The sequence below is a fragment of the Phoca vitulina genome, unplaced genomic scaffold (genome assembly GCF_004348235.1).
Source record: "Phoca vitulina isolate PV1807 unplaced genomic scaffold, GSC_HSeal_1.0 scaffold16, whole genome shotgun sequence".
NCBI lineage: Eukaryota > Metazoa > Chordata > Mammalia > Carnivora > Phocidae > Phoca > Phoca vitulina.
In genome coordinates, this window is record NW_022589719.1 from 33,739,805 (window position 1) to 33,809,564 (window position 69,760).

Sequence of the window (69,760 nt, forward strand, 5' to 3'; positions counted from 1 at the left end):
ATGTGCACCTGTGTGGGTCTGTGTCTGGGGAGAGGATCAGTTTATCAGAGAGCGTTGTGGTCCTCAGAAGGTGAAGAACCATAGTGTGGAATTTCGACTCCACGTGCCCGGGCAGGTCATGCCTGGGCTGGATGAGTGGGGACGAGCCAGGGGACCTGGCCGCAGGGAACTTCAGGCGCCTGGGCACCGTAAACCTCGCGGGCAGGACGGGATTCCTGGTAATCATTGCTCTGGGTGGCCAGGAACAGCACGGCGATGATGAATGGGAATGTGCTCCAGGCCTGCCACGTCACCCGGGTGTGCTGTGGGGTGTCTTTGTTGGCCATGGCTTTGCCCGCCTGTGTCACTCTGTCCTCCAGATCCCACATACAACCCTGTTTGCAGTGAAGGCCCCCCTGCCTCTGGTCCTCATGGATTCTTCCTCCTCGGAAGGTTCTGGACTCTCCGTCGTCCTGAGCATCGTTCCCTTCCCCCATTGCGCTCTATGGCTGGCCGGCACCTAAGTCTCAGATGGCACCAACTGCTGGCCAGGCCGCTGGGGTGGGTGTCCCTCTTTACCCCCCGGAGCCTCTTACTGGGGGTGGGGACCTACACCCTTCTGGACTGTCCCCGTTTTCCTTCCCACCTCTCACAGGGCAGAGGTAATGCACCTTCTTAAAGTTGGGGTGCCGGAGGCTGGGTCGGGGGGGTGAACTGTATGTGTGTAGAGCAGCTGGGTGCTGGTCCTGGGCAGGGCCAGGAGCATTCTTAGGCAGGTGGACCCGCGGCATGTTGGGAGCGATTCCCGTAAGGAGCTAGGAAAACGGGAACAGTTCCATTTCTTAATGGTTAAAAACTTTTTAGTGAAGTAAGTATACACAGAAAAGTAATGCATTTTTACAAACCAAATACACCCCTGCAACCAGCACATGAAAAATGGTCCAGAGCGCCGAGGGCTTTGGAGCACTGTTGAACCTGGCTGTGCAGGCAAGTCTTCTCTTCTCTTCCCCATCCATGAAGTGGGTGCGATGTCCTCCACAGCCCAAGCCCGTGCACGGGGTCCCCAGGACGCTTAGAGGGGAGCCCGCACGGCGCTGCGTACTGTGTGTGAGCTGCAGAGAGCAGTCGGCCTGTGATGATGAACGTTCTTTACCGTCTGTCTGCATCTGCTTGGGGCAGGGAGGGGTCAGATCCGGGGACAGACGTCCTTTGCGGCCGTCTCCTCCTTGCAGGAGGGCAGGATGCCCAGCTCAGATGGAGCTGCACCACCCCCGTTTGATCTTTACGGGCGACCCTCCCTGCCTCCTGACGTCGTGATGCCCGTGATGGTGGTCCCGACCTCCAGCCCTCCTCGTGTCCCGAGTTCTGCAGGGGCATGGCCAAGGTTGGAGCCTGGCGCTCATTGTGGCGGCCTGACCTTGGCCGCCGCGGCACAGGGCGCCGTCGAAGGGGTTTGAGCTGAAGGGGTGGCATTCCAGAGTGGGAAGCCGAGGCCACAGTCCCAGGAAGGGGCCTGAGCTGGGACAGCAGGTCTGGGAACTGAGGGAATCCTGAGGCTCTGCCGCACCCGGGCTTTGCAGCCCGGCCGCGACTGGGCCCCCACACCCCCTTCTCTTACATCAGGCTGATGTGACTTCTCTGCAGCTCCTCGAGTTGCCGTGTGGCGTGGCCGTGGCAGGAAGGGTCACCTGGGCCCCAGGGGCGCTGGACGGCAGCCCCCCGTGACTCCAGTGATAGTGGCCCTGTTGGCTCCTTGGAGAGCTCCGCGAGTGGCGGGCTGGCCCGGGCCTGCCGAGGCACCTGCCTGCCCGCACCTGGGGGAGCCGAGGGAAGGAGCAGAGGGGCCGGGGTGCGGCCGGGTGGGGCCCAGGAGTGCGCGGGGCCCGCAGCCCCCTGTGCCGGGCCCCCTCCTCACCTTTCGCTTCCACCCCCGCAGCCTCGCCGCTCCTGCTGTTCGCCAACCGCCGGGACGTGCGGCTGGTGGACGCCGGCGGAGTCAAGCTGGAGTCCACCATCGTGGTCAGCGGCCTGGAGGACGCGGCCGCGGTGGACTTCCAGTTCTCCAAGGGAGCCGTGTACTGGACGGACGTGAGCGAGGAGGCCATCAAGCAGACCTACCTGAACCAGACGGGGGTCGCCGTGCAGAACGTGGTCATCTCCGGCCTGGTGTCACCCGACGGCCTGGCCTGCGACTGGGTTGGCAAGAAGCTGTACTGGACGGACTCGGAGACCAACCGCATCGAGGTTGCCAACCTCAATGGGACGTCCCGGAAGGTCCTCTTCTGGCAGGACCTCGACCAGCCGCGGGCCATTGCCTTGGACCCCGCGCACGGGTAAACCCAGCTGCCTTCCTCCTTGGCGGGGGGTGAGGGGGGTCATGGTTTCCGTCTTGAATTGAGCCCAAGCAGCTTTGTCAGAGAAAACCTGGCCATCTTAAAAGGAGTTCACCTTTCAGGACCTGTTGTTGAGAATTGTTTCCCCGTGATAGGCTGTAGTTACGTTTCTGTTTGACACCTGCTGCCTCCAGGGCACTGGAGGTGAATCACGAGGTATCTCTGTTGTGTGCGTGATGGCGTCCGAGGAGGGCGGATGCTCCGGCAGGTTGGATCTGTACCTTTCACACCTTTCTAACCGCATTCGCCGAGAACGGTATAGAAGGTGGTCCTTGTCCGGAAGTAGAACTGGCCAGGGGGATTGTTTGGCCTCTTCCGGAAGCCCTCTGCTCTCCTCCGCTCCCCGGTCTGGCCAAGCTCACTGTGACCCATGAAGGCTCAGGGCCCAGCCCTGAGGCCCAGGTGGGATCGTGTGAGTGGCAGTGAAGCTAAGAACATCCTTGGATTTGAAGGCTGGGAGGGCGGGATCATGGGGAGGTACCTGAGTGTCACAGCCCGGGCTGGCCAGGCCCATTCTAGACTTTTCCCAGTGGGAGCTGTTTGCTCAGTCACCCCTCCGCCCTCGGTCCCCTCCTCCCACAGCCTGAGAGGGACACAGCCTTACCTGGGCCGCAGGTGCCTGCCTATGCGCTGGCGGCAGCCGACCCACGCTGTGTGCGTCCAGTTCTCTGCTGGTTCGGTGGTCAGAGGTGCGCGGCTCCCTGACATCTTGAACAGAAACACAGTGGGACCCCTGGGTTCTGGTCCTGATGCCGCCCACTTGCTCTTGTCCCTGCGGTGCCTTCTCTGCCCGGTCAGCCCGCCCCAGGATGGGTGGAGCAGGGGCCGGGAGGTGGAGGCCTGTCCTGCCGAGGCTGGTGTTTGGGGGAGCAGGCTGGGTGAAGGGGTGCTGTGGTGGCCGAGTAACCCACCTTATGGCGTGCTGACTTAGAAAATGCGCCCCTCTGGCTCTGGTCTCCACCACGTGCACACACACGAGGTCAGGGATGGTCTGGGATTTACGGCCCTGGCGTCTGACTCTCTGGAGTCAGGCTAGACAAGCCTGGTGCTTCTACCACTGGGGGAGCACCCCGGCCCCAGCATCCTGGGGGGCCAAGCCTGACAGTGACTTCCCACCCTTAGGCCCCTCTTGCCCCCCTTCCAAGCAGGCTGAGCGGCCCTGGGCCAGGCTGACCTTCCAGGATGTTCCCCATTTCACACCTCTCCCATACTGCGGGCCGAGTCTCCCTGGCTAAGAGGGGACATTGTCAGTGATGGGAGAGGCTGAGGGGTGCCGCCTCAAGGCCCTTGTGATGCACCGGAGGGAGAACACCATAGTATGGTGTGTCCAACAGGGATATGTGCCACAGAGGAGATTAACGCTAGGCCCGAGGACAGAGGGGGTGGGTGAGGCAAGGTAGGTCAGGAGACTAAGAACATCTGTTGGTGACATTTGAGCAGAGCCCTGAAGCAGATGAGAGGGAGAGCCATGTGGCCATCCAGGGGACAAACGTTCCAGGCAGTGTAAGTGGCCAGTGCAAAGGCCCTGGGGTAGGAGGAGGCTCGGCCTGTTAGAGGGGCTGTAGTGGAGTGAGGGGGAGAGTGGAGGACACAGAGCAAGGGGAAGGGTAGGTCCTGTTTAGAGTGGAGGAGTCGCTGGGTCTGACTCATCAGCAAAGGGGTCCCTCTAGCCGTTGGAGTGAGGGTGGACTTTGGGGTGGGAGCGGGGGGCTCATTAGCGGCTATCACCATGATCTGGTGATAGAAGGTGAAGGCTTGGATCAGGAAGCTAGTGGGCCATGAGTGAGAAGCGGCCAGATTTGGGATCTGTTTTGACGGCAGAGTCACACAGGTTTGCTGGTTCTTTCCATGTGGGTTAGAGAGAAAGGCAAGAAGCAAGGGTTGCGTACTGCTGCTCTGTGCCTCAGTGTCCCCATCTGTACAGGGTGAGACCGTGCCCCGTGTCCCGCGGAAAACACCAAGAACAGTTGGCAGCTTCAATAAGTCTTAGTTGTTGTCCCCTAAAAATGCCCCTCCCTCACCACCCCAAATAGAGTCTCCATGTCTGTGCACAGCGTTCTCTTTTTTCCTCCTCATGACCTCTCACTGTCTTGGTTGGGAGGTGCTTGTGCTCAGCTGGGAGGCGCTTGGTGCCTGGTTGGGAGCTTGGTGGGGAGGTGCTCGGCACTTGGTAGGGGGTGCTTGGTGCTTGGTAGTAGATACTTGGTGGGGAAGTGCTTGGTGCTTGGTGGGGAGCAGTCTTCTCCATGATCATGTCCAGGCTGCCCTTGCCTGCACCATCGCTGGGAGCCGGTCAGTCTCTAGCTCTGGCTTTTCTTATTAAATATTTGAAATCCTTTCTGATCTTGCCTCTGAATTCTCTCCAACACCCCCACCCCCTGGGGCGAAGTTGACTTTGGTGCTGATGCCTTGGGAAGGACTTCTGAGCTGGCCTTTCCGCCACACTTCCCCCGTGGTGAAGGTTTGAGATGCCCATTCTGTCCCCTTAGGCACCATGCTGCCCAGGAGGGGAGGACTCTGGGCTAGTACCCAGGTGCCACGGGCAGCAGCACCACTCTTGCTGAATACAAGTTGGGGCTGAGTCCTGGGGGCAGGACCGCTGTCCTGAGACTGGGGACAGTGGGTCATGAGCTCTGTCCTGGCCACAAGCACGAGGTTGCAGGAGCAGCAATGCCCCTTCCTGGTCCCGTTGGAGCCTCTGCCACGTCCTTGTGCCCTCCTGTGACACGGTCCCCTGTGTTAGAGGAGGGGACCCCCGGACCTCATCAGGAAGGAAGATTCTCAGGCCATCTCAGTGTGCACACGACCGGGAGCCCCCAACCAGGAGGGCCCGTGGTCCCGAGGCTGGGCTTGGCATGGTTTCAGCAGCACAGGTAGAAAAGTGTCAGCATCCAGACAGGGTGGAGGGAAGACACCACCCTCCCCAGGGCCAAGGGCCCACCTGGGTGGCAGAGCCAGCTCTGGGGAGGACCCTCTGGCCCTGAGTACCTGGAGCGGGGCAGACGCCAGCCCAGCACCGAGGGGAGGCCCAGGCTTGCACCAGCCCACGAGGGGCTGCAGTGGCTCCTGGGTCTCAAGCTAAAGCCAGGCTGAAACCCAACCCCTTCTTTAAAATGCAAGATGGTCCTTCCCTAAAATAACACACAGCCACGACCCACGGCCGCAGGCAGCCTCCGCACAAAGACCGGGCGCTGTGCTCTCCTTCGGAAGTTGATTTCCCCCCGTGGAATTTGGCCGGGCCCGTGGCAGCGTTCAAGATTTTGCAAAAGCACATCCACGCCAACGGGTCTCTGGTAACGGAGTGGCTCGCAAATTCCCCATTTAAGGAAAGCAGCGGGCCTCTGTTATGAAACCCGGGGGAAGGAATTTGAATTATGCTCCTCGCGGAGGTCCCGAGCCTTCACATTTTCCGGCCTTTCTCGCTGGCTGCAGGGAGCATTCAGGGAGGTCAGGAGTGGATTGCCCTGAGATTGATTCTCCTGATATCTTCTCGGCGGGTGGTGGGAAGGCTGGGCCCTTTCCAGGCTGCTGGGGGGGGCGGGAGAAGCACTGGGAAGAAAGGCGTCTGCAGCAGGCTGGCGGGAGCCCTTGCTGAGGTGGCCCGCGGCACCTGCGAGCCTCGGGCGGCCAGGAAAAGCGCACCAAGGCCCCGGGCCTGCTGGTACGGAGGAGAGTCACGTGACGGCCAGACTCAGGCCCTACTCAGATACTCAGAGAACCACGCGGTGCTCCCAGAGCCGCTGGTATGTGCCTGGGGCAGGGCAGCCTCTGGAGCCTCAGTTTTCCCATCTGTCCAGTGGGAAGAGTGATCCCCGCTCTCCCTGTGTCAGCCGAGTACTCACTAGATGCAGAGGAGGGAGGGCAAGAGAAGCCCCTGGGAGAGGTGTTCCATGTGAGGGGCGCTTGCTTCTCCTCTCTGTCCCCACTGGGGTTGGAGAGCAGGGGAGCTTGGTGACAGGAGCCTTGCTGCCACACGGGGAGGAGGCTGCCTTTTGCTCGGCTCAGTGACCTGTCACAGCTCCTCCAGCCATGGCACCAGCTCAGAAATGACACCCCCCTCGGAAGGCTGCACGGCCTCATAAATGGGGGTGGTCCCTCCGGCACCCACACCTCCCATGGCCGCAGGGGGCCCACTGGACGAGGACCCCCAAAAGCAAGGTGGGGTGTGTTCTCCCCATGCCTCCAGTGAGTGCGCCGGCCCCCGGTTTGCTGAGGGTTTGCTGAGAGGGGAGGAGATCTTACCTGGGCTGGAGTAGAGCCCAGAACCGTGGGGGACTTGCCAGGTCAGAGAGAAGTAGCTCGAAGCTAAGAGAGAGTCTATGGGCCCGGGAACTAGGATCCTGAGAAGGGACGGTGCATGGCCTCTCCCCGCTGGATTTGCACTCCCCGCAGTCCTCCCACGGATGGCACAGGTGGGGCCCGGGAGCTCCCTGCCCTCCCAGGTCAGGGTTCCAGGTGGACTTCCATTGGCCCGGCGTGGACGAGCTGCCTGTCTTTAAAGCAGTCTCTGAGGCCAAGGGTAATGGGATTTGCTGATTAGCCATGACCCACCCATGCCCACCCGGGGAGGCAGGGAGAGCTTGAAAGACCACACGTGGGAGTGGGGCTTCTCAAGGGGAAATTGGACACCGTCCTCCTTGTCGGCAGAGAGACACTGGGCAGACCATAGGTCTGCCACCCTTGTGTCCCATGGCTCATCCACGTCCGACTAGAACCTGAGGGTCCCGTGTCCTCCAGGCTGGTGTGGTTCCTCTCAGCTGTCACTAAGACCCATGCCTGGCTTCGAGGAGCACGCTGGGTTGTCGCCCCACCTGGACAACTAGATGCGTTCTCTGGGTGCTGGTGGGGTTTGAACCTGTCACCCCAGACGCCTGGTGTCACTGCGTATCATGTCCACTTACTTGGTGGGCCGTCATGTAAGGAAGCCTTTAAGGAGGTGGGGTGGCTTCTCGCGGATGTGAGGGGCCTGCCCCTTACTGGAAGCTGGAGGATGTGGATAAGCAGACCCAAATCACCCACAAACCCACCCATGCAAAACTGGTATTACTATTTCAGGGCACGCCCCACCCGTGTGGGTTTTTTTTTGATAGATTTTATTTTTTAAGCAGTTTTAGGTTCACAGCAAAATTGAGGGGAAGGTACAGAGATGGCCCATATGCCCATGAGCAGTCTATGGTTTTGACAAAGATGTAGCGTTGTGCGTCCACCAATGTAGTAACTTACAGAAGAGCTTCACCGTCCCGGAAATCCTCTGCACTCCACCTGTTTGTCCCTCCCTCCACAACCCCTGGCAGCCCCTCATCTTTTTATTGTCTCTGTAGCTCTGCCTTTTCTAGAATGTCCTGTGATTGGAATCATGTAGTATGTAACCCTTTCAGATTGGCTCTTTCTCTTAGTAATACACACTTAAGATTCCTCCATGACTTTCCATGGCTTAATGGCTCATTTTTTTAATCTGCTGAATAACATTCCATCCTACATATTTTTAATTGGCTTTAGCAGTTCATTTACAGCATTTTCGTAGTAGCAAAAAATCATAAACAACTCGAACGTCTGACGTGGAGTCATGTAAATAATTTACGATACCCTATCACCATTAAGAGAATAAGGAGGATTTCTATTAGTAGAAGGAGAGGGTACCCAGAGTATATCGCTAACTGAGGACAAGTTGGAACAGCATATTTTGATTACCCAAGTTTGTTTAAAAATTAGTATGTTCCTAACTGCTTAGGAGACAAATTGGAAATGAGAATAGCCCAGCCCCTAAGCACTGGTTATCTCTAGTGGGCGAGATTTGAGGACGAATTCACTGTCTCTGTCTTACACGTGTGCATTCATGTAGACAGAAAACAAAGACAGAAAGCTCGTGCTCTGCCTCCTCGTTAGGTACATGTACTGGACAGACTGGGGCGAGACACCTCGAATCGAGCGGGCAGGGATGGACGGCAGTACCCGGAAAATCATTGTGGACTCCGACATTTACTGGCCCAATGGGCTGACCATCGACTTGGAGGAGCAGAAGCTCTACTGGGCTGACGCCAAACTCAGCTTCATCCACCGTGCCAACCTGGATGGCTCGTTCCGGTAAGTGCCCGCCTGCTTGTGGGCCCCTACCTCTCCCTCTGTTCCCTGGCCATCGCCAAGGCCTTGGCCAGTCCGCTGGGCATCAGCAGGTGACCCTTCTTAACTCAGACCCCGTGGTCTTGTATCGGAAACCCTGGGGGCCGGAGGAGTTCTGGACTTTTCAGCACTTGAAAAATGATAGAGTACACACGGTACGTCTAACTCCACACCGAGCAAGGTTTGGGGGGGGCATCTGCCATCCACTGTGTGAATATGTTGGCAACAAAACACAGAATGTTCGTTCTAAGCAGGGTTGGAAGACTATAAATAGCCCCACATCCACACACAGGTTTTGCCACCAAATGAGTAACAGAACTCTTGCCATTTTCAGAGTTTTTTTGGATTTCAGAATTGCAGTAGGGGTTGTGGACCTAAAGCCCAGGGGTCCGACAGGGTTCTGAAGAGTTCACTGTACCGCCTTCCTCCTGTCACCAAGTACCCATTGTGAGGGCAGGAGCAGGGTTGGTCTTGGGGTTCACTGCATCACCCGGTCTTGCCAGAGGGCCTTACACCTAGTAGTTGCTCAACAAAATGAGTTAAATGAGTGAACTGTAAAGGATTTTTTACTTGTTAGGTAATTGCTTTTAGAATTTTCTGGTCAGCTTAGCTTAACAGCCCCCTACCTCATTACGCTGTAGATGTAGGAACATCCCTTCAGCACACAGGTGTTTATTTATTTATTTTTATTTATTGACCAAAGACTGCCTGCTAGCTCTGTGCCGGGTCTTGGGGGTCCTCCTGGGAGGACAGACCCTGTTCCTGCACGGTGGAGCTCCTGAACCAGGCGGGGAGTATGCTGCAGTCACGTGGCATGGGGAAGACTTGGCTGGATCTCTGCACACACAAGCAGATGACAACTCCCAACAGATTTGAGGATGTTAGCAAGTTTGCCACATTTTACCCAGGCCTGCGTATTAGTTATCTATTGCTGTGTAACAAAAGACCCCCCAAACTTGGCCACCTAAATCAGCAAACGGGTTTTTTTGCGGGGAAAGGGTATCAGGAATTAGGAGTGGGTTAGCTGGCTTAGCTGAGTGTGTCCTGTGGTTATAGTCAAGCTCCTGATTGGGGCTACTGTCATCTGAAAGCTTGACTGAGGCTGGAGGATCACGCTGATGGCTGTTGGCAGGAGGCCTCAGTTCCTCCTTGACCTCTGCTGACCATGCCCAGCTGATCTGAAACATTCTATCTCATTGTCTCTGTGAGCACAGACTGGCCTGGGGCCTGGATGGAGACTTGGAAAGTGTGGCAGCCTAGGGAGCTGTGGTCCTTGGGGAGCTGAGTGATCCTGGCCATTGTGAAGGGAGTGTTAGAGGCTGGAAAGGCTGCAGGCTGGGGATGCCTGGTGGAGGGATTGTGACAGGACAGCAAGGATGGTGGTGGCATTTAGGATATGATAATGGTGGTGGTAGTGATAATGGTAATGATGGTGTGGTGGTGATGGTGGTGATGATGATGATGGTGGTGATGATGGTGTTGGTGGTGGTGATGATGGTGATGGTGGTGATGATGATGATGGTGATGGTGGTGATGGTCATGGTGGTGATGGTGATGATGGTGATGACGGTGATGATGGTGATGACAGTGGTGACAGTGATGATGGTGATGATGATGTGATGATGGTGATGGTGATGATGGTGATGATGATGGTGGTGATGATGGTGATGATGGTGTGATGATGGTGATGATGGTGATGATGATGGTGGTGGTGATGGTGGTGATGGTGATGGTGATGATGGTGATGGTGGTGGTGGTGATGATGGTGGTGGTGATGATGGTGATGGTGATGATGGTGATGGTGGTGATGATGGGGCTGGGGTGGAGGGGATACGAAGGGTAACAGCTGAGTGGGCTCGGAGTTCTCCTGAGGAGCAGTGTGTATATTTGGGAAGTAGATGGAAGTAGTGGTTGAATAACATTCTAGATGTGCTGCATAGCACGGAATTATTAACTTAACAGAGTGGTTAATTCTGTGTTACGTGAGTGTCACCTCATTAAGTTTATTTAAAAAGTGACATCAAGGGGATGCTTGGGTGGCTCAGTTGGTTAAGTGTCTGCCTTCGGCTCAGGTCATGGTCCTGGAGTCTCGGGATTGGGTCCTGTATTGAGCTCCGTGCTCAACGGGGAGCCTGCTTCTCCTTCTCCCTCTGCCGCTCCCCCTGCTTGTGCTCTCTCTCTCTCTGACAAATAAAGACATAAAAATCTTAAAAAGTGATATCAAGAAAGCAAAAAGGCAGCGTTGGGTCAGATCAGGGAAGATCAGGGAATGTGACTTTCAGTTGTTCAGTGACACCTTGTAAGTGTTTCTGTCTCCAAGGTGCGGTGCCAGGGGGCTGGGGATGTGCTGGGTATCAGCCCCCTGCAGCCCTCCCCCGCCCCCACCATGGAGCCTAGAGGCAGGGGAGGGTCATTAAACCAGATAATCACACACGCTACCAAGTGTAAAATTCTGAATCGTTACCAGCATCCATAATCTCATTAAAAACAAGTTCTCGTTGGGACGCCTGGGTGGCTCAGTCGTTAAGCGTCTGCCTTTGGCTCAGGTCATGATCGCAGGGTCCTGGGATCGAGCCCCGAATCGGGCTCTCTGCTTAGCAGGAAGCCTGTTTCTCCCTCTCCCACACCCCCTGCTTGTGTTCCCTCTCTTGCTCTCTCTCTCTTTCTGTCAAATAAATAAATAAATAAATAAATCTTTAAAAAAAAAAAAACAAAAAAACAAAAGTTCTCGTTTGCTGGGCTTTATAAATACATAGAAGAGAGCTGCTTTTTCTTGCGTTGATATCAAATTCAATTTACTCTGATCCTATAAATTATTGGCCTTACAGGAATGAACAGGGACATTTGGTCCAATTTGTATTAAGTTGCTGAAACATCAGGGCAGAGCAGGCGTGCTGGTCACCAGCTCATAGTCATCAGCTGTGGCCTCCCCCTTGCCATTTTTCTTCCTCCTTTTTTTCCTGTGGGGCCCCTTGTCACCAGCCACTTTTCTAGAAGCAGGTTGGGAGGGGAGGCCCGTGTCTCTGTGAGGGATGGCGGGAGGCTGGTTGAGTCTGGGAGGTGCCCTGCACACACTGGGACGGTTCCTGGGATGCCTGCCCCACTGTTGTGATGTGTGATGTGAATGGGTCCGCAGTGGCCTTGGAGGGTTTTCAGCTGGGAGCACGCGGGGCTGTGGGCAATCTGCTGATGGCTCCTCGCTCTGCCTCCCACCCCTGCAGGCAGAAGGTGGTGGAGGGCAGCCTCACGCACCCCTTTGCCCTGACGCTCTCTGGGGACACTCTGTACTGGACGGACTGGCAGACCCGCTCCATCCACGCCTGTAACAAGAGGACTGGAGAGAAGAGGAAGGAGATCCTTAGCGCTCTCTATTCGCCCATGGATATTCAAGTGCTCAGCTCAGAGCGGCAGCCTTACTGTAAGTGGGGGGCTGGGTAGGGGGTGGCCGGCATCTTCCCTCAGCCAAAGCCCCCAGTGTGGGGGCACCGACCTCAGAGCAGTGGAGGAGAGGAGGTGCTGGTAGAGGGGAGGGAGATGTATGCAGAGTGCAGGGCTAGGCTGGGGGGCAACTGAGAGAGCTCTCTGCAGAGCTTGGGTAGGGGGCTGCTTTAGGTGGGCCCCCCACCCCAGCTGTCCTCTCTTCGGAGGTGGCAAAGGGACTCCCAAGGAAGGTTGCTTTGTTTTCAGGGCCAACAGAAGTTACATAGTTACTGATGAACACTCTGCTATAAGTTGAGGCTCTCAGCCTGGGGTCCTCATAGGGTGGTGGCTGGGGTCCTTGATGGTGAAAAGCTTGAAACACATGGGCTCAGGGCTCCTGTGACAGGTGGCTAGCAGGGTCCTTGGGGACCAGGGTGCTGTAGAAGATTCCAGCTTTGAACTTAACACTGGGGGCCCAGTGGGGGCAACCGTTGTTGGTGCCAAAGGGAAGGTGGGGCTCTCTGGAATTGTTTTCTGGTGAGAACATCATGGTCCTTAAATGCATCCACACTTGGGGCAGCCCACACCCGGAAGGCAGCCTTAGGGAGAGGAGAGGCACCACCCCATATATCTTCTCCAGTTGATGGGGGGTGGTTCATACTCTAATTTTGGGGTACTGCACCCCAGCCTGCCCTGGGCAGAGTGAAATGCCGGCAGTGTTCAGTTCAGTTGGTGCTGGTTGTGGGCGGGCTTGGGAGGATGAGGAGGGTTGCTGTCAGCACCAAGAGTGTCCAGCCGTGGACACCAAGCGTTTGTGCAGATCCCGTGGGGGCCAAGCACGCCACCGGGATTAGACAGGCCTCTGCTCCAGGATCCCCCAGTCCATACCGCACGCACGGGCAGGTCCTGAGATCCTGGCGGGGAGGGTGGCCTTCACAGAGGAGGTGTCGTCTGAGGGGCCCTGAAGACGGCATCTTGCTGTAGAAGGGTGGGGGGAGGGGCAGGGCAGGGAGGATGCCCCCACCAGGAGCGGTGCGTGGCAGGGGGGCGTGGGGTCGAGGGCCCTGTTCTGGAGCCTTCCCTCAGTCTGCCCCGTCTTCCCCAGTCCACACGCGGTGTGCGGAGGACAATGGCGGCTGCTCCCACCTGTGTCTGCTGTCCCCGAGGGAGCCTTTCTACACGTGTGCCTGCCCCACCGGCGTGCAGCTTCACGACAACGGCAAGACGTGCAAGGCAGGTGAGACGGGGGGCGCCGGCTGGGGGCCGGCCTGGCGGGGGTGCGGGGGCGGCCACCCGGTCAGCGCCTCGTCCTGTCCGCAGCGCAGCTTTCACGCGTTCTGGGCTCCGCGTCCAGGGCGCTTGGGCAGCCCGGCAGCTGCGACCGGGCTCCGACCTGGGCTCTGCTGCCCGACGGGCACGGTACCGGGCTCGGGACTCGGGTTCTGGTCCGTCGGGCGAGCTTGTAGGGGGCCGCCAGCATGCCGTGCTTGTAGCCGAGATGCTCGCTGTCGCGAACTGCCGCGCGAAAACCCCACGGACTGGAAGAATGACATCAGTGGGGGAGGACCCCGTGAATCGGGAGGCGCCCCGCGATCCAGTACCTGACACTGTGGCTTCGTCTCCTGCTTTTCTGCTTTTTCCGTGTTGATACAGAATTTATGATTCGTTTTTATCCTTGCGTCCCATTTCCATGGGGTCTCCATGCCCTAATAACCCGCCCCATGGAAATTCAGGTTGCAGCCACATGCTCAATGGGAGAAAACTTGGGGCACACGGAGTTCAGTTGCTGTCCCTCCCTGCGTGCGGGTGTTCTTCTTTACGTCAGGTGTTCACCCACCTCTTTGTTCTCCTCCCGAATTCTCCACACTTGCTGCTTTGAGGATTCCTAGTATGATGATGTTTTAATGAAGTGTCACCCCCTCGTCCGGGGCACTGTCTGAGGCTCTTCCTTGCCAGGTGTCAGGTTCAGAGTGTGCTCTTTCAGAAATGATGCGCATCTAGGATGCGGCCATCTCTGAGGATGTCCAGGGCCCAGCACGGCTGGCTGGCACTGGAGTGGGCACCGGAGTGGCCGGCGAGGGGCTAGTGAGAGGCGTCAGGAAGCAGCCACCCCTGGGCCAGTCGCACTTGGGGGAAGGAAAGGGAGACCAGGGCTTACCTGGGGACCTGGGGGCAGAGGGGAGGGAGTGTTACCAGAACTTGAGCACAGGTTTATTTTTTTTTTTATTTTTAAGATTTTATTTATTTATTAGAGAGAGGGAGTGCATGCTCACGAGAGAGCACAGGTGGTGGAGAGGGAAAAGCAGGCTGCCCATCAAGCAAGGAGCCCGATGTGGGCTCGTACCCAGGACTTTCCGAGCCGAAGGCAGTCGCCCAACCAACAGAGCCACCCAGGGACCCCATGAGCACTGGTCCAAAACAAAATGTGCAGGGGCCCCTGGGTGGCTCAGTCAGTGGAGCTGGACGTCCAGCTCTTGGTTTTGGCTCAGGTCATGATCTCAGGGTTGTGGGATTGAGCCCTGCGTCGGGCTCCACCCTCACCATGAAGTCTGCTTGAGATTCTCTCTCTTCCTCGGCCGTCCCCACTTGCGCTCTCCCTCTCGCTCCATCTCTCTCTTAAATAAATAAATCTTTAAAAAAACCAAAAAAACAGTTCATCCTGGCAAATCTGAAAAATATGGGGTATACTGAGTTCCACATTTCCACAAGCAATGACCACATGTCTGTTAAATGTGCTGGGTGCAGAGAGTAAAGCAGTAAATGACACCGGCCTATTCCCGCCCCCCCTTCTTAGAGCAAATGTGCTAGTGGGAGTGGGGCTGACAGGAAGCAGGCAGGCAGGCACACAAATGAATAAAACCAATTCAGATTTGGGTCAGAGTAAAGAAGGACACAACAGAGGGACTCAGATGGGTGGGGGGAGGGCTGGGATGAAAGGTCAGAGAAGGTCCTTCCCAGGAGGCACCATTCAGGCTGAGACTGGAGGATTAACAGGGAGGAAGGGCAAGGAACAGTGAGAAGAACAGCGTGTACGGCGGCCCTGAGGCAAGAGCTAGGCAGTGTCAGAACTGACCTCACAGGGGTTTGACCTGTGCAATCACTCCGGGCCCCGAGTTCAGAGGAGCCCTGTGCTTGGTTTAAGGCTCTGTTGTTGCTGACTTGAAATGCTTAATAATTTTTGGATAGGGGGCCCCGCATTTTCATTTTGCAGTGGCCCTGCAAATTATGTAGCCAGTCCTGTTTTGTGTATAAGAGAAACTGAAGGGCATCTGGAGGTCGTCTTCATATTTTGGTGGGTCTTTTCCTGCTGGTTTTCCATGTGTGTCTGTGCATTTTACTTGACATTATTGCAGGAGTATTTTGCAATTGCAGGAGGTGTATTTGCTTCTAAAACATGAGTTTTAGTGCCTAAAAAGTATTTATCCAATGAACCATCTTTCCCCTGTTGGGCATTTCTGTTTTATTTGTGTTTTTGCTATTTCCGAGTCGTGCTGCTTTGAGAGAGCCAGCTTGGGGCCTGGCCCCAGGTTAGAGGGATCTGAAGCTGGTGTCTCTTGCTGCCGTGGATTGGTGATCCCTGGCCGAGCTGTGGTGCTGGATGGGGAGGTGAGGTCGGCTCTGGGAGGAGCACAGGCATGGCTGAATGCCGGCGTGGTTGCCCCTCTGCCCACTTGGGGTGTCTGGAGCCGGGGTGCACGTGGACATTTGGGGAAGGAGTGAGGGGTGGACACCCCCCCCCCCATGGTGGATCATGCAATAGTGCTGGCCCTTTTGGGGAACTTGTGCAGGCCGCTTTTGTGAAGGGGCCCTGTGAGGCAGGAGCCCCATGCATCAGGGTTGCGGACTGGGGTGTGGGGCCTCCTAGAATCCCAGAGTCGTGGCTCAGTGCCCTGCACAGCTGGAGAAGCCTGGTGTTCCACCAAGGACTTGCCCAGGCTACCCCGGGGTACAAACGGCTGTTGGTCATCCGGGGTGGACAGCATTTGGGGTCTTGTCGCTCTATGCCTCTCTTCCTCCCTTATGAGCTGGGGCGGTCACAGGCCACCCCCTGCCCAGGGAGGCTGGGGAAGGACACGGCGTACTGATAGGACTCAGAAGCACTGCGCAGGGCACCCGGTGTGTAGTCAGTGCGGAGTATGTGGTAACCACAGCCAGCGTTCACACCGTTGGCGTCGGTCTTCACGTCGGGCCAGAGGGAGTAGGCCAGGTCCTCAGGAGGCCTAAGTTTGCCTCCATCGTCCAAGGGTCCTCCCACCCCCCGGGGAGGGCTGATTTCTTTGGCAGGCGGAGGAACAGGGACTTTCTGGTTCCCTGCATTCTAATAGCCAGAGCCTCTGCGCTCCGGGCACCCTTGTCTGTGGTCGAGCCTCTGGAGGGCATTCTGTTCTTTCTGCAAACATCCACGGGATGGGGGTGGGGGGCAGGGGGCAGAGTAGAGGAGGTGCTGTGGGCTAAGAGGGCTTCCTGGAGGCGGCTGCACAGGGGTGCGGGGGCTGGAAGCTGTGGTGAAGAGCTGTGGGGTGGACCTAAGCTGGCTTTGTATGTCAGCTTATCGTTCTGTGATACCGGCACTCACGTCCCGGCTGTGTGATCTTGGGAAAATAACTCAGCCTCTCTGTGTTTTCAGTCACTTCACCTGTAAAAAGAGATGATAATAGTACCTGATTCTTGGGAGGAAGGCCGGGCTGCCCAACAAGTAGGAGAGTGCTTAAATTTGAACTTGAACTTGGAGCCAGGCAGGGAGTCTGATGCCAGAAGAGCAATTCTTCCCTGAACGTTTGCAATCAGAAGTAGATGATGAGGCTGGGTGGTGGCGAGAGGAGGCTTGAGGGGGCGTGGGGTGGGTGGGGGAGCCCTCCTCGACACTGCCGGTGGGAAACGGGCGGAAGAGTGAGGTGTGTGTCCTGAGTGGGCTGGGCACATGGCTTGCTTTCCAGGGATGAAGGCCAGCATGGGGCTGGGCAGGATTGGGGTCCGAGGCAGGGGTCTGGATGTGTCAGAATTACTCAGGCCCTGACGTCACATCCTAGCATATCAGAGTCTCCAGGACAAGGGACAGGCGTGGGAGGCAGAGGGCTGAGTCTGCACTTGACACGCGCCCAAGGCAGGCTGATGTGTTGCAGTGGGGGAACCCTCTGCGCTGCTGGAAACATCTCAGGACCCGAAGCCACGGCCTCGGGCATGACTTGTGGATTCCTGGGGCTTTCACTCTGAGCGTCTGACCATTTATGCTGTGGAGTTGAATCGGAAGAAATTTTCGCGATATGCATGAGTCTTATTTTTCTCTGCTTTTGAGCAAATAAAAACCAGCCCTGTGCAGGGAGTTGGTGCCTTCCCCCAAGGAAGGGGCTTAGGTGGCAGTGATGCTCAGACCCCCGTGAATGGGGCTGTGACAGCCCAGGGCCTGCAGACTGCCCCCTGGAAGCAGAGGATGACACGGGGCGGGGTGCGGCCTTCTCACCTGTGAAAGGGGGAGAGCAGGATGACTCCGCTCCGTGCAGCTGGGGGGTCAGATGAGAGGCTGCTTCCCACAGTGCCTGGGTGGGGGCCGCACAGACAGGACGGGAGACTCGGACTCCCTTGCCTTGGGTCAACAGTGTCTTGTGTCCCGTGTGTGGGCGGGGTGACACCCACTTGCTGCAGGGTGCAGTGTCTCAGGTCCCCCAGTCCCTCCCGACGTGGCCCTGGTCAGGGTCCTGTAGGCTCTGAGACTAGGAAGGATGTCAGAGCAGGTGGCCCCCTCCTGTGCCGCAGCTCAGTGGGGGGCCGGCGAGGGGGCTTGGTGAGACCCGGGGGCCTGAGTGACTCCTGTCTCGCGAGCCAGCGGGGGAGGATGCCTGGGCCAGGCTGTGATCCCACGCACCGCGCATCTGCCAGCGCCAGCCTCCCCCGCCCCTCCCCGGCAGCCTGGCCCACGGAGGCGCCCAGCTGGCTTTGGTTTTCCCCATGTTTTTCCAATTATGTGGGATGGGCTAAAAACAGCAGTAGCGGGGCCTTATTTGGGAGCTCCCACCACCATCCGAGGAAGCCTGGTGCTCCCCTCACTCCAGCTCTTGCAGTGGCTCCTTGTGGAACACGCCCCTGTTGTGACATTCGTCCCCGCGCATTCCTCACCACCGGGGGCTTCTGGGCAGTGTGTGTCCCTGCTCGGGGCCTGAACGACCCGGGCAGGTGGCTCGCTGGGGCTGTGTCCGGGGCAGCGGGGGCCGGGCTGCCACCCCGTTTTGTGCCCTCCGCCGTGGTGGGGCTGGCGGGCTGGCGGGCGGCTTGGGCTTCATGGTTTACGGGTCCACCTGCTGCACCTCGCCAAGAAATAGTGTGAACAGATGTTGGCGGGGACAGGAAACAAAAGGCCGAGGGGATATGGTGGGCCGAGGTGGCAGGGGGGCGGACAGAGGCGTCACTGTCGGGTGTGACGGCCAGACTGACAACTGGGGCGATGTCTCGAAGCCCCTCACGTCCATCCGTCTCTCTGGGCGGATTAGCCGAGGCTCAGGGCCGAGGAATAAGGGGCGCGTTTGTTTCCAGTCTGACTGTCTTGTCACTTATCGGGGAAGTAGGTCAAAGGGAAAAGAAAGGAGGCCCTTGTGGCCGAGGCCTACGCCGCCCAGGCCGTGACTGGCGTTGACTCTGCTACCAGAAGGCAGCTGCTGTTCTCAGCCATGGACCGTGAATTTGTAATAGCAAGAAAATCAGATTGCACAGTCCCAGGAAATGGTGTCACCAGTCCAAGCACTGACTTTTTTGGGGGGGGGGGAAATGAAGGTATAACTTGCAGACAGTAAAACGCACAGAGTCTGAGCGTCCGCTGTGATTAGCTTTGACAGTTGGATACATCTGCCTCGCCACCAGCCCCGTCCGGATACAGAACATTTCCAGCACCCGGAAAATTCCCGGGTGCCCCCTGCAGCTCCCCTCCCCACCCCGCGGCGCAGCCCTGTCCTGACTTCCAACACCACGGGTTACTTTTGCCTGTTCTAGAGCATCCCAGAAACGGAACCACACAGCATGTGCTCTTTTGTGTCTGAGCCTGAAGACTAACTTCTAAATCTAATAGAAGAGAAGAGGGGAGTGTGCCATATTCTTAGAATGAGAAAACTGTCATCCTGGGGCCGGGCGATGAGACCAGGCGGCACCTCCGGGGTGGCCCGGGTCCGCCGGCGGAGAGCGATGCTGCCGTCACTCCCCGCGCTGGCCCCGTCCCCCACCCCCAGCCTGTCCAGTGTCCCCCTTGCTGGTGGCATGCGAGTCCAGCTCCAGCCCGGCCCCAGAGCTCAGGCGACTTCCTTCGTCTGTGGAGTCAGGTTCTGGGCTTGAGGTCCGGGCCCTGGTGAGGCCCCCAGGCTGCTGGAGAAAGGCCTCACCTGCCCCAGCCCTGCCCTCCGCGTGCCCCTCATGCCGGCTTGTCTTTAGGGATGGCTGCAGGTCCTCTGTCTTGGTTCCATGGACTGTGCCCCGGTGCATCTACCCTCCCCAATTCCCAGGGCGCTGGGGTGAGCTGATTGCCCATGTGTGCTGGGCTGACGCCGGGGCCTCTGACTTGTCCTCAGACCGAGGCCAGGAGGCTCTTTTTCACCCTTGGCCTCCTATTCCAACTAAAATGGATGGTTTGCTCCTTTCCCACCCACCTTTCTGCCTTTGCCTGTGCTGTGCCCATTGCCTGGAGCACCCTTCCCTGTGGCTTCTTGCCTCACGTTCCCGCAGGCCTCCATTCAGACGGCCCCGGCCCCTCTGGGAGATGTGTTATGATGTGCTCCCACGTCCACTGCACGGGAGGGATCCTGGCTTCCCGCGGGACCAGCATCAGGCCCAGGAAGAATGCTGGGGAAGTTGATTAGGCGCCTTCAATAGTCTTTGCCCTGGCAAGCGCTGAGGTTTTTTGGTCATCTGGGGCCTGACTGCACCCTTGTCCCCTCCCTGCCACCCCTGGTTAGGGGGAGAATCAGGGCATTTGAGTTTGGCCTTAGCCCTGCACTATGTGGTTGTGACCTGATGAAATGCAGGATCTTCGTGTCTCATTGACCTGGGAGTGCGTATCGAACAAGCTCACGTTTCCTAAAGCGCCTTATGAACTGTAAGGTGCTGGGGCGCCTGGCTGGCTCTGTCGGTTAAACGCCCGACTCTTGACCTCAGTTCAGGTCTTGATCTCAGGGTTGTGAGCTCAGGCCCCACGTTGGGTCCCATGCTGGGCGTGGAGCCTACTTTAAAAAAACAAAACAAAAAAGCCTGTAAGGTGCAGTGCACTTGAGTTAGGTTGAACCACACGGCCCGTCCACCACCACCTCCAGGAGCCACAGGACAGGATGTTACTGGGAGGAAGGATTGCTGCTGTATACGGAACACCTGCAGTATGCCTGGGCTTGGGAAGGCACTCTGTGCTTTTTTTGTGTTTTTGTTTTTTTAAAGATTTTATTTATGTATTTGAGAGAGAGCGTGAGAGAGCGAGCATGAGCAAGGGTGAGGGGGAGAATCAGACTCCCCGCTGAGCGGGGAGCCCAATGCGGGGCTCGATCCCAGGACCCTGGGATCATGACCTGAGCTGAGGCAGATGCTTGCTTAACCGACTGAGCCACCCCGGTGCCCTCTGTGTGTGTGTGTGTGTGTGTGTGTGTGTGTGTGTTTAAAGATTTTATTTATTTATTTGACAGAGACACAGAGAGAGAGGAGGAACACAAGCAGGGGGAGTGGGAGAGGGAGAAGCAGGCTTCCCTGCCGAGCAGGGAGCCCAATGCGGGGCTCGATCCCAGGACCCTGGGATCATGACCTGAGCTGAAGGCAGACGCTTAACGACTTAGCCACTCAGGCGCCCCTGTGTGGTTTTTTTTAAGAGCTGAGCCACGTGCTCAGAGAGGTGGGACCGGGCCTTTTCTATCATGTGAGTCCCCGACTGTATTATATCGTCCAACCCCATGTTCCTGTGTTTCAGGCAACCGGGTCGCCCACCTTTAATTGGTCCAACCAACTGCACTTTGTTCACAAGTCTCTCTCTCTCTCAAGACCCTCTGGCCTGAGTCGTGAGCCTCCAGGCCATGGCTCTGCTGCTCGTTCAAAGAGAACGTGGCCTGAGGCGGGTCCCCGGGGCATGCTCGGTGCCACCGGGAGGGGGACATGTGCTGGGGCCGTGGCCTTGGGCTCAGAGGCTCACCGACTTTGTCACGGGACCACCCAGCCTTGCTGGGGAGCCTCAGCCCCTCCTGCCTCTTACCTGTGAGGAGACAGAGGTCAAGGTGCTCACCCCCGGCCACTCAGTGAGGAAATGTGGCTGGGGGCCGCGGTTGGGTGTGGCCTGTGGGCTGTGCGGCCTGTGCGGTGAGCAGCCCCTGAGGGGCAGGGGGCAGGGCGGGTGGCAGAGGACCACGTGAGGGGCTGACTCCTGGCGATAGGAGAGCAAGCAAGTCGGGAGGCAGGCGCCGACCTTGCTGCCCTGGCCGCCCCAGGCCTCAAGGCAGAGGAGTGACTCCCCCATTTTACTGCTGTGCAGACGGAGGCCCGGACCCCGGGGCCAGGGTGACAGCCTCCCACACGCTTGTATGAGGGCCCGGGGTGGGTCGTGCAGACAGACAGCTGCTCGGGCCTCAGGTTTCCAGTGGAGCCAGTGCCCGGCCCGGCCGCTTCCGCTGTGGTCACTCGGCACGGTCTCCTGGGCCAGGGCGCCGGGCTGTGGTCTCAGCGTCTGTCCAGCAGCTTACCCCAGGGGGCCGTGGAGAAACTTAATCAATTGCTAAAAAACAAAAGTAAGTTGGCTGCCTACCAGCTGTGAAGCTGTTTATGGCCTTAGAGATGGTAGTGTGGAGGGCGGCCTGCGCTGGGACCCAGCTCTGCCCACACGAAGCCAGGGGTGGGGCGGCGAGGGGGGTCGGGCCGAAGGGAGGCCGGAGGCTCCGCTTGGTGAAAAGCAGCCGTAGAAGGAGCCGCCCTGGGGGCGTGGTGTGAGCCTCTGGGTGGGGATCCGTCCTTTCTTGGAGATGCCTTTGGTTCAGTGGGGACAGTTGTGATGTCCACTCTGCCTGCTGGGAAGGCCAGGCCCTGATGCTGGGTGACGGGGTGGGGGGGGCGCAGGGCTTGGGGGTGCTGCCTCTTTCATCTGTGTTGATTTGGTCAGTCCACATCCTGGGACGTTTGGTTTTGCTCATCCTGAAAAATCCTTTCCCTTGTTGGGGTGCAGAGGGAATTAACCATAAGGATCTTCCAGGTCTCCACGCTGGACCACCTGGCAGGGGGCTCTCCTCCTCCTGGGCTGTCTGGAGGCTGTGGATCCTTCTGCCCCATCCCTCCTCCTGTGGTTCTTCCCTCCCACTCGGCTCAGAACCTGGAGGCCAAATAGGTCAACCCCGCATGGCCGCTCTGTTCCCACTGGTGGGACAAGTGAGAAAGCCTGGTCCCTGGAACCTAGGCCCTCCCCCCCACTGCCGGAACCACAAGGCCTCTCCACATAAGCCGGGGCAAAGTCTTGATGTTTTCTTGTTGAAAAGTAACATTTGTGGGCGCCTGGGTGGCTCAGTTGGTTAAGCAACTGCCTTCGGCTCAGGTCATGATCCTGGAGTCCTGGGATCGAGTCCCGCATCGGGCTCCCTGCTCGGCGGGGAGTCTGCTTCTCCCTCTGACCCTCCCCCCTCTCATGCTCTCTCTATCTCATTCTCTCTCTCAAATAAATAAATAAAATCTTTAAAAAAAAAAAAGAAAAAGAAAAGTAACATTGGTGATCACCCTCGAAAGGAACACATCACCCAAAATAACAGAAAATAAAAACCACCCGTAACGTTGCCTCTCAGAGAGGACCGCTGCTAACCTTTGGCTGTTTCTTGCTCCTCTGTCCCCTCTGCTTGCGTTCAGCTCTGGGTTTGCACGATGTCTTCATAGAGCGGCCCCGTCGCACCCTGACCTCCTCCACTGCTCGGCGGGCATTTCCTCCCCCAGCCCTGCTCCAGAGTCCGGTGCTTTCGCGGGCCCTTCGTTTATCTGATGTTCTCGTGTTGTGGGATATGGACGTTGCCTGCAGGCCCTGTCCTGCGGGTTTGGGTTTTGCAGTGATCGCGAGGCCACGGTGATCGGGCAGCCAGGAACCCGCGTGCATGTCTAGCAGCTGCTTCGGGCTGGGCTCGCCGAGGGGAAATTGCCGGGTCAGAGGGTCCGAGAGCCACACTGCCGTCCAGGAAGCGCGTGCTGGGCACCGTCCTCTGGGAGGTGGGGGCCTGCTGCAGCCACGCTGAGCGGCCGGCACTTTCCACCTCCAGCACCTTCCTCACGTTACTCATCTCTCCTGTTTGTTGCTGGGGTCTGGGTGGTTTCCTTCTTGACTTCGATGCCGTCCAGTGAACCTAAAAAACGAGCAGACTTTATCTTGTACGGCAGTTTTAGGTTTACAGGACAATCGAGCAGAGGGTCCCGAGAGTTCTTGGGTATCCGCCCTCCCTCCTGACTCGGTTTCCGCTGTGACTAGGATGGGCCGTCTCATGTTGTGAAAGGCACACACGCGCGTGTCAGCCGAGGGGCCGCAAACCTCGCTCGGCCCCTGGGCCACGACGGTCGAGGCCTGTTTCTCTGTGGCCTTGCTGCTCAGAATGGTTGGGACGTTTTTGCACGGTTGAAAAGAGACTCACAAGAAGAATGTTTTGTGACGTGGGAAAAGGAGAGGAAACGCGAATTTCGGTGTCCCTGCGTGACGTCTGGCTCGCATCCCCCTGCTTCTGCGCCATCTGCCGCAGCTTTCGCACTGGGACGCCGAGCTGGCCGCCAGCGACAGCCGGGGTCGTGGCCCGCAGCGCCTGGCGTGCTGACGGCTGGTCCTTTGCAGAAGACGTGTGCAGACCCCCGCTGGAGACCAGAAGGAAGACCGAGAATGGTCCCAAGATAGCCGCTGTGGACGTTTGCGTGTGTTTCCTGCCAGGAAAGGAAGCTTTGGTTCATCTGTGGGAGCAGATTTTGTTCCAGGGAGGCTTTTGTTTGTCTTGTGGCTGGGCTCCTGCTGCATTCACAGCGTGCTGTTTGCACGAGGCTTCCTTGTAGGCGGCAGTGGGCTCAGCGCTGTCCCAGCGTCCGGAGTGCGTGGTGTCCGTGGGCCAGCTCCATTCCCGTCCATCCCGGTGGCAGCGATGGCCTGGCGCGCTCTGGAGCCCCCCACCCCTTGGACCTGCCTCTCCTTCCACGGAACGTCTCCTCTTACCTCTGCTCCCCACCTCTTGTGGGTTGCATCGTGTCCCCCAAAAAGACATGTTGAGTCCCCGGAATGTGAATGTGACCTAACTCGGAAACAGGGTGTTTGCAGGTGTAACCAAGTTAAGATGAGGTCAGACTGGAGTAGGGTGGGCCCTGAATCCAATGACTAGTGACCTTTATAAGAGAGAGATTGAGACACAGAGATGCAGGGGAGGAGGCTGTATGAAGACAGAGGCAGAGGTTGGAGCGGTGAAACCACAAGCCAAGGAATATCCAGGGATTGCTGGTAACCACCAGAAGCTGAGGGAGGCAAGGACGTCTCCCCCAGAGCCCTCAGAGGGAGCTTGGGCCTGCCAGCCCCTGGCGTTTTTCCTTCTGGCCTCCAGAACCGTGAAGGAGTCCGTTTCCGCTGTTATGAGCCTCCCCGTTTGTGCTGATGTGTTACGGCAGCCTTTTCCTGCATCTGGCCGGGTCCGTGTGACCCACAGGACGGCGCCCTGGGATGGAAGGCAGCTTGGTCCGGAGGGATGTTGGCAGGGAGGGATGGTGTTGAACTTGACATGCCCGTGACATTGGGCCATCCCTCAGGTCGGCTTTTTTGTTTGGAGAACGCCGGCTGCCAGGAAGGCTGTGCCCTGGCCTGTGGTCGGTGCCCCGCACTTGGCCCCGGGACAGGGGCGCTGCCCTTCTTTCCTGCGCGTGTGCGTGCAGCGAGGAAGGGGGAGGTCAGGAGTCCGCCCGAAGGAGGCTCCGGGGACAGCTGCCCAGCCAGCGAGGGGAAGGTTTCACTTTCCTTGGCAGCGCTGTGGGGCAGGCTATTTGTTTAAACAACCCCAAAGAAAACCATTTGGCCAAACTGTTAGTTTCTAAACAATTTACTTCCCTAGTGTTTAAACAAACTCCTACCCAGGATCTGTGTCTGGTCCCAGGGAGGGGGGTGGCCTCTCCTCCTCCTGGCCCCGGCACAGTGCCCTACACCCACCCAGGTGGCCGGAGGCCAGGGCTGCCGCTCAGACGTCGCTGCTGACAGCCTTGGAGGTCACCTGTGAGTAGCGGCCTCTGGGAGCGAGCAGCCGGGGGTTCTGTCTCCGCAGCTGCCCACCCCCCCCGCCGGCCCCCGCCGCCGCCTGGTCCTGGACAGAGTGCTCCACCTCCTCTGTGCTTCAGGCAACAGGCTGGGCTGTGACTCTCGCCCGCATGTCCCCGTCTTCTAGCAAAGCTCAAATAAAAACTTCAAAGGCTCTGCAGCCCGAGGGGTGTCAGACACTCCCGCTTGGACTCCATTATCACCTACAGATTTATCCTGGCATTTAATTACTGCCTCAGCCACAGAGACTTAATTCTAAGGGATGCTGATGACGGGCTCCCTGGCGGTGGGCTGTGCTGGAAGCTTTGTATTGACCTGGTTAATGGAAGGCTGGGGCCAGGCCCACTTCGCCCCTGATGGCTCTGTGCCCCTTGGGGACACTCTGCTGGAATCTGGTACATGGTCACAGCCACATGATTCTGAGGTTCTTGGAGCTGGAGGCCAGACTCCCCAGTCTCAGCTGGCCGCCTGAGCAGGCCCACCTATAACCCCAGCTCTCCTTCCTAGTACCCATTCACTGATGGTCTTCCTCCCTAAAGGGCTCTGCCCTGTGACCCCAGGAGCACTGGGGGTGGGGGATCCTTGTCTGTTTTGCCCACCCCCACCCCCAGTTCCTGGCCCAGGGCCTGGTCTAAAGTAGCTGCCTGCAGAGATAACTGGTGGGGTGACCAATCCAGCTGGGCAGCCCGTCAACATTGGGCTTCCTGTGTGTACCATCTTCCGAGATCCAGGTGTTTGTGGGACCTTGTTTTTCCACTTGCTCCTGTGTGCCCTGGATTGGGGAGCTTAACCTCTCTGTGTGTCAGGTTCCTCATCAGTAAAATGGGGCATAATCATACCTTTGGGATCGGTGTGAGGATCACACTATTTTAGGTGATTGTGTCTGGAGGACCATAGCAACAGGGATGGGTGAAACAGGCTCTAAATATGTTCTGTGGGCACCTGGGTGGCTCAGTCGGTTAGGCGTCCGACTCTTGATTTTGGCTCAGGTCATGATCTCAGAGTCGTGGGATTGAGCCCCAAGTCAGGCTCCGTGCTCAGCAGTGACTCTGCTTGGAATTCTCATTCCCTCTCCCACTGCCCCTCCTCCCGCTCATGCTCTCTCTCCCTCTCTCAAATAAATAAATAAAAAGCTTAAAAAAAAATGTGTTTTGGGACAGAGCGTTGGTTTCGCTGGGGACCAGTGTTTTCTCTGGGGAGGAGGTGCTGATTGAAGTCAAGTGGGGTTTGACACACACCTTTCCGCCTTGCACAGTGAGCAGCCCCGGCCTCCGCTTGGGAGCCCGGCAGCCTCTTTGGACAGTTCTGTAGACGCCCTCTTAGACAGGGCTCTTCCCGGCCGTGCCCTGGGGGGCTTCCCACATCCCTCCGTGGTGGCAGATGAAGCCAGAGCCCTTCATGGTCTGGTTTATGGTTCCCTTGATGTCAGAGCTAGACAGAAATTCAGACATCATCAGGTTGGGCCGATTCTTCACTATAAATGGGAAGACCAAAGCCCAGAGAGGGTTAGGGACCTGTCCAAAGTCACACAGGGAATTCTGCCCTGTGTTCTCCCTGCTTGTCTTAGGATGTCGGCACCTGCTCTGGGTGTGGTTCTGGGGTCTGCAGAGAGCCAAGGCGGCATGTGCCGGAATCCCAATGAACCATTAAGTGTGGCGCCCCTGCAGAGGGGCAGTGTGTGTGTGTGTGTGTGTGTGTGTGTGTGTGTGTGGTCAGCCCATCCACTGGGGTAAGGGTGGCAGGAAAGCTTCCTGGAGGAGGAGGAGGAGGTGTGTGACCTGGGCCTTGAAGGACAGGTCAGATGTCAACAGAACATTTTGGGAATGGAACCCAGAGGAAGACAATTTGTTAAAATTCAGAATTCCCCTCCCCTCCTTCCAACACACCAAATCAGGACCAAATCTGAATTTGGGTGTCGGAGGTTTCCAAAGTAGTCAGGCACTTGGCGTACCTTGTGAGCGCTGCCTGCCTCGGTTTCCCGGCCCTGGGCTCATAAAGCCATCGCTGGCGTGTGTGCGCCCTCTAGGGGAGGAATTGGATTATGAGCTCTGGGCCTTGGAGCAGGACAGTGAGGATCCGGGTCCCCACCCTTACTCGAAATGCCGGGCGGGGACCCCAGGTGGACTCTGCAAGGCACTGGGCTCCGAGGGCTCTGCCGTGGTGGCACGAAGTTGGCACCGGGTGCAGGAGAGAGTCTGCTGGTTGAGAGCTGTAGCTTGACCGGGCAGCTGGCTGCAGAGGCTGGGCCTGGGGGCCTGAGTTTGATGGATGTGCCCAGCTGGTTCCGTCCCTGTCCCTATCCTGCGTTGCTGCATAACTTGAGATGGGTCCTTCCCCATTCTGGGCCTTTCCAGTCAGACCAGGCAATTGGCCCCAAAGTTCCAGAAGCAGTCTCTGGACCTAATCTTGGTTCTGTGGGTCCTTGAGACCAGAAGGGGCCAGAATGAATGAGTGGACAAGGACCCAGCTCTGGGGGAGGGATCACATCCTGGCCCCGGCAGCCTCGAGGCGTCCAGGCCAGGGTTGGGGAGCACATGAGGCTCCATGTGCTATTTGCCCTGGAAGTTCTGACAAATCGCAGCAGGGAGGGTCCAGGACAGAGTCAAAGTATTAATACTGCTGGGGTGGCAGAGGAAGACTAGGGCATTTGCCCCCTAGGTGCTCACCCTTGTCAGTAAGATAGCCAGGTGGGAAGGAGTCAGACCGTGCGATGATGTGTGCAGCTAGGTGACATGAAGCTGCCTTGGGGGGTGAGCGGGGCAGAGGTAGGGCCTCAGGGAAGAAGGGGCATCTGAGCTGAGCCATGAAGGGTGAGCAAGTAGAAGTGGGGCCCAGTGGGGTTTTGAGAAGTATGTCTTTGACAATGGCAGTCTGGAGCCCAGTGCCTATGTGGGACTTGCATTTGGAACTGGTTTGTGGCCGGGAGAGGGGCTTGCAGGGGGCAAGGGGGACTGAGTGTGAAGCAGCTCTTCCACAGTGGTGGAAGTCAGGTGGCTCTGTGGCTTTCAGCTGGTTGCTTGACCTCTCTGTGCCTATGTGATCTCATCTATAAGATGATGATGCAACCAGTGCTGGCCTCAAAGAGCCCTCACAGGGTGAGCCAGTGACTGCATGGGAGGGTCTCGGCCAGTGTTACCTAAAGTCACCACTTGTCTCGAGGAAGCTCTGACCCCGGGGCTGGCTGCCCAGCACAGGCCGGGTCTGCTGTCCTGCCGCGGGCCTCTGACCCCACCGCGTGTACGTCCACAGGGGCCGAGGAAGTGCTGCTGCTGGCCCGGCGGACGGACCTGCGGAGGATCTCGCTGGACACGCCGGACTTCACCGACATCGTGCTGCAAGTTGACGACATCCGTCACGCCATCGCCATCGACTACGACCCGCTGGAGGGCTACGTCTACTGGACGGACGACGAGGTGCGGGCCATCCGCAGGGCGTACCTGGACGGGTCAGGGGCACAGACGCTGGTCAACACCGAGATCAATGACCCCGACGGCATTGCGGTCGACTGGGTGGCCCGTAACCTCTATTGGACGGACACGGGCACCGACCGCATCGAGGTGACCCGTCTCAATGGCACCTCCCGCAAGATCCTGGTGTCCGAGGACCTGGACGAGCCCCGGGCCATCGTGCTGCACCCCGTGATGGGGTAAGGCTGGGGGTGGGCGGACCTCCCACCTGGCGGGGGCTGCAAGCCAGACCACCCGGAGATGAGAGAGACTAGTGGTTCTGGAACTTTCTCCAGCATCAGAACCCCCCAGAGGAGGGCTTGTTAAAACGCGGGTGGCTGGGCCCTCTTCCCAGAGTTTCGATTCAGGAGGTCTGGGGTGGGGCCTGAGAACCTGAATTTCTCACAAGCTTCCTGGTGATGCTGCTGCTGGTCCAGGGACCAGACTTTGAGAAGCTCTGACACAGGCTGTCACGTACACGTATACAGGGCCTGGAGAGCTCGGGTGAGTCATTTCTTTCCATGGGCCTCACCCTTCTCACCTGCAAAATGGAATGGTCCGCCAGGGTGATTTCTAGACTGATCACAGTACGTACTTACTACGTACAGGCCGGGCCTCTTCTAAACGTTACACACGGTGAATCTTTGCCTCCTCCTCTCTCCCCGGGAGGTGGGTGCAGTTGTACAGTAGAGGAAGCTGAAGCCCAGAGAGGTTAAGGGACTTGCCTAAGGTCACACAGCCAGGAGATTGGGATTGGACCCGGCAGTGTGGCTCCAACTTTCCATTTTAGGATTCTGTGAAAACAGCTTGTCAGTCGACGTAGGAGCCTTTCTGAGAACCTCCGCAGCTCAGGGGAGGGTAGGAGCGCCCTCCCTGGGGGCTCACGACCAACAACGGGAAACTGGGAGGAGGAAGGAGGAACAGTTGGAGCTCTTGGCAGGTGGAGCCGGGGCTGCAGGGGAAGCCTCCGGCCCTCCGTGCAGGATGTGGGCAGTGTCCTGGAGACAGCCTGGATGGGGAGCTGGGAGGACAGGAGGGAGGCCTGGGAGCTGTGCCTTGTGGGGACCCGCAGAGCTGCGGCAACAGTGACCGTGGTCACTGCAGGGGCTGCCGTCCACGGTGCACCCCTGGGGTATTAGGTGCTTGTCTCATTTCCCCGCGGCTGAGGCTCAGAACCTGCGCTGACCTGTTCGTGGTGCCTGCTGGGAGAGCTGGGCCTCTTGGCCTGTCTGCCCATGGAGCCTGCGCTTTGCCCACGGGAGCCCTTCGGCTGCTTGGAGAAGGTTCCCCTCCACCCCGGCCTCCTCCCTGGCGCTTGGCCCCTCCAGCCCACGGGCCTCTCAGCAGGGCGTCTGCTGTCTGCCCACCTGCAGGACGGGAGGGGAGGCCCACCAGCCCCCTTCGAGTCCCAGGACCCCATGTCGTGGAGCCCGCACTGTGGGCACCCCCATTTCCCGTGGAGCCCCTGGTCCTGCGTGGGGGGCTTGGTGCTCACCTGTGCAGTGAGCTGGCGATGCCTGAGCACCTCCCGCCGGATGGGGAGGGCGTGGTCCTCAGCCCTGGGGGGTGCAGCAGGGACGAGACAGACCGCGTCAAGGACATGTGCTTCTTCTCCAGCCTCATGTACTGGACAGACTGGGGGGAAAACCCCAAAATCGAGTGCGCCAACCTGGATGGGCAGGAGCGGCACATCCTGGTGAACACATCCCTTGGTTGGCCCAACGGCTTGGCCCTGGACCTGCAGGAGGGAAAGCTGTACTGGGGAGACGCCAAGACGGACAAAATTGAGGTGAGTCATCCCCACCGGTGGGCGTTGGTTCCTGGAGCTGTTTAATATAGGTTGTGCCGCCTGCCACAGTTTTAGGCAGAAGCCAGGCCTGGCCGCCCTGGAGCCCATCACGTGTACCAGGCGGGCATCGGACGGATGCCTATGCTCTGTTTTGTTTTTTTTTTTGAGATTTTATTTATTTTTTTAGAGAGAGAACACGTGTGCGGTGCACGTGCGAGCAGGGTGGTGGCAGGAGAGTCAGAGGGAGAGGGAGAGAGAGAATCCCAAGCAGGCTCCACACTGAGCGCAGAGCCCGACCTGGGGCTCGATCTCATGACGCTGAGATCATGACCTGAGCCAAGATCAAGTCAGACGCTTAAGCGACTGAGCCACCCAGGCGCCCCTGTGCTATGCTATTTGGACAAATAGGATCCTTGAAAAAATAGTTTATTATGATACGTTTCTGGGCCCTTAAGGAGATGTGTGGCCGGGTAAATGCCGTCATAGGATATACCTGGTTGTGTAAGATGTTGTCATGGGGAAGCTGGGTGAAGGGCACACGGGAGCTCCTTGAGTGACTTCTTGTGTGTCTTAAACTATTTCAAAATACAAAATCTTTGTTTTTAAATTTATTTGAGAGAGCGGGGAAGAGAGAGCATGCGCAGGGGTGGGGGATGGGGCAGAGGGAGGGGGAGGGGAGAGAGAGAATCCCAAGCAGACTTCCTGCTGAGCACAGAGGCTGATGCGGGGCTTGATCTCATGACCCTGAGATCATGACCTGAGCCAAAATCAAGAGTCGGCCGCTTAATCGACCGAGCCACCCAGGCGTCCCTCAGAATACAAAATCTTAATGAAAAATCATATGCTAAAGGGAGTTTCTCTAGAGCCTCTGAGCCTGAAGCCAAGACCCTTGTTTCCAGCGGAGTCTGCTGAGGAGGCTTTGTCTCCATGGACCCCACCCACCCCTGGGAGCGGGCTGGGGGGCTGGGGATGTGTGTGTCCAGCTGAACTGCCGGGCACGGAACAGGCATGGCTCCATGTACTCCCACAGCAGGGTGCTGGGGTCGTCTACTGTGGTAAAACACACATGATCTACAATGGCCATTTTTACAATTAAAGTGTGCCTTTCAGCGGCCCCTCATACAGTCACAGTGCTGAACCACAGCAACCATCACCACTACCTAGTTCCAGAATGTTTTCATCACCCAGGACCCCGTGCCCATTAAGCAGCCAGTCCCGGTCTCCCCTCCCAGCTCCCGGCACCTGCGGATCTCCTGTCTGTCCCTGTGGGGTTGGCTGTTCCGGGACATTCCACGTGAGTGCAGTCATGTGGTATGCAGCCTTTCATGCCTGGCTTCTTCGCTCAGCATGATGTTTTCGGGATTCATCCACACGGTGGCACCTGTCTGTGTTTCATTTTTATGGCAGAGTAACATTGGTTGTATGGATGGACCACACATCATCCACCCGTCTGTTGATGGACATTCGGGTTGTTTCCCCCTTTTGGCTGCTGTGAGCAACTCTGTGAAGGGCACCGTGTGCAAGTTTTTGTTTGGGCGCCTGTTGTTCATTCTCTTGGGTACATACCAAGGAGCGGAATTGCTGGGTCGTGTAGGAATTTTATGTGTGATTTACTGAGGAACCGTTGGACTGGTCCACGGCCTGCACCGTTCCGCACGCTCTCGCAAGAGCGTACGTGCGTTCTGCTCTCAGCACAGCCTCAGCCACTGTAATGTTCTGTGTCCTTTATCATGATTGTAGCCATCCTGGTGGGTGCGCTGTGGTGTCTCCTGGGTTTGATTTGCATTTTCCTGATGATGGGTGATGTTGAGCACCTTTCGTGTGTTTGTCCCACAAGAGTATTTGGAGGTATGTGGCATGGTCCCCATGTGTGGATGAGAAACTGAGGTCCAGGGGGACGGTACCTTGCTCAAGGTCATGTGGCAAGTGGGTGGTTTTTTGATTTTCCACCTTTAGAATCAATTCACAGACAAAGCCCTAAGACAGTGTCAGGCTTCCCGACAGAATCTAAACGTTATCCTCTGTGGTAACCGCTAAGTAGAAGGGACAGAAGTTAGGAGGCGGGAGGCTGGGGAGAGGTAGGAGCACAGTTTTAAGGGTAACCAATGGAGGGACTGAAGACAGTCTGTCATGGTAGCGTGAGGGTGAGGGAGGGCCCGGAGTGAGGGAACGCGCACCACAAACCAGGAATGTGCACTGCAAACGTGTAACCTGTTTGGAGCTAATCACCAGAAAGTGTGAAGAGAGAGGCTACAGAATTAGAAGGATTTGGGAATCTTTGATCAAGCAGACTTGGGAAATGTAGGCGTGTAGGTGTTCTCCAACTTCATGATCGAGGGTCCCTTTCTTTCTCCGCCATGGCTCTGGTGGCATGCACTTTGGGAATGCCGACCCCATCAGAGACTGTCGCAGCCGCCTCCCACACATCGGGGGCTGACCCTGGCTGTGGGTTTTGTGCCGGACGCCCCCTCCGCCCCTGCCTCGGGGCGGGGGCTGCTGACGTGCATAGGCGTGGAGACCATCCTCCGTGTAAACTCAGCGTGTCTTCTCCGCCCGGTGGGAGACGCCCCAGGCGAGTCACAGGTGCCTTCAGTTGTGCTGGCGTCTCGGGCTCTCGCATTCTTTTCAGTGGGGAATACCCCAGACACAGGGGTGAACATCTTGGAGGTGGCCCGAGTGTGCTAGGGGCCTTGCCTCCACGTTCCTGCTTTGGCCTCTCGGCCCTCGCTCGGGGGTCCCGGGTTTGCCGCCGAGCACCTGGTGAGTGCTGGCTATGTTCCAGGTGCCCGGGGCCACCTTGGTACGTCTGCCCAACAGGTGTTCCTCTGGTACGCCCCTCAGGACCAAGCTTTGGGTCGGGCCACCAGCTTAGTGCAGAAGCCCCTGCTGGAGGTCACAGAGGATTCTGAGGGCTTCTGGGGGAGCTGCTGAGGGCCAGGGGCTGTTTACTTTCCGGTTTCCAGGTGGGAGGGATGGTCAGGGGAGGTATAAACCAGGCTAGGGAAGCAACAGGACTTGCTTCTAGCAGTGGTAATGTTTCCCAGAAATTATGCCCAGTGACAATGGAATGGCCAGGCCAGATGCTAAGGAGCCCAAGCGCTGGCCTCGGGCCTGCCTCACGCAGTTGCCTTTGACGGGGAGAACGGATTCCGTGCAGCCTGGTTGTGCGCACGGCCTGGCTCTGAACGCAGAGGGAAGGCGCTGGAAGAAAGGAACTTTAGACGGTGATAAACTGGCTGCCCCTTTGAAGAGGTAATTGGGCTCCTGTGTTCCGCCCACCAGGCCCCCGAGAAGGACTTTATAGGGCAGCTGCGGCTAATCCCTTGATGAACTGGGAGGAGAACAAAGGTCTGGAAAAGCTGGACTGATGAAACAGGGCTTCATCTGGATGGCATTAGCGACACATAGATGTGACTTATGGACCAGGCTGAGTCGCGGGCGAGTCTGGGCTGCCCTGCAGGTGGGCCTCCTGCTGGCCTTGTCTGTGACAGCTGTCCTGGACATCAGGCTCGGACCAGCCCCCAGGGCAGCCCCTCAGCTGGCCAGCTAGCTGCCGTCGTGACAGCTGGGGGTCGCGGGGTGGCTCCCCCGGTGGGGGTGGGCTCAGGCTGGTCCCTCCAGGCTCACTCTGGGAGGCGCCCCCGACTGCCCCAACACCCGCAGGCTAGAGCCCCGTGGGATGGGTGGGGGCTGAAGTCCATGGACACAGCCCCCAATTCCCCTCTGTGTCCCCATAGCTGCCTCTGCTGCATTTTCTACCCTCCTGGGCAAGGAATTGCCTGGGACGCCTCCTTACCTGTCTTCCTGGGTCTAGAGCCCTTGGGTTGGAGGCTCCTGCCCCATCAGTACCCTTAGTTCTTGTATCCAGCCCTTCCCATGACCCCAGCTGAGCCCTCAGGACCAGGCCTCCAGCGTTCCTATGGCCCACCATTTGCTTGTGCATTTTTCCCCCTCTCCCTCCCTGCCCTGCTGGGCTCTCCACCCTGAGAGCACCTCCCCTCCTCCTCTGACCTGCTGCAGGTCTTAGGTCTCATGTCACAAGGGTCAGCCGGATTCATAAAAGCAACTAGGACTCCCTTCTCCCTCAGCTGTCTCTAACCAGTGGCCGCCGGGGCCCTGCACTTCTCTCTCTGCTCTGGGCAGACGCCAGGCCCTTTCTGCCTCGGTCCCTGCTGCTTGGCAGACACCAGGCTCGTGACAGCCCAGCATGGGCACCCCCCCCAGGCAGCTCCTTCCATCCCGAGTACCCTCCAAGCCCACGTGCCCAGCTGCCCCCTGGCTCCCCCCTCGGAAGCCCAGAGTTACCTCCTGCCACATGCCATGGTCTCATGCATGGGGACGACTCGCCTTTTGCAAAGTGCTGACATCCCCTTTCCCACCTGAGGCTGCCTCTCCCGCTGGAAGCCGCAACCCCTTCGAAACCGGTCTGGTGCTCATGCTCTGGCTCAGCCGCCGGGTCATCGGCGTCATTATCGTCCCCACCTCACTTGTTTGTGCGTGGGCCTTGTCTCCCCAAGCAGACGGGAGCTCTCTCGGGTCTGGCTTGCGTCAGGGTCTCCGTGCTGATGGTGGGTGGGGACTCAGGACACACCGGGTCTGTATTGAGGTGCCCGCTCCCACGCCCCTCCACTGTTCCCTCCCACACTCCCTCTGTGGCTCTCACTTGGCCCTTCCCCACGGCTGCTCAGCGGGTCCCTGAACAGAGCCGTCACGTCCCCCCAGCCCCCTCCACACCCCTTGGTGAGCACCTGTTCATTCCACGGCATCCATGGACACTGCCTCGTGCTGGAAGAGCAGCGAGGGACAGACCGTGCCCTGATGGGGCGGATGTTCTAGAGGGGAGATTGACATGGGGGGTGACAGGACAGCTGCAGCGCGTCGGAGGTGGTCAGTGCTCTAGAGGGCCACTGAGGAGAGGGGATGGGGCGCGGGGGTGGGGTGACATCCTGGCTCCCCGGACGGCGCGTAGGCTGCTTTTTTAACCATGTCTGTTCAGAAGCCCCTGCCTTCGCTGACTTATTTGTGCAGATTCTGTTGCTTTCTGTTCCTGGAGTAGAGGGAGGACTGGTGCCCTTAGCAGCGCTGACAGGCAAAGCGCTTAAATAGCCGGGCACACGCTCCGGATGCGTGTCCGTGGAGGGTGGTCTTAGCCATTACTGAATCGAAGCAGGGACTGGTCTTGCCCCTTTGGAGGCTTGAGTTGCCTTTGTGAAGCTTCGTCCTCAGCTGTTTCCCTCTGGGCTGCTTGGACTCGAGGATGGAACAAGCAGAGGTCTTGCCGGCCAACCCAGGCTCTTCAGCCCGTCTCTACCACAGGGGTCACCTGCGTGTGGCTCGCCCTGCACTTGCTGGGGGCTCTGGATCATCTGGGCTCTCTGAGGCCCCCTGCTCTCTCACCCCGGCCGGGACAGTGACACCTGCCATCCCGGGTCAGCTCTCAGATCCACGCACCCGGTGGGGCAGGCTGGCGGGCAGGCTGAGGATAAGTCCCAGACTGAGAGGTCACACCTATATCTGTCTCCCTGCTTCTGACACGTACTGGGTCGGTGGAGGGCACTTCCGGTCCAACCAGAATAAATACTCAGCACAAGAGGGCTGGTTGCAAGGCCTGGTGGCTGTGTGTCCCCCGGGGAAGAAGTTAGAGCATGGGGCTTCCGGGCAGCTGAGCCATGCGTATGTGCACGCAAGTGTGTGTTTAAGATCTTTTTTATTACATGGAACAAAATAACCAGGGCAGTTTTAATTTGGGGAGTTATGTCTGTCTGTGATAATTATTCCATCAGAAAACAGAAGTCTTTTCCCTTGAAACGTGTGCTTTCAAAGGGTTGGTCTTGGGCTCCTATCTCTTGTCATGGTGACTTTCTGGGGCCCACCATTTTGTGGGTCCTCCCCCCAGACCCCCATGGGTGCTGCCCCTCAGAGCGCAGCTGGGATCTGCGGGTGTCTGCTCCACTTGTCCCACCTCTCTGCTGCCCCCTCCCCTATCCCAGACCCGGGCACGGAGCGCGGAGTTGGCCCAGCGCAGGAGGACGGAAGCCAAAGGTCAGAGAGAGCAAGGCTGGCCCCAGGCACCTTTGGCATCTGGCGTGATCATTTTTGACGTAACTCCTCGGAGAGACGTCCAGTTTCCGTTCCTGAAAATCGAGGGCGCAGGCACTCAATTCTAGAGCAGGGGTGAGAATCTACAGCCCGTGGGCCTGATTGCCTGTTTGTACCACTCCCAAACGGAGACTGGTTTTTACACTTTTAAATGATAGCGAAAAAAAAATGGAAAGAAAAATAATATTTCATGACGTGTGAAAATGACACCAAATTCAAATTTCAGCGTCTACAAAGTTATTTTTGTTCCTTGCACAAACGATGTTCTGTAGGCGCACAGCCTCGCTCACTCACGCTCTCTGTGGTTGCTCTTGCATTACCAAGACCATATGGCCGCAAAGCTGGAAATGTTTATGATCCTCTGCAGGAAAAGTTTGCCAGCCCCTGACCTGGAAAATCTGTCTCCCGTACTCTCCCCTGACTCCAACATTCTTGGGTTGCAAATTCGATTCCATTATTCCTGAATCCTGTTTGGACGCATTACCCTCGCAGGAGCCCGGTGGACCCGTGCCCTGTGTCTCGTCTCCTTACCCTCGGCTCCTCTCTAGGAAAGCTGGGATGTTGAAATGTGTGTTGCTCCCTGTAGACAGGCCCACGGGTGCTCCAGGCCTGGGGAAAGGCCCGGTCCAGTAGTTACTTTTATGGATGGGCTGGATTTGCTCACTGTGTGCAGAAAGCTGCCACAGAAAACCACTTTGGGCTCGTGTATTTTTCTCAAGTGTTAGAGTCTTGATGGAGAGCCTGCGAGGTGCTTCTTGGGTTCTCTGATTGGTGTGGGAGGTGATCGGGGTGAGGGAGCGGCTTCTGAAGGGGGGTGGGATCCTGCGTTCGAAGTCAGGGCAGGAGGGGGCAGAGGCGGAGAGAGAGAGGAAGGGCTGCCAGCCTTGTTGGCCCCATGTCCTCCGTGGGCTCGTTTTCATTGTTCCTGAGCCAGGAAAAAGGTACTTCCTTGCCTCAGTTCAATAGAATGTGTATTTATTTATGTCTGGAGTTCAGTTATTAAAGAAAACTGAGAAAATATGGAAATACCTAAGGAAGAGGAAAATCTCTTACAGAGGCGGTATTGACATGTTGGTGCATTGAAGCTGAGTCTTTTTTTCTAGATGTGGATGATTTTCTTTGTAGTGTCAATGTAGTGCGTGTGCGGACCACCCCTGACGCGGCCCCCGTTATCCCGAGCTGAGGAAGGAGCAAGGGTCCCCAGGGCCTCGCTTGAGCCCTGCCCCTGACGGGATGTGTTCCTGGAGATACTCTTTCTCCTCTCCCAACCTCACCTCCTGGGCCATGAGCCCAGGATGAGACCCCTCCCAGGGGCAAGTTTTGTGCAGAGCGTTCTCTGAGGGCCGGCGCTCAAACCGTTTGGAAGAGTTAGTCCATTACCTGCCATTTACTGCTAACCAGCGGGGCCAGGAGTGGTGCCCAGGGATGAGCACAGAAATCGGTGCAACCTGAGCTCCTCCCTCCAGGTGAGGTTGGCAGCTCCCCAGCTCTCGGTACAAGGGCACCCCCCAACCCCACGTTCTCACCTGGGCAGCGCGTTGGAACGCCCCGCGGGGAGCTGCTTCCAGGATCCATACCTGGGCCGCAGCCTCCCACTTCTGCCTGAATTGCCTCAGATTGGGGGTCCAGGCGTTGTTCTGTCTTTGGTTAAGTTGCCTGGATGACGTCCGCTGCTCCCCTCAGTTACAGGTGGAGAAATAGGTCCACGGGGCGCAGGGGCTTGCTGGGCCCAGCCCAGAGCTGCCGGCTCCTCCCGGCGACCTGGCTGTTTTGTCTTGTGCTGTCCGATAGCAGACGACCCAGGTCTCTTCTGTTCAGCCTGAATTTGATCTGTCTTCTGTTCTCACCGCCTGCAAAACAGAGGGTTTGTCGCTTTTCTGCGGAGCTGGAAGTGTCATCTGGCTGCAGGAGGTCTGTTGGGACTTGTCATGTCTCTTTGATCCTGGCCTGAGAGCCGGAGAATCTTGATGTTGTGTTTTATCGAGTCTGCCTTTCAACAGAAGCTGCTACACGATCATCTGTCATCGGAATCGTGGGCGTTTTTATGTCTGACAGCAGTTTTCTCCTTTGTGGCTTTTGTGGTTAATGCTTTTAATCAGCACCGATTCTTCAAGAAAAAGCTAGCTTTTGTATCTCAGAGTAAATGGCCACTCGTGTGGGGGGGTGGAAGATGTCTGAGAGTTACGGGCTCAGACTTAGGGCCCAAGTGCCCTCAGAGTTCATCTGGGCCTGACCAAGCAAGACATCGGTCCAGACACCGGTGCGACGTCTTGCCCAGGGCCCACGGCGTCTTAGTAATCCAGCCTCTGGACACTCAAGTCTGCGTCAGGCGTGTGAGTTGACGCCTGCCGGTGCTGTGCGCAGGCGGATGTTGCTATCAGCCCGCCCCTGGTCTGAGACCCACACCTCGGGTCTGCAGGCAGATCAGCCACAGGAAGGGAGAGGACAGCCGTCCGCCTCGCCTGGCCCTTTCAGCACAGTGTCCGTACCCAGGTAGGGGGGGCTGCGGGGAGAGCCCTGAGCCAGCCCCACCACTGAAAAGGTCATTCGTCCAGCTCTGCCAGGGAGCCACACCTGGCTTCGTATCACGGCCTCGCGGGGTGCAGACAGAGCTGAGCATCCCAGGCGTTGACCTTGGCTCATTTCCGGCAGCTCAGGCCCGAGGCCGGTTCATACCTGTGTCTGCCGTCCTGCAGGTGATCAACGTCGACGGGACAAAGAGGCGGACGCTCCTGGAGGACAAGCTCCCACACATTTTCGGGTTCACGCTGCTGGGGGACTTCATCTACTGGACCGACTGGCAACGGCGCAGCATCGAGCGCGTGCACAAGGTCAAGGCCAGCCGGGACGTCATCATCGACCAGCTGCCCGACCTGATGGGGCTCAAGGCCGTGAACGTGGCCAAGGTTGTCGGTGAGTCTGTTCAGCCTCCAGCCGCCGGTGAGCCAAGCCTACTGGCTCCAAGAAGAAGCAGGGGGCTCTTGGCTGCCCTTCAGTCCCCGGGCGCGCACCCTGGGGAGGCGCAGGACAGGATATGGTGAGATCTGGTGAAGGACAGGTGGGACACTGTGCTGAAAGGGCCAGGCGAGGCAGACGGCTGTCCTCTCCCTTCCTGTGGCTGATCTGCCTGCAGAACCGAGGTGTGGGTCTCAGACCAGGGGCGGGCTCTGATACTAGGCTCTGGCCAAGTGCCTCAGCGCCCGGAGCAACCCCATACACTGATGACCGTATTGCCCCATTTGCACTGGGAGGAAGGAAGGACGCACGGCCACATTGCTGATGTGGCTGAGCTTGGGACTCACTCCAGGTCTGCCCCCACCTCCTCACTGGGGTGGGCTGTGATCGTTGTCCAGCGTGGCCGGGCTGGACCTTCAAATACATACTTTTTCTTTTTTTTTTAAGATTTTATTTATTTGTTTGAGAGAGAGACAGCATGAGGGGAGGGAGGGGCAGAGGACGAGGGAGAAGGACAGGCATATCCCCTGCTGAGCACAGAGCCTGATGTGGGGCTTGATCCCAGGACCCCGAGCTGAAGTCAGATCCTTAACTGACTGAGCCACCCAGGCGCCCCAAACACACACCTTTTTTTTTTTTGACTGTTTCTGCAAAAAGCTCACTTAACGTGATTTGTCTCTTTATGAAAAGGCTTCCGAATGCGGGTCCTTAGGCTACACGGGAGAGAGTAGCGTCCAGGTGTGGAGGGGGTGGGGCTGTGGGCTCCATGCGGGCTGGGGCTCTGTTCCCAGCGGGGGCCTCTGCACCTACTACAGCACCTCACATCGGAGGTGCTCAACAGAACTTTGCTGGGTGAATGAATGAATGAATGAATGGGCAGAGAGGATCCAGTGCTTGCCCTCAGGTAGCTCCCGGTCTCTCCGACTAGTGGCTGAGACACTCCTTCGCGCGGCTAAACCTGGGATGATGCTAGGGATGCCTGGCTTTAACAGACGCACTTGAGCTTGGAATTTAGGGGGCAGGTGGGGGCCAGTTTGGCCAGGCAGAGGGGCAGCTGTGCAAAGGCCTGGAGGTGAGGCCGTGGGGCGGGGGGGCCTGAGAGCAACTGGGCCTTCTGTGTCCCCGGGATGGGTCTTACCGCCCAGCCACCTGGGTTCCTGACGAAGAGGGATGGGACCGATAAGCTTCGTTTCCCAGTCGCCTTTTAGAACACGCTGAATATCTACTGTGGACGGTGAGGCCCGTCTGTGAGTGATGGTTTAAAAAAACAAAAAACCCAACAGTTCCTAAAAAAGATGTGTCTGTCAGGTGTGCTTTCAGGTTGAGAAATTGGGTTCATCTCTCTCATCTCAGGACTTCCTGAGAGAGTTGGGGAACAGGGTTCTTTTTTTAGCTGAAATACTTAACACTACATTAAAGTCACTGTTAACAGCGCCTCGGGAGGTAAAGGAGATTAACAGGCTGGCCAACAATAAATGAACACCCTGAGTACTCTGCTTTAATGAAGAAGAGACCCCCTTGGCGGTCCTGGGCGAGTCTGGGTTTGTGAGGCGTTGGATCCTGGGAGGTGCCATCTGGGCGGTCGGTCCAGTCAGCAGGCCTGGAGTCTGGGCCCGGGGTGTGTATGTGAGACCTGTCCCATCACGGCCCGTTCTTACAGCTGCGCCACTTCCTGCCTATGTCACCTTCACCAGCCTCCCTGGGCTTCACTTGCCGCGACTGGAAAACAGCGGTGGGAACGGCTCCCGCCTCCCAGGCTGCTGGGCGGACAGACTGAGTTTCTAGGCACTGGGTCACCCCGGGTGCAGAGCCAGCCCTGTTGCCATTGTTGCTGTCCCTTCCTTGCAGCTGGGGAGGACCTCAGTTTCCGTCCTCCCCACCCGGGGTCCCCGTGTGCTGTCTGGCTGGGGCAGAGGCCCGTGGGACGGTGGAGCCATGCCCACCTGCCCCTGCCGGGCTGCCGAGGGTTAGAGCTGCCGCGCTTGCTTCCAGGAACCAACCCGTGTGCGGACCGGAACGGGGGCTGCAGCCACCTGTGCTTCTTCACGCCTCACGCGACCAAGTGCGGCTGCCCCATCGGCCTGGAGCTGCTGAGCGACATGAAGACCTGCATCGTCCCCGAGGCCTTCCTGGTGTTCACCAGCAGGGCCGCCATCCACAGGATCTCCCTGGAGACCAACAACAATGACGTGGCCATCCCGCTGACGGGCGTCAAGGAGGCCTCCGCGCTGGACTTCGATGTGTCCAACAATCACATCTACTGGACGGACGTCAGCCTGAAGGTACGGTCTACGGGGTGTCCCACGCACGCAGCTTCGCTGTGGACGCCTTGCCTGTCACGGCGCCACCTCGAAGGCTTTTATAGTCTCTTAAGACTTAGAAGAGCTGTAATATTCAGGGGCGCCCGGGTGGCTCAGTCAGTCAGGCGTCCGACTCAGTCTCAGCTCAGCTCATGGTCTCGGGGTCATGAGTTCAAGCCCCGCATTGAACTAAAAAAAAAAAAAAAAAAGGAGCTGTAATATTTATGGTAACGTGATCTATGACAATAAAGTGTGAGTGACTATTTTAATAAATTAACACGGATGATTATAAGCAGCACATCCACTAGACACACGGATGGGCTTTGTGGGTCTGTGAAGCGTTTTGTTGTAAGTTGACACCGTCCTTGATTCGCTCCCTCAGCAGTGGCCACCTGCTTAGCAAATGCTGTCTTTATGCACGATGTGAATATGCAGGAATACACAGAAGGGCCTTTTCTTCTCGTAAAGCAGGACTTGGCAAACTGGCTCGCAGGCTGGCCTCCTGGTTGTGTAAATAAAGTTTTATTGGAACACAGCGATGCCCGTCTGTCTCTGGGTTGTCTGCGGCTGCGCTGCTAGATTGTGTAGCGACACCAGATCTGTGTGGCCCTTGGAGCCTAAATATTTACCATCTGCGCCTTTAGGGAAAAGTTTGCTTGCCCCTGGTCTAAAGTACCGGACAACCGAAGTAGCGTACTCATTTATCTTTTATTCTGCTCATGGTGTTACACATCTCTTGGAGATTTTTCTGATTCTAAGTCATGGGAGCTCACTGGAGAAAGAGGGCAGGAGACAGAAAAGTATAAAGAAGAAGATAAAAATAAAATAAAAATAAAAATCACTTCTATCCCCCCCCACCAGCTGACGTTTCAGGGCAGTTCCCCATGTCAGTGTTGCTCATGGTCCCTATCAGGTGCTGTAGAGGATTCTGTATCCTGCTTTTTTTACTTGACATTATGAGAGGTAATTGATTATGCTGTTAGGAACTCTTTCACACAATTCTTTAGATGAGTGAAGTAGTCCACTGCACAGATACTCCGTATTTTATGTAACCGTTTCCTTCTTTTAAATGTTCTAGTGGCTTCCCGTTTCCCCGCTGTAAACGATACCGTGGTCGTGAGCGCTTCTGTTTCCGTAGCTCCTCACCTTTTGCATTTTTATTAGTTCCTAATAAAACTTCGTGACAAAGATTACTGAATGAAAGGACCGATCTGTATGTGATATGCATATAGAAATATAAAAACTTAAATATTATCAAATCTTTTTTTTCCCTAAAAATGTATTTTGCTACATTTCAAGCATTTATTGAAAAACCTTTGTATGTGGGCGATTGGGCAAAAGCTGTAGTCAGTAGTTGCTCCGGTGGCCAAGCATCCATCTCATGGTTAGAGGTCTGCAGAAAGGCTGGTTCCTAACCATGGCCCTTGCCTCCTCCCCGTTCCCAGACCATCAGCCGAGCCTTCATGAATGGGAGCTCCGTGGAGCACGTGATCGAGTTTGGCCTCGACTACCCGGAAGGCATGGCCGTCGACTGGGTGGGCAAGAACCTCTATTGGGCGGACACTGGTACCAATAGGATCGAAGTGGCCCGGTTGGATGGACAGTTCCGGCAGGTCCTCGTGTGGAGGGACCTGGACAACCCAAGGTCACTGGCCCTGGACCCCACCAAAGGGTAAGAGCCGTTTTTGTTCGTCTCACGTGTCTCCGCCCCCCTCCCACTTCCGTACATCAGCCCGTGTGTGACGACTGTAGGCCGAGGGGGGTGGCTGTCCAGCTGGCCTTCTCATTAGAGCAGTCCTGACTGCCACTAGCTTTGAGGTGGCCGGGGTGGGCAGGACACTGGAGGTATCTAGTTTATTTCACAGAGGGGAAACTGAGGCCCAGAGCAGAAGGAAGGAAGGGTGGCCCCTCTATTGGATGCTGCACTGGGCACTTTGACCCGAGCTCAGTGCAGCATCCGGGGAGCCTCCATGGGACAAGTGTCTCTGTCCCTGATGTTGCAGATGTGGAAACTGAGCCTCAGAGAAGCTGAGTGACTTACTGAGGGACAGGTAAGCAGGGAGAGCAGAGCTGGGCTCCTTCTCTTGCCCCATGTTGCTGGCTTTTAGGGCCTTGGAGTCCAGCGCGCTCAGAAAGGGCTCCTTGCAGGCTTCCCAGGCAGGGTTCCACCTGCCTCGCAAGGCACCTGCTTTTACCTGTCAGGAGCCTGGGGGCCCTGCCCTGGGCACGGGGGCCAGAGGGACCAGGGTTGAGTCTCCCTCTGCACCAGAGTTTTCTGTGGTGCAGACCCAGTGCTCGCCCCCAGTGCATCAGTGATGTGTACGGTGTACCCCGAACGCTGCCTGTCGCACACTGTTAGAGAAGGAAAGATTGCAGGACGGCAGAGCAGAAAGGCCCGGTTTTAGCCGAAGGGCAAGTAAGACGCACACGGTTCTGGAACAGGGGTTCCTTCTGTGGAGCTGCTGAAGAAGAAGGGAGGAGGACCCTTTGGAAGCAGGAAAGCCAAGTTTGGATCCTGGCCCCGTAGTGCCTGCTGGCCTCAGATTCTTGTCTTCTGCCCCTTTTGAGTAAGGGGACCGTGTGTCCTGATTCACCCACATTCATCCTGACTTCCCCTGTCACCCTGGCGTCCTGTCCAGCTTAATTAGCATTCGTCTCTGACAAAAGTATCCCACCTGGAGTTCTATTACGAGGTCACCCCCTCTGTGCCACCGGTCTGGGTCTGTAAACGGATGTGTTTGCCCTCACCCTGCAGGTGAACTGCTGTGGGAATTCAGGAGGCAGCATGGTGACAGCACCTGGAGGGATGTTAGGGTTGTGGGGGGCTCCCAGGGTGTCACCCCGTGCCCCCTTCCCGGAGGGATGTCATCAGTGTGGTTTCCTCCAGGGTGGAACGGGCCACGCCGAGGAGATGGCGGTGGTCGTGTCCCCCTGCCCTGCAGTGAGGGCGGACGCACCTGAGCCCGCTCTGCCCTCCCTGTGTCTTCCAGCTACATCTACTGGACCGAGTGGGGTGGGAAACCCAGGATCGTGCGGGCCTTCATGGACGGGACCAACTGCATGACGCTGGTGGACAAGGTGGGTCGGGCCAACGACCTCACCATTGACTACGCTGACCAGCGTCTCTACTGGACCGACCTGGACACCAACATGATCGAGTCGTCCGACATGCTGGGTGAGGGCCAGGCGGGGTCCTGCTGGGCGGGGGCATCCCTGGGCTGGGGCGCCGGCTACCTCTCGGCCCCTACTGCACCATTCCCGCTGGCCTGCGAGCCCTTAAGCCTCACAGGAGGTATGGACACAGCCCTGGCTGCTCATCTAGCTGTGTCTTCTTCTGGGGGTTGTCCCTTTCCACCCCAGTGCCATTGCTGTAGGCATGTCGACAGAGGCCCTGGGGACAGTTGTTTGCTGCACACCTACTAAGAGCCGGGGCTAGGCCCTGTGCCGGGACTCTTAACATGGTGTAGGTTTTCATTGATGGGGAAACTGAGGCCCAGGGAGGTCACAGGATTTCCCTAAGGTCGCAGAGCGCTGCCCAGATTCCAGAGCTAGCACACTTCATCTCCATCTGACCCCAGGCACCTACTGTGTGCTGGGCATTATTCTCAGATCCACTCATAGGCCACACCCAACATCCTGGGACTAGGTAAAAAAAAAAAAAAAAAGAAAAATACCTCGTTCCAAGTCACCCACCAGTGGGGGCAGGACATGCAAATCTAGACTCTGTACTGCTGGAAGGGAGTGGTTATGTTAGCTCTCGGGGGTAACCGGGTGATAGGCTGCCCCACGCGATGGAGAGAATTTGATTTTCTGATTACCGCTGTTGTCCCGCCGTGATGGGTGTGGTTGTGCCCATTTTACAGGTAAGAAAACAGAGGCATAGGCCGGCTGCATGGCTTGTCGCAGGTATCGTATGAGCAGAGCCAGGGCTGGAACCCTGGCGTCCTGGTTTCTGCTCAGGGCGGGTTGCACCTGCCCCGCACGCTTCCTGTCCAGGTTTCTGAGGCCAATGGCAAGGTTTGAACGTGTCTTTGAGACAGCCCCGCCAGCCCCACAGTGAATTACGAGAGGCTGGTGCCTGATGAGGAACCCATCCCTGAACAGCGGTGGTTGCCTGAAATCATGAAGCTCACTGACTGCCCTGGAGGGAAGAGGCACAGGGGCGGAAATCAGCACGAGCCCCGAAACTTCCACGGCCCTGGAGACCGAGGGTGGCCACGTGCCGTGGGCCTGGCTGTCACTCTGCTCTAGCGTGCTTTCCATTTAATGCCACAAACATTTATGCACTGGGGGCCTCACTGTTGGGGTGCGGTCCTGGCCCGGCCTCTTACCGTGTGACCTCAGCCACGTTCCTTAACCTTCCTGGGCCTCGGTTCCCTGACACTGACGGCACTTTCCTCAGGCAGCTGCCGTGGGCAGAACTGAGTGAAAGCACTTCTCACCGAGGATGGTTGTTGGGAGCCCCTCCTGGCGCGGGGCCCCGGGCGTGCGAGCTCGAGTATGTGTTTGATGCACGCACTTGGGGAACGTCTTTATGTAATGACGGGCTTGTTTCTGATGGTAAACTAATCAACGTGGGACATTTCTGAAAACACAGAAACACAGGAAAAAAAAGTAATTATTCATAATTTTCACCACCCCATGTTAATTAATATTGACATGTTGGCAAATTTTTTCCTAGTCTCAAAATTTTTCATTAATTTTTTTTTTATTTTAAGATTTTTAATAATCTCTACTCCCAGTATGGGGCTCAAACTCACGACCATCAAGAGTTGCATGCTCCATGGACTAAGCCAGCTGGGCCCCCCCTTTTAATTGATTTTTAAAAAAAAATTTTTTTAAAGATTTATTTATTTGAGAGAGAGAGAATGCACACCCTCGAGCTTGGGGAGGGGCAGAGGGAGAGAGAGAATCTCAGGCGGATCCCCGCTGAGCGCAGAGCCCAGCACGGGGCTCGATCCCAGGACTCCAGGATGGTGACCTGAGCTGAACGCAGACGCTTCACTGACTGAGAGCCACCCAGGCGCCCCTGTCCACTCTACTACTGGTGGACATCTGGGTTGTTTCCCGGCTGTGGCTCTGTGCACGTTTTAGTCTATGTCATTGGAGTGGACAGCACGTGCATCCCCACTGCGGTGTAGGAGGGGACTTGCCTGGTCACAGGGTAGGTGGCCTCCAGCTGCAGTCGGCCCTGCTTGTTTTCCAAAGCGCTGGAACACTTTGACTCTGACGCAGGTTGCCAGGCAGCTTCGAACCAGTCAGCCCCGCGCTGTGGCCCGGCCGTGCATCGCTGACGCCGTGCCCGTGTGTGTCCATGCAGGTCAGGAGCGCGTTGTGATTGCTGACGACCTCCCGCACCCCTTTGGCCTGACGCAGTACAGCGATTACATCTACTGGACCGACTGGAACCTGCACAGCATCGAGAGGGCCGACAAGACCAGTGGCCGGAACCGCACCCTCATCCAGGGCCATCTGGACTTTGTGATGGACATCCTGGTGTTCCACTCCTCCCGCCAGGACGGCCTCAACGATTGCATGCACAGCAACGGGCAGTGTGGGCAGCTTTGCCTCGCCATCCCGGGCGGCCACCGCTGCGGCTGTGCTTCCCACTACACCCTGGACCCCAGCAGCCGCAACTGCAGCCGTAAGTGCCCCGCTGTGCCCCCGCCCCTCCCCCATGTCGATCAGGCTGGCTCTGGGGACGGAGGCACAAAGGAGCCTCTTGTCTGGAGGTGCCTCGGTGTTCACGGATGGTTGAGTAGGCTGTACACTGCGTAAGCCGCGCGTTACCTGGAGGCCTAGGCCTGGCTCTGTGAGTGAGTGCTCTCCCCTGTGAGTGGATTTTACATCCAAAGATCCTCCTATGGACTGACTCAGGTGAGGGCTTGGCCCATGTATTTGTGTCTTGATGAAGCAGCAGGTCCTCGACCCAGCCTGGGCCTCCCTACTCTTGGGATCCCTTTGGTCCTGTGGTCCCCGTCCCCTGAGGGCCATCACCTTGAAGGGTCAACGCAAAGGTGCAGTCACCCACCGGTGGGGATGCTTGTAACTCGAGTCTCTGCCCCTGTGGCTGGCAGACCTGGGGCCGTGACGTAGTTTCGAATCACCCAACTGTAGTTCTCTAACAGTGGCTCTAACCATCGCCTCCTACATGTTCTGAGCAGTGCGCTTTCTGCATCCAGGCAGTTTGGCTTACTGACGCCCCCGTAAAGTGTCCCCTCCCGTGTCAAGTTCACTTCATACAGTTTCAGCAGTTCACGTGAGCACATGCGGGCATACGGCAAATGATACGGTTATCTGAGCATTAAGTACAGTTATGGTTGGGAGTTTGGTATTTACTACCGTTACCCTCCTTCTGTCTTAAGTCTTGATAATTTAAAAATGCTATCTATTTCAAAGTAGTTGACGCACTTACGAAATGTTGAAACAGCAGAGACACACATAACGTGGAAAGTAGAATCCGCCGTAGTCCACCCCCAGGAAGTAGCTGTATGTCCTTCCCGTTTTCCCCAGTGCATCTAGTAGGTACATATGCAGATCTGCCTCTTAGGAGAAAGCAGAATGCCGTCCCTCCCTGCCGACCCTGTCTTCGGCTCCAGACGCTGACGCGCAGCCCCCTCGTCTCTTTGCCCATTCTAGCGCCCACCACCTTCTTGCTGTTCAGCCAGAAATGTGCCATCAGCCGCATGATCCCCGACGACCAGCACAGCCCAGACCTCATCCTGCCCCTGCATGGGCTGAGGAATGTCAAGGCCATCGACTATGACCCACTGGACAAGTTCATCTACTGGGTGGATGGGCGCCAGAACATCAAGCGAGCCAAGGACGACGGGACCCAGGCAAGTGTACCTGTTGGGGGACACGGGGGTCGCTTCCGCGAGGAGCTCCCCCGGGCCATTTCCAGGCTGCCATCCCCTTTTGCTTAGCAGAGGGGTGCCAGCAGAGCACGGCTTGCGTCAACAACAATCTGGGCTCTAATTATGCCCTCCCGGGGTATAATCCTGAGCAGTGTGAAACCCTTAGATTATGATTATATGTAGAAATGGGATTTTTTTTTTCTTTCTTTCCACAGTGGTTTTGTGCAAGGCTAGTTGGTATTGGTTATTCTGGATTTATTCTTAGTTCATTGGACTCGCAAAGTCCGTTTCGCTGTAACGCAACACATACGTTCCTAAACCTCACTACGCCACGCAGAATCACGCAGCAAAACCACAGGGCTATGGGAGAAGGGGGCAAGGCGCACAGCACTCAAAACTCTTGCCAGGGACAGGTGAAGAAAAGATAGGGACCTCGTAAGTACAGGTGCACCTTTTTGCGTATGTTAAAGGATTCAAGACGTAACTCCTAATGACCTTGAAGAGACCTGAAGTTGGCTGAGGACATGGGGGTGGGAGGGCCGCAGCTCGTGGGTTTGCATGAGCCGACGGGGCGGGAGGTTACGCGCCCAGCGTGCACGGGCAGCGGAGGGCGCTGCGGGTGTGGGATCGTGTGGGCCGCCCTCGCATTCACCCAGCGTTTCTCGCGGGTGAGATTGTGCTTTGGCAAATGCGAAATCCGTGTTAGGCTGACACTGGGCCCCAGTGAGTTGATGCATCAGAACAAATATGCCTTTTCAAAATGCTTATTGTAGCAGAACGGCCCACTTTCACGTTAGGTTTCGGTGGCCCGTTCCATGAAGGACCATCTCACGGCGGCCTCGGGACCTACTCGGGGTCTCCATGTGGCCGGCGTTCCGTTCATGTGGCATTCACCGCCTTGCCTGGCCCAGCCTGCCAGTTTCCAAAAACTCCTTGTATAGAAGCTACCGAACCCTCCCTTTCTCTGTGGCGTGGTCAGGGTCAGACCTCATGTCCTCAGGGTGAAATCTTGGCTCTGTTACAAGACGACGCAGAGAAATGCCGCCGGTGGAGACTTCCAGACGATTTCTGTGTCTGTGAAGTTCCCTTGGCTCTTCTCCACCCTGACCTGGGCCCCAGCGCTGTGTGTCCGGGCTGGGCCTTGCTTCCGATAGAGTGCTCCACTGACAGCACAGTGTTGACAAGCCATCCCCTGCGGTCTGTGTCCGTGGTTGGCATCATCTCTGCTGGCGGGGGGGGGGGGGGGGGGGAGGGCAGAGCCTGGCAGAATGGTGGGAATGCGTTCCTTCCATCCCTTCCAGGGCAGGTGACAGTCGAGTTGAGTCCTTTGGAGGATGGGAAGTGTGAATTGATGGCCCGTGGCTTCCCTGCTGAGGAAGGTGCTGGGTGCAGATTGCCTTAAAGTCTCATCAGGAGGTGTTCTTTCCTGGTGTCTGGCAAAAGCAGGGAGAGACTTGGAAGGAAAAGTCCTTTAGGGACACCTTCTGGGTTTCTACTTAATTTGGGAAACATCTGTTTCCCTTCCTGTGAGTCTTGCTAAGCTCCACCCTCTGGTGGCTTTGATTCTTTATTAGGGGCACCCCTTACCCCCAAGGATGAAGTTTTGCTGATCCGACAGGAAGGGGCCCCAGACAGGGCTGGAGTCCCGACTTGCAGTCTGGACTCAGAAACTGAGGCCTCTGCCCTCCCATGACAGCCATAGCCAACGCTCATCTCTTCGTTTTTACAGCCCTTCGTTTTGACCTCTCCAAGCCAGAGCCAGAACCCAGATAGGCAGCCCCACGACCTCAGCATCGACGTCTACAGCAGGATGCTGTTCTGGACGTGTGAGGCCACCAATACCATCAACGTCCATCGGCTGAATGGAGACGCCATGGGTGTGGTGCTCCGTGGGGACCGTGACAAGCCCCGGGCTATCGTCGTCAACGCCGAGCGAGGGTGCGAGGCCGAGGGGTGGACGGGCACCGCAGTGCAGGGTTCTGCACCCCGGCAGGGAGACAGAGAAAGGATAGAAGTTTTAGTTCATAGGTTTTGTACCATCCCCATCAAATCTGAACCCAAAACAAAAATCCCTTCCAGAGCATCCCAGATGATGGCTGGTTATTCACTTGCATACCTTCCATCACAGGGAGCTCACCACTTTTCTGGGCACAGCCTCAACTCCTGGGAGCTTCTTCCTTCCATGAAGATGTAGACAGACTCGGAGGGTCCCAAAGGGAATAACCAGGGTGAGAGGGAGACCAAAACCCCCATGACCTAAAGCCCAGAACTAAAGCTAGGCACGCGAAGGTTTGGGGCCTGGCGGCAAGCACACGACAGCCACCTTCGGGCACCTGCAGGGCTGCCACCAGGCGGGGCTCAGACTTGTGGAGGCACCGCTTGATGGAGCTCACGCCTGGGCACGGCTCCTGTGAACACGGGTCCTGGGCCGGGAAGACCAAGGTTGAAACCTGACCCCATCACTTGCTGCCCTTGCAACCTCACGCAGGTGATGTAAGCTCAGGGATTCGGTGTCTTCATCCGAGAATCTGAGGATGATGGTGATATCAGCCTCTGCAGCACACAAGGGTCAGGGAGCACAAGCCTAGTTGTTTTAGGTGGCTCTTTAACAACCTAACAAGTCTCCCTTGAGGCTGGCCTCCACGGAGGCGGGGACTTAGCCAGAGTGCGGGCTAGTCCTTGAGCCTGTCACAACAAACGACTACCATCTGGGGGATTAAAAGAACTTTCACAGTTCCAGGGCCCAGATGTCTAAAGCTAAGTGTCAGCAGGGCTGTGCCCCCTCGGGAGGCTCTGCGGGGACCCTTCCTTGTCTCTCTTCCAGCTTCTGGGGGCTCCAGGTGTTGACCAGATGGCCTCACCTTGATTCTTAATGGCATCTACAAAGACTCAGTTTCCAATTAAGGTTGCATTCTGAGCTCTGGGTAGATATGAATTCTTTGGGGTGGGGGGACACCATTCAACCCCATACAGCCTTGGGGGCCAGCCCTGCTGGATCCGGGCCTGCTCTCTCTGGTGCTTTGCGTGCTCCATCCTGGCCGTGGAGATGGCAGGCCGTGACAGCCGTCCTTTACCTGCTCCCCTCCCGCAGGTACCTATACTTCACCAACATGCAGGACCGCGCGGCCAAGATCGAGCGAGCGGCCTTGGATGGCACCGAGCGTGAGGTCCTCTTCACCACGGGTCTCATACGGCCCGTGGCCCTCGTGGTGGACAACAGGCTGGGCAAGCTCTTCTGGGTGGACGCAGACCTGAAGCGCATCGAAAGCTGTGACCTGTCAGGTATGTGCCCTGGGGCTCCCCCGGGCATTGGGTCCCTCAGCAACCCACAGATCTGACCTTCCCCGGGACAGCTGGCCTCCCTCGTCATCCGTAATGGTGGTACCAGCCGCCACGTTTGTCAGGGGTCTGTTTCGGGTGGGCCTTGTGCTGGGGCTTTGTGTCTACCACATATAGTCCCAGCCGAGTGTTCCAGACATAGGTCCTGAATGATCCCCATGTGGTGAGGCAGAAGAGGAGTCTCCGCGAGGGTGGGTGACCTGCCCAGGGTCCCACAGCGCGGGCTGGGACAGGAGTGGGACCCCTCCGCCCCCAGCACCCACACTTGTAGCTGCCCTACAATGGGCTGCCTCTTAGCCTGGGATGCCCCGAGGCCGGAGAGGAGCTTAGAGGGGCTTTTCTTCCATGCGTGGGGTGGGGGGGAGGGGCCAGCCCAGTGGGAGGCAGCCTAGATGGGAGCAGGGCTGTCCGAGGGCTGCTTGCAGGTCGGCCTGCTTCCAGGGAAGCCGCTCTAGCTCCTGGCCCTGGCCAGAGTACGGAATCCCCTGGGGTTCCTGGCAAGCCCTCTGTTTTGAGCTGAGCATGGACTGAGCTCTGGGGGTCAGCCGCCGCCACTCGGGGGGCATTTGTCCCACTTGCAGGGGCCAACCGCCTGACCCTGGAGGATGCCAACATCGTGCAGCCTATGGGCCTGACCGTGCTGGGCAAGCACCTCTACTGGATTGACCGGCAGCAGCAGATGATCGAGCGTGTGGAGAAGACCACCGGCGACAAGCGGACGCGAGTCCAGGGCCGAGTCACCCACCTGACCGGCATTCACGCCGTGGAGGATATCAGCCTAGAGGAGTTCTGTATGTGGGGGCGGTGGGGGGGAGTGTTGTGGGCAGGTGCCCAATGGGAGCGGGGGCATCTGAACCGATCCCTTGGAGCAAGTAGGAGGCTGGCCAGGGTGAGGACTGCGGGATTGGCGGTTGGTGGGGGCCACTCTCGGCCCTCACTGCCCCTCCGACTCAGCAACAGATCCGAGTCTGACCCGCCTTTAAATTAGTATCCCTTTTGATTAACTCCAACTTAACTGATGAGTAGCCTCACTGCCAAGTGCAAAACGCCTTTGCCGCGTACAGGAACAAAACCATGGGCGTGCCGTGGCTCATCGCACCCGCTGTGCAGGGGATCAGGCTGGGAAATGGGACTTAGGATGTGCCCAACGGCTGGGAGGGAGGGACCCCTACACTTGGGGGACCTCTTGTTCCTCCACCCCCTCTGTGTATGGCTAGAGATGGATATAGGAGCATGTGCGTGTCTGTCTGTCTGCCCACTCTGTATTCAGTAAATACACCCCGGCTGCCGGCCGGATGCTTGCTGCCAGGACAGAGCGTTGAGCAGGGCCATCGCTGTCCCTGTCCTGTCCAGCTACCTTCAAGCTGCCCGTCTTCGAGGCCCTGGGGGCTGCCCTACCTGCCCGCCTCACCCGGGCCCCTCACCCTCCCGCTGGCCACGTCTCCCCTCCCCGGAGTCCCTGTCTCTGATCGCCTTTCCTGTCCTGCTCTGAGTGACTCCTACTAATTCCTTGGCTCCCCCTCGGCTCAAGCGGCATGTTCTCAGTGGATAAGCTTCTCTCTTGAGCTGGGGGCGTCACCTCTGATGAATTGAATCGGTCACTTCTGTGTTGACTGCTGGGTGGCTGGTTTCTGGCCTTGTGGGTTCTCGGCCGGGTCCTGGATAAGTGAAGTCGCTGGGTAAGCGGCTTCCAGGTCGCTCAGGCGCCTGACGGATGTGGGTCAGAGTGCCCGAGTTTCCCCGGCCCCTTACACCATTCTCAGCGAAGCCGCGGATTCCTGGGTGTCAGCCCTGAGAACTGCTGGCCCGTGGTCAGAATGGTGAACTTTGAACCCACGAACGTCCAGACCTGCTGGTGTTGGCACAAAGCCTGGTACGCCGACCGGCAGCTCCTGGACCTGAGGGGATGGGAGAGCCAGAAATGTTGAACTAACAGGGATGAGGTCGGAGACGGGGGCGTCGCTGTGAGTGCTAATGTGCAGTGTCTAGGGTGAGGGTGGGGGACCCTTGAGTGAGCTCTCCCGTGTTGGTCTGGGACGTGGGGCACCCAACCTGCTTACTCACGAAACTCTCCAGCTCACGTCTAAACCACGGCTGGCGCTCCACGGCCCCTGGGCCCCATCCGGGCGTCACCTGATTTTGTGAATAAAGTTTTATTGGCGCACAGCCGCGCCCATTGGCTTATGTGCCACACACGGCCGCCTTCCTGTGACAGCTGGAAGACTTGTGACAGATGGTCTGGCCCGTCACGCCAAAACTGTTTACTTTCTTGTTTATAGAGAAAGCGTGTCGACCCTGCTCTAAACCATGACCTCTGTCACTTTACGCACTTAATCCCCGAGGTTGAGGCAGGACCTTGGTTTTTCTGTGGGGCGGGGGACCGTGCTTTCTCTCATTTCCTCTCGCCTGAGGGAGGGCAGCCACCCTCCCAGGCTTCTTCCTGTAGGTCAGGTGTTGGTTAATTCGGTTCATTGAATTGAGAACTGCGAGTTCCCTGGGGATTCGCTGTCCTGCTGTTTATCCCCACGTGTATTAGCTTCCTGTGGCTGCCGTAACAAATGGCCACAAACTGGGTGACTCAACACCACGGAAGTGTATTGTCCTACAGGCTGGAGGCCAGACGTCTGAGATCAAGGGCGCAGTGGGGCTGCACCCCTTTTGGAGGCTGTGGGTGGGGACGGTCTTTGCCCCTTCTAGTTTGTGGTGGTGGCAGGTGCTCCTTGCGTCCACAGGGCTCCGGTCCCTGCCTCTGTCATCACACAGACTTCTCCCCTGTGTCTGCGTCTTCACCTCCCCTGGGGTCCCTTACAAGGACACCCGTCGTTGGAGTTAGGGCCCACCCAGAAAATCCAGGATGATCTCCTCTCCGGATCCTTAACTTGATTACATCTGTGAAGCCCCTTTTTCCAAGTAAAGTCACATTCACAGATTCTAGGCATTAGGACGTGGCTATGTGGGGGCCATCCCCCAGTGCACTCCACCATGAGAGACAGCAGTGCAGGGTGCTGGTTGTGGGCGCAGTGGGAGCTGGTGTAGACGGGCCAGCGTGTGATATGAGTGCTTTCAGCCTCCGTTTTCCTATCCGTAAAATGCACGGCAGAGGAGGTAGACCCCGTAGGCTGCCCTGGGAATTAAGTGGGACGATGTGTAGGGGCCTGGCCCACAGGAGCACCCATTCTTGTGAGTTCTTGCCTGGCCCTTGTTTCCAGCACCCTCTAGGCTGCAGTCCTGAGGTGAGAGGCAGAGCCCAACCCCCTCCCTCCTTTTTGTCTCCACAGCGGCTCACCCGTGTGCCCGGGACAACGGTGGCTGCTCCCACATCTGCATTGCCAAGGGTGACGGGACACCACGGTGCTCGTGCCCGGTCCACCTCGTGCTCCTGCAGAACCTGCTGACCTGTGGTGGTAGGTGTGACCTCAGCACTTTCTCCTGGGACACTGGGTTCCCCGCCTGCCAGGTCCCTGCCCAGCATCCTTTTAAAATCACAGTCACTGTGGCATCCAGCCTCCAGGACCAAATGTCTGTCTGCCCTCCTTTTCCAGTGTGTGCATTTGGGGCTGTGAATTTCCCTCAAAGTACTGCTTTTGCTGCATCCTACAAATTTTGATAAGTTGTTTTCTTCCCTTTGTTTAAATTGCTTTAAAATTTCTCCTAAGATAATTTCTTTGGCTCCTGAGTTATTTAGAAGTGTGTTGATTTGATATCGAAATAATTGGGGATTTCCCAGTTATCTCTTTGTGACTGATTTCTAGTTTAAAGATTTATTTATTTTTATGAGAGAGAGAGTGCAAGTAGGGGGAGGGGCAGAAGGAGAGGGAGAATCTCAAGCAGACTCCTTGTTGAGCATGCAGCCTGATGTGGGCCTGGATCCCAGGACCCTGAGATCATGACCTGAGCCAAAATCAAGAGTTGGTTGCTTAACCAACTGAGCCACCCAGGAGCCCCTGATTTCTAGTTTAATTCCACTGTGGTTGGAGAACATACTTTATATGATTTCTACCCTTTTAGCTTTGTTCAGGTGTATATTATGACCCAGCATGTGGTCTTTCTTGGTGAGTGTTCCGTGTCAGCTTGAGAAGGATGTGTCATCTGCTCCTACTGGGGGAAGTGTTCTGTAGATGTCAGTTAGATCTGGTTGGTGGATGGTGTTGTTCAGGCCGTCTCTGTCCCTCCTGACTGCCTGTGAGCTCTCAGTTACCGGCGGGGGTGTTGAAGTCTCTAACTCCAATAGTGGGCTTGTCTGTTTCTCTTTGTAATTTTGTCTGTTCTCCCTCCTTCCACCCTAGATCCTCTTCTTCCCCTAAAGCTGAGTGGGGAGTGGTCAAGAATGTAAGCTTTGGGGTCAGACAGACCTGGTTCAGATCCCAGCTCTCCCACTCCCCAGCTGAGCAATCCTGGGCTGGTCACTTGCCCTCTCCGAGCCTCCGCTTTCTCTTCTGTGGAGTAGAGAAGTCGAGAGCACCTGCCTCGGAGTTGTTGTGGTATTGCGTAACGAGCACCTTGCATGGTCCCCAACACGTGGCACACAGGAATGCCAGCTACTATTAGTTGTGGGATGCTGGGCAGTCCTAAAAAAAGGTGACAATTGTCATCATCGCTGTGACGAAGCCCAAATGCCAGGGCTTCCTCTCTGCTGCCCCCACTGTCCCCCAGGTGACATTGGATCCTCTCATCTCCCCTTCTTCTCTGTGAGCTCAGAGGCTGGTCTTAATCCTGTCCCGTTTCTGCTTATCCTCGCCCCTTACGGCACCCACACTGTGTCCCACACACAACAGATGCTCAGCACGTGCCTGTCAGTACACGCGTGCCCGTTCTCAGCTCGCCTTGCCCCTGGAGCTCAGGGGGTAGGACCACAGGGCCTGTCCTTCTGGAGCTTTCTCCTGCCCTGCCTTACACTGTGAACCCCAGAGAGCTTTGCCTAGAACAGAGGGGACATTTTGTGGCTGTCCCTGGTGGGGGCCACCTTGACCCTTGTGAGCTTCTTTATGGCTTTTTTTCCAAGTTCCAGCCCCAGGGCTCACGTGGTTTTGTGGCCTGAGTGGCCCTGACTCCCACAATGCCCGGGCTGCCCAGAGTGCTCAGCTCTCCCTTGGACCCCAGCCCTGGGCCTCTACCTGAACGAGGTGCCCCTTTGGCCCCTCCCCAACCCCCGGGTTCGGCCCTTCAGACTTGTGGATGCCTGGCTACTTCTCTGGGGAGAGCACAGGAGGATAAGAGCTCGGAGGGGTTCTCAGGGGTGACGAGGGGCCTGGTGCCTCACGAGGTGGCAGGCGCCAGACGGCAGAAGGTGCAGCCACGTGCTTCAGCTTTCTCAGTGGCACCGCCACTAAAGCTGTTTGAGCCCTTCCCGAGCCAGGCACAGCCACACACAGCCACGCTTACCTTGCCATCCTGTGAGGAGCGTGGGGCGTAGCGTGGCTGCTTCTGTTTTAGGGATGAGGGAATGGAGGCTCTGGGAGGTTGGCACGTTTGTCTGGTTGTGAAGAGTTGCCGAGGGGAACGTAGGTTCAAACCCACACCTGTCCAACTCCCACCCGATCCCACCCTGCTCCCCAACTGAGTCCTGGCCAGCACCTGGCCTGCACTCAGGAAGGTGGACATGAGGAGAGGAGCGACTTGCCATGGTCACCTGGGAGGAGGTGGCCCCAGGTCTCCTGTCTCCTGCTCACCCACTTCCCCACCTTTAGGTGACTCCCTCCACCGGGAGCCTTCCTACTCCCCCTTGCACCCTCCCACCATGGCATCCTCGCACTCCTGCCTCTTCTTAGCCTGCTCCCCGCAAGATGCCCAGCAGGTCCTCCAGCAGCCCCCTGCTGTATCCGTGGGTGCGCTAGCCACCCGCAGAGTCCCAGCCCCACTGCTCCAGCTGCCCCAGACCTATAACAGATGCAGGTCCTAAGCACCTGATTTCTGACCCTCCAGCTCCCAAGGGGAGTGTGTGTGTGATGTGTGTGCGTGTGCAGGCACTGGATGCTCAGGTGTGGCCGGGCGGGCACGCATACAGACTCTACGCTAGATGGGCAGCCCAGCCTGGGACCCCAGGCAGGCAAAGGTGGGGCTCCAGTGGGCATCCCCAGAGACCTGGCCCAGTGCCCTGAGGTGCATGTGAGGAGATGGAGACCCATAGGAGGTGGGTCTGCCCTGGCTTCTCAGTGGTCAGGATCGAGTTTCTAGCTAAGAGCGTTTTCTCCTCAACTTGGTGTAGCACCTGCTGCTTAGAGCTCAGGTTTCCATTCAGGACCCTTTCCCCACAGTTAAAAAAAGCAACAAAGAAGATTCCTGTCTCCTTTCAGCAAACATTTATGACCCCCACTTTCATCTTACGATGGGGCTAGAGGCGGGACAGGATAGATCACACTGCCCTAGAGACCGTGTGGGTACAGCACCGGGATCGAGCTGAACCGTCTCCCGCTTGGAAGCCCAGCAGCGCATGGCCCCGCGGGGCGGTGCGTGATGGTGTTTGTGTCCTCCGCAGAGCCTCCCACCTGCTCCCCCGACCAGTTCGCGTGTGCCACCGGGGAGATCGACTGCATCCCCGGGGCCTGGCGCTGCGACGGCTTCCCCGAGTGTGACGACCAGAGCGACGAGGAGGGCTGCCCGGTGTGCTCGGCAGCCCAGTTCCCCTGCGCGCGGGGCCAGTGCGTGGACCTGCGCCTGCGCTGCGACGGCGAGGCCGACTGCCAGGACCGCTCCGACGAGGCCGACTGCGACGGTGAGGCCGGCCCCGCCCCCCGCTGGCTCCGCCCCACCTCCGCCTGACCCTGCCCCCTGCCCCGCCCCCTCCTCAGCCCCGCCCCTGCCCCTACCTGCCCCTGGCTCTGACCCCGCCCCTCCCTGCCCCTGCCTGCCATAGCCCTGCCCACCCCCCCACCCCCGCTTCTGGCCCCGCCCCCACCCCCTCTGGGCCTGCTCCATCCTGGCTGCCCCCTCCCTGAGTTGCGCCCCCTGCAAGCCGCTTGCCTTGCCCTCCTGAAGCTTGAGCTCAGTCTGGCCACACAAGAGTAGGTTCACTGTAGAACCTTTGCCAAGGGCGAAAGTGCCAGATCCTCCTCGGTTTAGGAGAGGAAAATGTTACCTTTAGGCCCACTGAGGAAAACCTTGCCATCCACCCTGTCCTGCCATGCAGCTGGGCTTGAAAGCAGACTGTAGGAGCCTATTTTGCCTTCCTTCATTGGGTTAAGAGTTTCACAAAAACCCAAGGCAAAGCCCAGGAGTCAGCTGGATTTCCGCGGTGCACGCTCTGATTAATCCCTGTCCCGAAAGGCAGTGCTGTCCTCCACAGAACAGTCTGTGGAATAACGCTTACTCCTGGGTGGTTTTAGCACCCCACTGAGCCAAAAATGACAAAAGGATTTCCTTAGTCATCCCCAGTCCACTCTGACCAGCAGGATCTTCCTTTAGACCTGACAGCGAAACATCTATCTGTGTGCATCCTCTGAATTTTCCTTTTATAAAGGACGTGCTTGGTTGTTTCCTGCCGCATATCATCAGCACCAGGGCCCCATGACTGAGTTTAGTGGGCTGCTCTAACTGCCTCCCCCACAGCCGCCGGATGCTGTTCTTAGATAACTCACATGCTCGTTGGTCACCATCCACTGTCCCCATTTGTGATGAGCAGCCATCTTGTGGAAGATGAGGGCCTGGGGGTGGGGGGCCACTTCCTCAGCTGTTTCTATAAAGCTGTAGTCGTGAAGTCTTTCCCGCTTACGGACCCTTGAGATTTTGAGGGAGGTGGTAGACTGGGGATTGGCAGACTGCAGCCCGAGTGCCAGATCCGGAGCGCCACCAGTTTTCGTAAAGTTTTATTGGAACATAGCTAGGCTCGTTTGTTTACGTATTGTCCGTGGCTGGTCTTGCCCTAAAACAGCAGAGTTTAAGTCCTTACAATAGAGACCTATGGCCCTTGAAGCTTAAATACCTATTACCTGGCCGTTTACAGAAGAATTTGCGGAGTCCCGCCATACATCCTTGCCCTAGCACACGTGTTTTGGTGACAGTCTCAGAGGATGGCGGGAGCCCTGACTAGGAACCGTTCCCCCACCTCTTCGCCTGTAAACGTTTATCCTGGTGCAAAGTACAGCACTGAAAGCAAGCCTTTGAGAAGGGTTTTACCTTCTCTTTCAGAAGCCTCCTCCCCTGCTTCGTTGCCAACAGATTGTCCCAGTCACTGCAAGGACAGGGTCCCCTCGTCTCTGGTTCCCAGGGAGGGACACTCGGGGCAGGGCAGGGCAGGTGGGGAGCTTAAATAGCAAGCTCTGGGGGTGGCCGCTGGCTGAGCCCCCCGGGCAGTGCCTTCCTCGAAGAGCTGTAGCTCCTTCCGGGTCCGCATTCTGGAGCACGGAGGGAGACAGAGACGGCAGGCCGTACCCAGCCTTCTTCTTCCTAGTCCAAGGGGCTGTGAGCTGCCTTTGCCTTCCTGGTTGAGCTCTGCTCCTCCATCCTGATCCTCCACCCGGGGAGCTCTGCTGAGATAGCACCTGTCCCCTGCCCCACCCATTCTAGGTCATTCCTCTAGTTGGCTCTCACCTCCCGGTAACTCAGGCGAGCCTTGGGGCAGAGGCTGTGTTAGTCCTGGCCCTGCCTGGGCCTGACCTGTGGTAGGAGCCTGATAAATACTTCCCAGGGCTCACCGAGGTCTCTTCCCTGCCATCCCTACCCCAGCATCACGCAGGCCTCGGAACAGGGGTCATCGAGGGGAGGGTGGAGACTGGATTTGCTGTGACCACTCCCTGACCCCATCCTCGAAAGGGTCCCATTTGTCTGCTCTGCATTTGGAATGCAGACCTTCTTGCTGGGTCTTAGTGGCGGGGCACGCAGCGCACCTGGCCGCATCACACCCCGTAGCCCCTCTGAACGCAAGACTCCTCCTTGCAGCCGTCTGCCTGCCCAGCCAGTTCCGCTGCGCCAGCGGCCAGTGCGTCCTCATCAAGCAGCAGTGCGATTCCTTCCCCGACTGCATCGACGGCTCCGATGAGCTCCTGTGCGGTGAGCCAGCTCCCCGTCGAGGGTTCGCCCCGGGCCAGTGTCGGGACTAGGAGGAGAAATATGCTGGGGGCCGAACGAAGAGGCCAGAAGGTTGGGAGTACTGGGCCTTGGGGGCAGGCAGGCAGGGAAGCCTTCCTGGAAGAAGAGGCAGTGGTGAGGCTGAGCTGGGAGGGGGACGGGGGCTGTGGGCCCTGGGGTATTTCTGGCTGTGCCAGAGACAGGCCCCCTGCGGACCTGCGGCGGACGGGGCCTGAGAGGGGCGCTTCTGCCCACTAGGACGTCACGCAGCAGCATCCTTCAGGCCGCAAGACCACTCTGATGGGGTCGGGGTGGCCCTACCCCCGGCCGCCTGTTCTCTGGCTGAGGAGGTGCAGAGTCCACATGCACACACATGCTCCACGCCTCTTGAGTGCTGCGGCCTGTATAGTCGGGGATACGGGGGCCACGGGATGTGAGGCCAGGGCAGTCAGGGAGGGCTCCCTGGAGGTGGTGGCTCTCGGAAGGCTGTGACAGGAAGGGAGCTGGAGCCCCAGACAGGAAGTGGGAATGTGCGCACATGTCTGGGGACACGGGCTCTCCGCTTACTGTAGAGGTATCTAGGCTGAGAGCTGATTGCAGGAGAGAGGTGTTGTGAGCGGGGAAGGAGGAGGGGTCCCCAAACACTTTTGTACCTTCGTGTGAAGTCAGGTGAGGCACCTCGGTTACCATCTCAAGAAAGTGAGTAACTTGGGGCCAGAGGACAGAGATGGGGGCAACCGGGGATCGAGCCCCCCCCCACTGGCTGGGCAGGTGTCAGTCTGACGGTGTCTCCAGCCTCTGGCGTGACGCTGGTTCCCATGTCCGGGGTGACGTTCATCCGTAGTCTGGTCCTGTCGCCCGAACCAGCACTTTCCTCCTTCCCTTTGGGTTTTGGCTGGCAGGAGGGACATAGTGGGTTGCCTTTAGAATCCTTGGGCCAGCCTGATGAGCGAGTGAATGTCCTTTTGTCAAAGTTGAGTTTAGAGCCTCCATGGCCCCCCCGCCCCCTGCTGAGGCTTTGACAGCAGAGCCAGCCCCAGGAGCCCCCCCACCTGGCCGTTGCACTGGCAGGGACCCCAGAAAGACTCCTGGGCGCCTTGCAGCCCTGAGTGGGCTCTGGCTTTGCAGGTTTGGCGGAGCCCCCATGCCCAGGCTTTGTCACACTCCGCCCCTCACGCCACCCTCACGTCGGGCCTCTGTGCCGGCCGGCATGTGGGGCTCAGCGCATGCCTGCAGCCCTAGGTGTGTTGTCGGCCCAGCGCAGCCCCTGTACGTGGGTGATGTCCCCCGCTAGACAGGCCTGCAGCCCCCAGGCCCAGCTGCCTGGGGCCCGTGACTCACAGGGCCTCCAGCGCACACGCTTTCAGCCTCCACGGAGAGCCCCAGACGCGGACGGATCGGAGGCTGCTGTAGGGGGTTGCTGTTGAGGGATTGTTGGAAAGTAGGTAGAGCTTAGCCAGCCAGGTGGGGAGCGGGACGAGAGAGGAAGGGGGGAGCGAGGAGGAGAGAGGAGGGTGCTCCAGGCAGGCCGGGGGGGGGGCAGCGTGTCAGTGGTACTGAGATGAGCCTGGCGCCCCAGCACCCCAGCGTCTCCCTCCCCGCCCTGCCGCCACCGCTGGGTGCTGTGCTGAACCGGCCCCCCCGGGGCACGCGGGCTCCACCCCTGCAGGAGGGCCCGAGCCTTCACGGTTAATGTCCGCCCTCTCTCCCTGTCCGTTCTCTGACAGAGATCACCAAGCCGCCCTCCGACGACAGCCCGGCCCACAGCAGTGCCATCGGGCCGGTCATCGGCATCATCCTGTCCCTCTTTGTCATGGGTGGGGTCTACTTTGTCTGCCAGCGCGTGGTATGTCAGCGCTACGCCGGGGCCAACGGGCCCTTCCCGCATGAATACGTCAGTGGGACCCCCCACGTGCCCCTCAATTTCATAGCCCCGGGCAGCTCCCAGCACGGTCCCTTCACAGGTAAGACGCCACTGTGGGCCAGGGCGCTGGGCAGGGGTGGGGCGAGTTGCCGGGGCAGGGTGTGGGGTGAGTGGGTGAGACGCACGCTGGGGGTGGGCAGAGGGGCCGGTGGGGGCAGGGACAGGACAGGACTCGCGCCCCCCCCCCCCCCCCCCCCCGGGGCGCGGGGGGGGGGGGGGGGGAGGGGGGCGGGGGGGGGGGGGGGGGGGGCGGGCCCCCCCCCCCCCCCCCCCCCGAGCCTGGGTCTTACGGGCAGCAGGAGCCAAGGAGCGTGTGCTGTGTCTGTGGGTGGCCTGGCCCCTGACCCACCTTGTCCCCCTGCCCCTGGCAGGCATCTCATGTGGCAAGTCCATGATGAGCTCCGTGAGCCTGATGGGGGGCCGGGGCGGAGTGCCCCTCTATGACCGGAACCATGTCACCGGGGCCTCGTCCAGCAGCTCGTCCAGCACCAAGGCCACCCTGTACCCGCCGGTGAGTGGGGGTGGGAGCAGGGGTTCTCCACCCTGAGTGGCTGGCCAGGGGACACTTCCTGTGACCTCAGGATTCCTAGAATTATTAGCTGTCCTACCACCACAGAGAAGGGTGGGAGTGTTTGCTTTCTTCCCTGTGTGCATCTTCTCGTTTTTCTCTTGGGACATTTTCTCTGTGTAGAAGGGATACTCCTTATTCGTTGTGGCTAATCTGAAAACCCCATACAGATATCAAGGGCGGAGTCTCCCCCATAATCCCACCTCCTAGGGTTGCTGTTGGACATTTCAGTGCCCTGGTGACCACCTTCGTTCCTCATAGGCCCCACCCTGTCTATGACTGCCTCTTGTAGGGCCGGTCTGGGTAGGGTGCTCCACTGGCCTGGGTGCCCTTCTCCTTAGCGTCCCTGCCAAGATCATATTTTCTCTCCCAAGGCCCTGCTAGGTCCCAGGAAATAGCTGGATTGTTTTCCAAAGGACTGTCACTCGCAGGTGACTTTTGTGGCTGAAACACTCCAAGGAGGCCGTGTGGGCTGAGGGCCTGGTCCTAGCTGAGCCACATGCTACAGAGAAATGACCGTACATAGGGTGAAACACTGAAGCCCCCAGTGCCCCCCACTTCCACCACGTTCCTGCCAGGGGACCTCTCCCATGGCTGGCTGGAGGGGGGGACACTTCCAAGAGCACAGCCCCAGGGACCTGGGTGAGCTCGATGCACCAGTGTGAATCTGTGTAGACAAGCATTGGGGTCTGACGTTACATGGTTCTATACTTTTTAATCCTTAAAAACCTGACTTCCTGCAACACTGTGCTCTTCTAAGCTGAACGCTGCCTCCTGTGCTTTCTTTGGGGGTCTCCAGGAAGCCCTACCCGCCAGGGCTGGGTGTTTCTGCCTTTCTGGTGTCTCATGTCCGGGCTCTCCACTCCTTACCACATCTGACACTGGCAGCCCTGGGAGGAAGGGGGCAGCAAGGGACACTATCTGGGCTTTGCCCGCTGGGAACTGCGTCTCCTGGAGGCTGCAGGCCTGGGACATGTCTAGAGGCAGCAGAAACGAGGAGCCGCAAGCCTGGAGTTTAGAATACTCCCCACCATCCCTCTAGTCCTCTCTGTTGCCACCATCCCCTGACTCTTACATGTGCTAGTGACCAGTTAGAAATACCAGCTCACTCCAGGACTGCCCCTTGAACCCCCCCATGCAGACACCAGGAGGCTCGGTGCCCTGGCTTCTCTGTCCCCTGGCTCCACTGGGAGCCGGGGGATTCTTATTAGCAGCAAGAGATGACACTGTTACCAGCCCAGCTATTTTTTTTTTTTTAAGATTTTGTTTATTTATTTGAGAGAGAGCATGCACTTAAAGTGGCGGGGAGGGGCAGAGGGAGAAGCAGACTCCCTGCGGAGCAGGGAGCCCAATTCGAGACTTGATCCCAGGACCCTGGGATTATGACTTGAGCTGAAGGCAGACACTTAACCGACAGCCACCCAGGTGCCCCTTTAAACAGCTTTGTTGAGATACAACTTAGATACCATACAGTTCACCCACTTCAGGGGTAGAATTGGGTGGCGGTTAGGATATTCACAGGTGTGTGCAACTGTTACCACCGTTTTAGAACATTTTTGTGTTGCCAAAAAGAAACCCCGTTGGGGCGCCTGCGTGGCTCAGTTGGTTAAGCGTCTGCCTTTGGCTCAGGTCATGATCTCAGGGTCCTGGGATCGAGTCCCGCATCGGGCTCCCTGCTCGGCAGGGAGTCTGCTTCTCCCTCTGCCCCTCCCCCTGCTCGTGCTCTCTCTCTCTCTCTCAAATAAATAAATAAAATCTTTTTTATTTATTTATTTTTTTTAAAGATTTCATTTTATTTATTTGACAGAGAGAGAGAAAGAGACAGCTAGAGAGGGAACACAAGCAGGGGGAGTGGGAGAGGGAGAAGCAGGCTTCCCGCAGAGCAGGGAGCCCGATGTGGGGCTCGATCCCAGGACCCCAGGATCATGACCCGAGCCGAAGGCAGATGCCCAATGACTGAGCCACGCAGGCGCCCCTAAATAAAATATTTTTTAAAATATTTAAAAAGAAGAAACCCCGTGTGAAGCGAGCTGTTTTCAAATTAACTGCATTGTTTCACATCAGTAATACAGGCTCATGGTACAAAATTCAAAAGGTACAATAGAATGTACAGCGGAAGGAGGGTCGGTCACCCCCTCACTCTGAGCAAGAACCGCCGCCTCCCAGAGGCACATCCTGTGGCGAGCTTCTCGTGTGTCCCCACAGGTAATCTGTACACAAGTAAGTGTACAAAAGGCTGGACTTTGTTTTCCCAGCCGAGAGAGTAACGTTTTTTACTTTGTATTTTGAGATCATTGTCAATGCACATGCGGTTGTAAGAATACAGAGAGATCTCACGTACCCTTCACCCAGATCCCCCCAAAGGCAGCATCTCGCATGACTAACGTCTTGGTCGTCCTCGGCTGCTCTAACAAAGATATCACAGGCTGGGTGGGGCTTAGACAGCTGTTTTTCACAGTTTGGGAGGCTGCCTAGTCCAAGAGCAAGGCGCTGACAGATGTGGTGTCTTGTGGGGGCCCAGTTCCTGGTTCACGGGTGGCCGCCTCATCCTCCTCACAGGGCAGAACGGGGTCTGTTATCAGGGTACTGACCCGGGTCATGTGGGCTCCACCCTCATGACTGAGTTACCTCCCTGAGGCCCCCCCTCCCGATACCATCACATCGGGGGTTAGGATTCGGCATAGGACTTGAGGGGGGACACAGATGTTCAGTCTAGGGCAATAGCACCATGGAAGGAGTAGGGCACTGAGAGGGTATTTTTTGGCCCTATTCAGATTTTACCAGTTTTACAAAGGTGCTTTTTTTGTTTTTAAGACTTTTTTAAGGGCAACTTTAGGTTCACAGCAAAATTGAGAGGAAGGTGTAGAGATTTCCCCCATGCCTCCTGCCCCCCACGTGGACAGCTTCCCTTAGTGTCACCTCTGATGTTCTGCACCAGGGACGAACCCACGCGGACACATCATAATCACACAAAGCCCACAGCTGATAGCACGGTTCACTGTTGGTGTAGCGCACTCTGTGGGCTTGGACAGGCATGCAGTGACACAAATCCACCATTCTACGATCATACACAGTAGTTTCATACGTACTTTCTGGAACCCACACGATAGCATCTAAAGGCAATGATAGCCCCTCGCCCAACTCCGCTTTTTGCTGCTAAAGTAAAAGCCGGCCTTTTTGAGGGCGTCTGACACTCCGCACACGATGTCAGCCCGACCAGAAGGGGGCGCTCTCCTGAACCCACATCCTTGAGGGGCTGCCCCCGCCCCAAACTTGAGAAGAGCAGCCAGACCACGGTGCGCTGGGGGAAGGAGCAGTGACCACCTGCAGAGGAAGGGATTTGGGCAGAATCCCAAAGCTCACCTCGGAGGTGGAGGTGAAGGGAAGCCAGGTCCAGTCAGATTCATGGGCAGAAGAAACAGGACCCCAGGGGCGTGGGGTGCAGGGGCGGTTCTAGGAGGCCTTTTCTGCTGGGCTTCCCCACCTGGTTTCTGCTCCCCCCTCTGAATGACACCCCCTCAGTATCGTGCCCTCCCAACTCTGGGGGCAAATCCTGAGGGATCCCCAGGCTGGCTATTTGGGCCGAAGAGGACCTTCCCCAGAATAAGGACTGGGGGCTCTTGCCCCTTCCCAAAGGGCACTTCTTGTAGGCTACTCCCCATGTGTCACCAGGGGGCACGCCGCAGCTGGGGAGTGATCAGGACCCATACACACCTGCCTGTCAGGAAAGGCTGGGCCCTTTCTTCTGCCCTCCAGTCCCTCAGGACACACAGTGCCAGCCATGTTCCCATTCAGCTGTGAGAGCTCCGGAAGCAGGGTCCGGCTGTGACCCCACAAAAGCCCCGCATGCCCAGAAGGGCCATGTGACGGTGGGGTGCTATCGGCAGCTGCTGGGGAAGATGCAGATCTGCGTGCGTCACCGGGGGCCCCAGGTCCCTCTGTCCCTCTGGGGGGCCGGTCCTGGGCTGCCTGGCTCTGGAGGATGCACTGTATTCATTGTCACAGTTTTGGGGCAATACATCCCCTGAGAAGGGGGCACCTTCTCCTGATTTGCGTGGAGGGGCTGGGGCCCCTCCCTCAGCGTGGCGCCCCCTGTTCGTGGTCGGGGTTCCCGCCAGAATGCGGAGCCACCTTAGTGTTAGGAATAAGGAGGGTCTTGTAGGAATTAGACTTCGCACCATGTGGGGAGAAATGGGGAAGTCACAGTCCAAAAGGGGAGTTAGAGAAGTCCCAGAGAAGCGTCAGGAGGCGCCCACTGGCACCGGGGTACACCCCAGGGCCTGCGGGGACATCTGCCGCTGGGTGTTGGGGGGCAGTGCATGGGGCGGGTGCAGGCATCCAGGGACCTCCTTAGAGCCCGGCTGCGCATCGGGGTGTGGGCCGCAGGGCGGGTATTGGGGCCACGGGCGCCGCTGCCTCTCACCGTGACCCCCTTCAGGGGTGACAGGACAGCTGTTGGTTCCCCCCAGCGTGGGGCCCGCGTAGCCGGCTGGGCCCCGTGCAGACCTGTCCGCCTGATCGGGAGGGCGGGGCGCCCCCGGAAGCGCGTAACCCTTGCTTGGCTCCCCTCAGATCCTGAACCCGCCACCGTCCCCCGCCACGGACCCCTCCTTGTACAACGTGGACATGTTCTACTCTTCAAACATTCCCACCACCGCGAGACCCTACAGGTACGAAGTCCCTGCCACAGCCCTGCACACCCGTGGCCGTCTGGGCCTCTGGACGAGCCTGTGGTGGAGGCGGGGTCTTGTCCCCATTTCCGGGGTGAGAAGACCTGGCAGAGAGGGCCAGGGTGCTGGTGGGCTCCCCTGGGCCCTCAGACCGTGCCCGGCCTGCCTGTTGAGTCCAGAAACCAACCGAATCCCGTGTTGTGAGCAGGCTCTGGGGTCTAGAAGTAGCTCTGGGGACACGCCCAGGCAGGCGTGGCCTGGAATGCCGCCACCAGGGGATTCCCACTGGCGTGGCCGGGGCCCCCACCGCCCGGGGAGGCCAAGGCACGGGGGCCTAGGTGTGCCTGTGTTGGAATCCAGCCGCGGGACCACCGCTTGCTGCCTCCGTCCCGGGAGGCTCAGGTCCGAGTCACATGAGTGCTGGCGTGGCCCCTGCCGCCGTGGGGCCTCTCTTCCCACCCACCACAGGGAAACCCGCAGGTCTGCTCCAGTTGGGGTTGCATTCCCTGCCTCCCCGGGTCGGGGCTGGGGGCGGCGCGGACACTTGAGAACGTTGAGAAGAGGGGTCTGGGTGTGCTGGCCTGTGTCCAGGGGCCAGGTCGGGGCCTGAGGTGACCTTCGACCCCGGGCTCTCAGCCTACAGGGCCTGCCGCACAGGTGCGCTGGACCCCTCACCCCACGGGAGCGACCTGAAGGGGCAGGCGGAGGCAGGGCCTTGGGAGTGGAGGCCCCTCGTCCTCATCCTCCCCCTGCCCCCTCCCCCTCCGGTGCAGAGGCGCCTCAGAGCGTCGCCTGCCATCTGGTGGCCATTTCAGGAACTCTGGGGCCTGAAGAGGAGAGGTGCCCCTTGTTACTGAGTCACTGCCCTAGTCAGGGACCTGCTGTGGTCCCCCCGGTGCCTCAGCGCCCCAGTGTGTCCCCAGTGGCCTTGTTGGTGGCTGTCCCCAGGCTGTCACATGCACACTGGCCAGACCCCTCAGTGTCTGGTCCACCCCCGGCTTTACTCCTTATGTCCGATTTTTGAGCCACTTCTTCCCTCCCACACTGTCTGTCGGGGTCCCTTCCTGCCCCCCCAGGGTCCTGTGGGGCCTGTCCTGCCGCACCTTCTCAGCCCCACGTGCCCCGTGCTGGCTCCCCCTCCTCGCCCTCGATGAGCCCCCTGGGGCTCTGAAACATAGCATGGCCGCACCCCCAGCTCAGGCCGTCCGGCAGCCCCACACAGAACCTTAGGGTGCAGGAGACCTCTGGGAGGCATGTCCTGGGTCAGACTGCCTTAACTCAGTAGGGGACCCTTCCAGGCCCACTGGTCTCCCGATATTTATAGGAATGATACCATGGGGAACGGTTGTCAAGCACTTTCCCGTGTCCGGCGCTGTTTCTCGCACTTTCCGTGCAGAATCGCATCTAACCTTCACAAGCCCCTTTGGAACCGGGTGCTGTTTTATCCTCCTCATTTTACCAATGAGAACCTGAAGTCTAGCGGAGTTAGGTAGTCAGTCGCCCAAGGCCAGCCAGGCCCGGGGCTGCCGTCCTTGCCCGGGGCTGGCCTCGGCCGCGCTGGAGTGCGGCCCGCTTGTGAGGTGGGGACGTGTGGCTCCGAGAGAGCGCCCGAGTGAGGGGCCCCTGTGCCTGGCCCCTGAGCCGAGGCCCCACTC

The 69,760-nt window shown here is 57.9% G+C and overlaps 1 protein-coding gene across 1 annotated transcript; it reads left to right on the forward strand.

Annotated features, from left to right (window-relative positions):
* The first annotated feature begins 2,232 nt into the window (after window positions 1-2,232).
* LRP5L (LDL receptor related protein 5 like) lies at window positions 2,233-41,638 on the forward strand. Its single transcript, XM_032414770.1, is given in 9 exon segments — window positions 2,233-2,312; window positions 8,259-8,456; window positions 11,714-11,910; window positions 13,018-13,149; window positions 28,405-28,801; window positions 30,219-30,390; window positions 39,186-39,402; window positions 41,437-41,468; window positions 41,470-41,638. Coding segments are annotated over 8 exon segments (1,410 nt in total). The 5' UTR covers window positions 2,233-2,312; window positions 8,259-8,262; the 3' UTR covers window positions 41,539-41,638.
* Window positions 41,639-69,760: the final 28,122 nt, after the last annotated feature.